The 66,337-nt window shown below is 39.4% G+C and overlaps 1 pseudogene; it reads left to right on the top strand.

The window, feature by feature from the left end:
• Positions 1-7,290: 7,290 nt before the first annotated feature.
• On the top strand, positions 7,291-38,598 carry LOC101176290 (annotated as a pseudogene).
• The last annotated feature ends 27,739 nt before the right edge of the window (positions 38,599-66,337 follow it).

Here is a 66,337-nt window from a genome sequence, read left to right as displayed (position 1 = left end):
GAAATCTTCTGTCTACCCACATAGAAAGATGAAGCAACTTGCTTTCTGTCATTCAGAAAGTGAAAGCCTCGCTCATCACTAAGACGTTATTTTAAGTCAATGCTAACCTGGAATGTTGAGCTTTTTTTCACTCTGTATGAACAGAACTTTTGAGCTCTTTATGTGATTCCTGGTAGTGGCATCACTAGAAATTTGCTCCTCAAGGCAAACATTTCAGGAAATTTCCCCTATTCTTTGATAGTGATGAAAAGAATTCCAAGGAATTTGACCAAGTCTTTCAGGACATTCATACAATATGAAAAAACAAGAAATATGAGCTGTAAGGTAACACATTTAGATTCAAAACTTTGTGGCAAGATCTAATGGGAAAAATTAACAGCTAGCTGTTGACTGTGGGGCTGTGTGTAGTGTCTTGAGGTTTTGTCCTTCCAGTGTTGGCCAGCATGGCAGCAGTGATTCTTGACTGCTATGCCCAAACCCTCCCCCAACCCCAACAAGACTGCCTCAGTAAGTGTGAGATGGCACATTGGCTTCTATAACTTTTTAACATTTTTAGGTGGTTTGACATAAAGCCATGGTTGAAAATCCATGGCCAAGGGTTTAAGAACTTACGCTTTAGAATCCAGACCACCCAGGTTTCTTTCAATCACAGCTTTCGCCAGGAAAGTTTATTTGGAGTTTCTAAGCCTCTGTTTCCTCATCAGTATAATGAGGATGATAATCTCCCCTGTAGAAAGATTTTGAAGATTAGGTGAAAAAGTATTTTAAAACCCTTAGCACAGTTATCAAATGTCTATTATATCTGTGGCAGAACCAATTTACAGATATAACCAAGCTGGGAGGTATAAGAAATTTATTGAATTTTATTAGGAAGATTGAAGTATTTGTCACAGTTTAGTGCACTACACAGGACTGTGTGGGCTGGTAGGATAAGGGCTGAGTTGTAATACAGATAAATGCGAAGATCTCCATTTGAATTTAAAAAAATAGAACAATATCATTAAATGATGAGACTGTGAAAACATCATTCTTAAGGGGGGACATAAATGTGAGCACAAAAAAAGATGCAGGAAAGTCCTTGGAAAGGGAAACAGGCTCAAACGAAGGGCTGGGGAGAAGTCCAGGAGTTAGTTTGTTTCTTTCCAAAATAGGGAAGATGTACTTTTCTGAAGGCAGAAAGGAATAAAATATGGAGAGAGGCTTATTTATTCCAAATGTAGGATTATAAACCAAAAGACAAAGGCAAGGGGTATTAATCAAGTAGATAGACAAGCAAGCAATGTTTTTTTACTACAAATCATCCAGATATTTTAGTACCATTTATTCCAAAATTTGGTTGGCTATCGCAAAGAAATTTTCCAAAACCTCCTCTGTACTTCAGCATATCCTTGTCTCTACATCAGTCCCCTTACCCTTACTTTCAATCACAAAAAGAAAAGGAAAAAAAAAAAAAGATTCCCAGTGAACAGATCCCTCATTCCCTTGAGATACTGGATGTATTAAACTTTGGTGCTTGAAAACCAAAACAGTTTTCCCTTTGTAAGCCAAGAATTAATAACCTCTTTCAAGTGAGGATAATTATTTGGCAAAATATGTAAAATGTCAATTATAACTATGCCCTACTTTAAAAAATTTTAACTTAAAACCGTTAGACAGGCCGGGCGCGGTGGCTCACGCCTGTAATCCCAGCACTTTGGGAGGCCGAGGCGGGCAGATCACGAGGTCAGGAGATCGAGACCATCCTGGCTAACACAGTGAAACCCCTTCTCTACTAAAAATACAAAAAATTAGCCAGGTGTGGTGGCGGGCGCCTGTAGTCCCAGCTACTCAGGAGGCTGAGGCAGGAGAATGGCGTGAACCCCGGGGGGCGGAGCCTGCAGTGAGCCGAGATCGCGCCACTGCACTCCAGCCTGGGCGACAGCAAGACTCTGTCTCAAAAAAAAAAAAAAAAAAAAAAAACCGTTAGACATATAGTTGCCTATTCACTAAAAACTTTGTGTGTGTGTGTGTGTGTGTGTGAAAGGATTTATGCCAGCTGTTACTCTTAAAAACAAAATTTCATCCAGGTGCAGTGGCTAACACCTGTAATCCTAGCACTTTGGGAGGCCGAGGTGGGCGGATCACAAGGTCAGGAGATTGAGATCTCCTGCCTAACATGGTGAAACCCTGTCTCTACTAAAAATACAAAAAATTAACCAGGCTTGGTGGCATGTGCCTATAGTCCCAGCTACTCAGGAGGCTGCGGCAGGAGATTCACTTGAACCTGGGAGGCGGAGGCTGCAGTGAGCCGAGATAGTGCTACTGCACTCCAGCCTGGGCAACAGAGCAAGACTCTCATCTCAAAAAATAAAATAAAATAAAAATAAATCCCTAGCATAATTGGTAGTTTACAGAGACTCAGAGACTTAATTCCTGAGTCCTAATTTAGATTAAGGATTCTGTCCTCTTTGCTGAGAACTGTCCTCTTCACCCAGAGTAGCCAGTCTCTGGCACCTATGTTCTAGTTTGTGACCCTGCTTCCCACATCCCTTGATTGGACCAAGCTGAGCCATCAGAGTCTCACTCCTGGGGAATTTGGAGTTGGGATTCAAAAACAGCAAATCAGACTTTTATATCCACTTGAAATGAGGTTACCCATGCTCTAAAGTTAAGGCTGCCACTCTGAGGTTACATTCTTCATTCTTGCACAGAAAGCTGATTTGCTATAGGAGAGAAGAATGCCACAGAAGAGAAGAGAGAGAGAATGTGTGCACTGTGGGTCCCCATAGCTTTTCAGTTCCCTCTTCCTTATAAGGCCCAGCAAAACTTCATGCATTTGCTATCTTGAAAGTACTTCCTTATGACAAATTTCTCCTTTTAACTTAAGCTAGATCTAGTAGTGTCAGCATACTCGCAACTGAAATAACCAGGAGTAAGAGAGACATCATAGTAAGCTGATGAGAAGATAAAAATACTCTGTCAAATTACAACAGGGAAAATGTATATTTAAAAAAAAAAAAGTATGATTCACCCACAAAGTGTGGAAGTCTTTCTTCAATCATAAAGCCAAGCAGAACTATACAAGTATTAGTCATAATCTAGATATTACATATAACCCATAGGTTAGCGGAAGATAAGCTCTCTTTGATTATGATGGATGTTTACTACAGTGAAATTTTTCTCACCCACACCTCCTTCTCCCAACCACCATACCCTTCACCCCTGTTCTGTTTTCTTTTCTCACTTGCTTCACTCTAATTTCTCTGTAACTTAATAATTTTGTGAATTTTCTGGGCTGTAGCTATAGGAATTGCTGTGGTCATTCCACTCTAGCTATGCTTTTGACCAAAGGAAAATCTGATTTGATATTAAAATATCATACTGATGTGGTGGAATACTGTGTATTTCCATTTCAACTACAAAATACACAACTGGACCAGAAAATGCTGCATGAAACAGTTCTCTATTTTAACTTCTACTCCTGCTTGGCCATATACTTTCAGATGTCCATAATTTGTCCTTAACTAGACCTTTCTCTTCTCCTTCCCCCTTTTTTTCCCTTAATGCCTTATCTTTCTGAGGTTTGAGGCTGTACCTCTTTATCTCTATATCATGAGTGTTGGTCAGAGGGAAAGCAAGTGTTTTCCTCCTAGAAAAGGCAGCTGGTATTAAGGGAGCGCCCTTATTAGGGTGGTCTTACTTTATCCGGATAGTTTTAGGTTTCCCATCCACATCTAACAGTGTCTCCCACTGAACATGATATAACTGTCCATTTGGAGGGCAAAAACAGTTCTTTGCTTTCTCCTTTTGTGTAATGGTGCTTTGTTATGTTTACTGTCACCTCCACCTGTTATAGATCAAGCATAAAATGATGTCACAGTGCTAAGGCAAGCTCTTTTGGCTGAACAGTCTAATCCTACAAGAATTTTAGTATCATGTGCTTTCCACTCAGATGCTAATTCAGCTCTTTTACTACGCACAGGAACTATTCTGGGACTCAATAGCATTACAAGCAATAAAATTTTAGTAACGATGACTTTGGAGGTTTTTGAAAACAAGTGCTTGTTACCAGAATAGATATGTTTTAAGGCTCATGAAAACTTACTGTTGTAAATATTAATGTCTATTATACTTATTAAAGGGCTTTTAAGTATATTTGTTGAGCAAACTACTTTTTTTCATTTTTAATTTCACAAGTAAACATAAATACATAGCAATTGTGGAAAATCCAAACAACATCGAAGAAAAAATATACAAAGTGGAAATTTCTCTTGACCCTCTGCTCCCAGCCCTCTTCAATTTCCAGAGGCAACCATTAATAACTGTCTGAGATTTACTCTTTCAAACTTTTTCCAATGCATTTTCTTATATATTTCCTATAGATATACTTTTGAGCTTAGTAAATAAATAAAATGGGTGATTCTACACGTTTTTCTGTTAACATTTTTTTCACTTAGAATACCTTGGAGATACTTCATGTCAATATATATTGCTTTTCTCATTCATTTTAACTCTTATACTGTGTCAGTAAAATAGATGCTAATAATTTATTAAATAATTTATTTATGAACATTTAGGCTTCTAATTTTTCCAATTACACAGTGTTAAATTTGAATGGCATTGAACATGCATTTCATGGGCAAAAATGTATTTCCTGGGATAGACACTTAGACTCTCTGTACCAAAGGAAATACAAATGTAAAATGTGTTGACTAATGTCAAATCAACTTCCAGAAGTTCCACAGTAGTATATCAATGCTCATTTCTCTATAATCTTACTAACTCAATATTATGAATCTTTAATTTTGGGTAATTTTAGTTCCAAAACACATTCATCCCAGTCGTTTGACCAGTATTTATTAAACGTCTATTATGTAACGGTACTCCGTAAATGTTAGATACTCACTAGTGTGTTACACAACCACTCTTACCCATCCTTGCCTCCATTTTTGCCTTGGTTACATTTTAAAGTAGACAAAATAATATTGACTATAAAATTCATCAACCATACTGATCAAGTAATTATCCAATTATCTCCAAATATACTTTTGAATTGTACAGATTTCCTGAACCATTTTTCTTACAGGAGAAAATGATTCCTTTGGGAAAATGCTGGTAAAATACAAAACCAGAGATTGTTACTAGCTGGGAGATTTTAATCTGTTATTCAATTTTTCTAAACTTCTGTTTTCTAGTCTCTACAATGAGAATAATAGGGGCACTTGCGTTTAGGATTGATTTGAGGTTATAAAGAGATAACATGTAGAAAACACTTGACAAATTCCTGATAGGTAACATCACAGTTCATATAACATATCAGGCATCTTCAAGAGTTTTATATGTATCAAATCATTTGAGCCTCACCACAAGGCTATGAGGTGGTTATTTGCATTATCCTCATCTCAAAAGAAAGTGAGGAACAAAAGGCTAAATGTCTTTCAAGTGTCTCTCAGAAATCCTGCTGGGCTAAGACTGAACCCCAAAGGGCCTGGCTGCACAGCTAACTCCTCTAACAACCACACTCTACTATCTCCTGAATAGACAAGCAAGTAATAAATATTATTTCCTTTACTCTTCTTGCTTATAGCTGAGCCTATCCCAAGTAAACACCCCAACCCACAGAATTTTAAACATGGTGATGGAAGATGATTCACTAAATTCATAAGCTTCATATTAATATATAGGCACTCAGGTAACAATATTCATGTATAATATATAGCAAAGGCTTCTATCCATGGATAGATTTCTTGTTTGCTGGAATGGTTCCTGGATGCTATCTGTAGAGGAGTGGCTCTCAAAATGTGGTCCATGGACAGGCAGCATCAGCATTACCTGGGAACATGTTAGAAATGTACATTTTTGAGCCTCAACCCAGACTTCCTATATCAGAAACTCTGGAAGTAGGGTCCAGCCATTTGTGTTTTAACAGGCCTTCCAGACAATTCTGAGGCACACTAAAGTTCAAGAACCACTGTTGTAGAGAATCCTTGTAATGGGTAAAGTAAAAGAAAATAAATAAGCCAAAGAACTTAGGTTGCCTTTCATAACAGGTGATACGTTGGGAAGGGGTTGGGGAATAAAATACAAGTGAGGCACAGATGCAGTACCTTGACTTGAAGAATGAACAAAAAGAAGAGATCTTTCTTTCAAGTTGCTGTAGTATGTAGATGGGAATAAGAAGTGGATGGCAATAGAGAATTTTAAAACATTTTGCTTTAACTTATAAAGTGGACCTACTTTCATGCCTTTTATATAAAACCTTAAATTTCTTCTTCAAGTATTCTTGACTATAATGCTTGTGTTTTTAAGGCATTTACTATATATGCCAGACCACACGGGAGCCCCAGTTTTATCAGGGCTACATTAAGTTGCAATGTAACAAATTTAAGTCAAATAGCACTGAGTACACTTATTACAAATCAATCAAATTCTAAAATCACAAATGCTGCTGCTGAAAGATACAATCATCAGATATAAATACATGTACAACAAGTTATGGAGTGTGCAAAGATGAGGCAGCCCAAGAAATATACCTATTTGTTACCTGGTAGGGTAGGCAGAGGAAGAATGTATTCTATAAGAATCCAAAGAAATCCTTGTAGACCATGAGGGCAGAACTATATTTGTTTTATTCCCTATTGTATATCCAGTATCAATGCAAGTTTGACACATAGTGTATGCTAAATATTATATAAATGAATTAATGAATAAGAACAATGGCAGGACAAAATGAGGATCAGTGGCCAAATCCTCCATATTAATAATACCCCTAAGCTATCAGGAAACAGGTTACCACTTAACTCCCTGGGCAGAGGTCTGGCTATAGAAAAAATTCACCTTAAGGGAAGAATTTGAGGTGCAGAAGCTTAGCCTGGATAAAATGACTGGGTATTAGGAGGTGTGATGACTGATAATTGGTGTTTAATACTAGAGGTTATGTCAGTTTGGGTTTGAAGTGAAATTCAGGCAATTTCTACACTTTATTTTCTGTAAAATAGAGATAATAATACTTACCTAATAGGGTATAAAACCAAATTATAAATACCAACATAAGATGGTATTGCTCAAGATTGCCTTCCAGCCTAGCCGTCCACCACCTTCCAGCAGCCAGAAGGGGAATGGGGAGAAAGGGCTATAATTAAGAGCATACCAAATAAAATACAGATATATCCAGAACCTTTATAAGAAAATAAGAGCTCAAGACAGGGCTGTTTGTGGCTCAGTTATAGAATGCAAACAGGAAGGCACTTGACTGGGAGATCTTGGTCTGAAGTTGTAGAAGGCCAGAGCTGGTGTTTCAAGGAAGCCGACATGCATAATTACAAGAAATGTGGCAGTAATCACAGCCGCAGCCAGGAATCAGAACAGTGACTCTCCCTGGCCCCTCTCCCACGTTCCCACATCCCCATGGCTCACTTCATCACTTCCTTAGGTGAGATGCAATTGCAATTGAAATTTCAATGCCTCTCCATCCTCAGCCTACACCAAACACTTAATTAGTTTATTTCCATTGCACTTACTACCACTTCACATACAATATATTTCATTTATTTATTTGTCTGTTTCTTTCAAGGAGAGGGTGAGTTCCAGGTCTATTTTATCCATTACCATATACCTAATACCTAGGACAGTGCCTGGTACAATAAATATTGAAATGACTGAAATTCTTATTATTTGGTTTTATACACTATTAGGTAAGTATTATTATCTCTATCTTACAGAAAATAAAGTACAGAAATTGCCTGAATTTCATTTCAAACCCAAACTGACATAACCTCTAGTATTAAAGTTGCTATTTGAATCTAGATCTGTCTCCCCACAAAGTATGTTCTCTTAAAGTAGATGTCATTTGAGTTTGAAAAATGAATAGTGCCAGGCATGGTGGCTCACACCTGTAATCCTAGCACTTTGGGAGGCCAAGGTGGGTGGATCACTTGAGGCCAGGAGTTAGAGATCAGCCCTGCCAACATGGTGAAACCCCGTCTCTACTAAAATACAAAAAAATTAGCCAGGTGTGGTGCATGCTTGTAGTCCCAGCTACTTGGGAGGCTGAGGCAGGAGAATTGTGTGAACCCAGGAGGCAGAGATTGCAGTGAGCAGAGATCATGTGTCACTGCACTCCAGCCTGGGTGACAGAGTAAGACTCTGCCTCAAAAAAATATAAATAAATAAACAGAATAATATTGGGACTACTTTTGTAACTTACGTCATTTCTAAAAACTTGCATTCTGTTCTGTAGCTATAATCTCCACATTTATTTTATTCTTAGTCCTACAATATAAGACATTCAACATTCACAAGTCATTTTGCTATAGTTTCTCTGTTAATCTCTCAGTTCATCTTTTGTTAGTTTATTCAAGAAGAGTTCAGGAGAACTAATCTCTAATTGGTGCACGTTCAGAAATGTTTTCCTGTTTCCTTTCTACTTAAGTTTAGCTACATGTAAATTTCTTCTTTTTTTTTTTTTTGAGATGGAGTCTCGCTCTGTTGCCCAGGCTGGAGTGCAGTGGCGCAATCTCAGCTCACTGCAAGCTTCGCCTCCTGGGTTCACACCATTCTCCTGCCTCAGCCTCCCGAGTAGCGGGGACTACAGGCACCCACCACCACGCCCGGCTAATTTTTTCTATTTTTTAGTAGAAACGGGGTTTCACCGTGTTAGCCAGGATGGTCTAGATCTCCTGACCTCGTGATCCGCCCACCTCAGCCTCCCAAAGTGCTGGGATTACAGCCGTGAGCCACCGTGCCCGGACATAAATTTCTTGATTGTGCTTCTTCTCCTTAAGAACTTTGAAGGTACAGTAGTCCCCACCTTATCCACAAGGCATATATTCCAAGAACCACAGTGGATACCTGAAACCTTGAATAGTACTGAATCCCGTATATACTATGTTTTTCCTATACATATGTACTTATGATAAAGTTTAATTTATAAATTAGGCACAGTAAGAGATTAGCAATAACTAAAAATAAAAGAGAACAATTATAACAGTATGCCAGGATCACTATTCTTGAGCTTTGGGGCCATTACTAAGTAAAACAACGGTTACTTGAACACACACACTGTGATATTGCAACAATCTGATAACCAAAACAGCTATTAAGGGACTAACAGGCAGGTAGCATATCCAGCATGGATATGCTGGACAAAGGGGTAATTCACTTCCTGCACAGGTCAAGGCGGGACGGTAGAGATTTCATCATGCTACTCAGAACAGCACACAATTTAAAACTTAATAATTGTTTATTTCTGGAATTTTTCAATTAATATTTTCAGCCCAAGGTAACTGAAATCATAGAAAGTGAAACTGCAGATAAGGGAGGACTACTGTATTTCCCTAATCTCTTCTATTATCAATAATAGTATTAAGCCTTCCTCGACCCATCATTCACCTTCATAGCTATCAACATTTTGCCAATCTTGTTTATTCTGCTTCCCCCAAAATTTTTGCAGACCCCAGATATCGTGATTTTTTCCTATAAATGCTTTAGTATGTATGTCTAACTATATGCATTTATAACTAATAAGCACTTTTTAAAAACATAATTACCATAAATTATCACAGCCCCCAAAATTAACAATAATTTCTTAATATCTATAGGGACCAAGATTATAGGGACCAAGAGTAGCAACAAGACCAATACGGGGCCTGTTGCAATAGCTAGTTGGAAAATACTTTGGATTGGACCTGGGTGATGTCCTTGGACGCAGTGAGAAGTTACAGGATTCAGAATACATTCCAAAGATAGCAGGATTTGCTAATGGATTAGATCTAGGGTGTGAGAGAACTAAAATAGTCAAAGATGACTTGACTCTGAAGTTTTGACCCAAGCTACTGTAAAGATAAAGTTATCTTTTACTGAGATAAAGAAGACTGGGTAAGAAGCAAGTTTAAGAGCTCAGTTTGGACAAAATAAGTATGAGAAGCTTATTAGGTATGCAAGAGGAGAAATCAGATAAGCAGTCAAATATATGAGACTGGATGGAGTTCAGGAGAGATGCCTGAGCTAGAGATATAAAACTGGCAGTCATCAGCATAAAAATAGAGATTTAAAACCATGGTATGGGGTGAAGTCACCAAGAGACTGAGTGTAGATATAGATAGAAAAGAGAAGAGATCCAATGACAAAAACCTGGGATAGTCCAATGTTCAGAGTTTGGAGGCATTAGAAGGAACCAGCAAATGAGACTGATGAGGAGCCAGTATGCTAGGGAAAAAAAATCTATAATATTAACATCTGAAGGCCAAGCTTTTTATTTCATTTTGTTTTTAGCCAACATGCAGAAGGCCAAATATTTTAAAGAGGAGGGGGAACTGACTACATCAAATATTGCTATGTCATCTAAGATAAGGGCTTAGAATTGTCTATCGTGTTGAACCACTGACAAAAGCAATTATAAACTAGTGGGTCAAGATATTGAGTAAATATAGAGTGTAGACAACTATTAGGGAGAAGTTTTTATTAAAGGAGAAGAGAGAAATGTGAAAAGTGCTGGAAAAGGAAGTGGAGCCAAGAGAAAAATTGTTCGTTGAATTAAACAATTGATTCTGAGAAAAACATGTAAGTTACATAATGGTCCACTGGAAAAGTAACAATTGATGATGAGGCAAGGAGAAGAGGAATTGCTGGAGCAATGTCCCTGAATAGGAAAAGGTGACAGGATCTAGGCCTTAGATGGGAGCACAGAGTATTCACCAGGATGTGTAAGTGTGGGTGCTATGAGAAGCAGATGTCAGGATGGCATTACATGTGCAAGAGATTTTGGGAGAAACACCTGTGAAGAATAAATGGAAAAGAGAGCAGTTGTAGGTTGGGGAGCTCCTTCGGACTATGATGCAGGTCTGAGACCTGTAAGTGAAGAAAGGGAATGAAGAGGACTGGCTAGCACTTCCAAATGTTAAACATACAGTTGTCATATGAACCAACAATTCCACCCCTAGGTATACACCCAAAGAAATGAAAACAAATATCCACACAAACACCGGTACACAAATGTTCACTGCAGTATTATTCATAATAGCCCCAAAGTAGAAACAATCCAAATGTCCATCAACTGACAAATGCATAAATAAAATGTGATATAGCCATGCAATGGAATATTATTCATCAATAAAAGGAACAAAGTACAGATATATGCTGCAACATGGATGAACCTTGAAAACATTATGCTAACTGAAAGAAGCCACTCAAAAAGACCACATATGGTATGATTCCTTTATATGAATTATCCAGAAGGAACCGATTTATAAAGACATAAAGTAGATTAGTGGATGTCTGGGGCCATAAGGGTTTGGAGCACGGAGAGGGGGGAAATTGGGTAGTGACCGCTAAAGAGTATGGGTTGCTTTTTCGGGTGATAAAAATTTTCTGAGATTGATTGTGGTGATGGTTGCATAACTCTGATTATAGTAAAAACTAGTATTGTACACTGTAAATAGGTGAATTGTGTGATATGTGAATTAAATCTCAATAAGGCTTAAAGAATGAAAAGGGAGGAGAAAGATTGGGTAGGAGGAGACTTAGACCATAGTGCCACTATGAGAAAGTCTTTATCAGATCAATAAGAGATAGCAAAACAGAGGTTGCCTGTTAGGAGAATCACATGTGAGGCAAAAATGACCCAGCTCTAGTATCCTGGCTGGGAGGGGCCTGAGAGTCATGTGGGAAGAGGAAGAAAGAGCTTTGAGTATAAACCCTGAAAAGAGCTTTGAGTGTGAAACCACAAGTTCATCAGCAGGAGGCTGTCAGCCAACTACACACCTCATAGCAAATTCTCTTAAGCAGAGCACCTCCGTGGCTGCCAAAGAGTAAGAGAAGGCAGCTCATGGGACACAAGACCGACAACTCATTCTTCCATTTGTTGATAGATTCTTTTTTTCTATATATAGGAAGCAAGTTCATCAACTGACAGTAAATTTTGGGGGGCTTGAGGACAATATGTAGAGTCGTTGGAGTGCAAAGTTAAAAGTGAAAACATGAAGTCATTTAGAAGAGCAGGAGGGTGAAAGGACCGAGAACACGTACTCTGATTACCAAGCAGCATTCAGAGCCCACCAGATGCCTCAGCGGCACGTTTGAGACACAGCAGCACGGTTGTGGGGTTTCTCCACCCACATTCAGCTGCACAAGTCAAAGCTCAGAATCTAAGATAAAGCAGGGTTGGAATTTTCCCAGGTGAGTAAGAGGAAGTGAAAAAAGGGCAAGGAAATGAAGAATGTATGCAAATAACTGATACAATAATTGATCAAGAAATTTAAACTGGGTAAACAAGGAAGGTGATATGAGGTGGGTGAGGGCAACCAGAAGAGAATGAATGGTTTGTTTGAAGGATTCTTGGAGTTAGGGTACTTAAGAGAGTGACCTAGAAATAGTGGAGATAAAAGTACAGAAGGCAGTGAGGTTGTAGGAAAGCTTCTGCTGCCAGCTTGGCCACCATATTTCTATCATTCCAAACAGGTTGTTGCCTCTCAAATCAAGGTGTGCCTCCTACTTTGGAGAACTATCCTCTGCTGGCTTAATCTAGACTCCACAGCCATGAGAATTCTTCTCTCCCATAGTCCCTCCTTGTATTTTGTGGTTCATAATTATAGTTATCTCCTAGATTTATCAAAAATGGCATTTACTTTTTTTTTTTTTTGAGACAGAGGTTTGCTCTGTCACCCAGGCCGGAGTGCAGTGGCAACATCTTGGCTCACACAAACCTTTGCTTCCCAGGTTCAAGCGATTCTCATGCCTCAGCCTCCCAGGTAGCTGTGATTACTGGCGTGCACCACTAAACCCAGCTAATTTTTGTATTTTTTAGCAGAAACAGGGTTTCGCCATGTTGGCCAGGTCTCAAATCCCTGGCCTCAAGTGATCCGCCTGCCTTGGCCTCCCAAGGTGCTGGTATTACAGGCATGAGCCACTGAGCCAGCATTTGCATTTTTTGTTTCTCATTCTCCTTGTTGTGTTTGAATGATTATCAAGGACAAGGGTGAACTTTGGTCTTTCTTCCACCACTTTTTTTAAACGGAAGCTAGTATTTCAATATGTATTCTCTTTACACTGTAATATTCCTTTAAGATTTAAGAAAGCAACCTCTTGTATGGATGTTATTGTCTGGAATGTTTAGTCTTGTCTGAAGGATGTTGATGGGAGAGAGGCCAGGAAAGAAGAAGCCTAATTCATCCCCATTTTCTTGTGAGCTTTGACAATGAATGTACTAGAAGGAGTGGAGTTGGTTAATTTAAGTGGATTGGAGGGAAAATCACTTTTGGTTGTTAGTATGTGTGAAAAGAATGACGATAAAACACCTCAAGAGAATAATGGAGGTGTGAGAAACAGTAAAACGAAGTTTTTAATTGTTCACCCAATCTCACACAGGTTAGTCAAATTTATCATTCCAGACTGGCAGTGATGGCTCTGTGGAAGGGGTCTAAAAGGGACAATCTAGTTGGAAGGGCAGTGCCAGTCCCACAGAAGAATTTATACTGAAGCAACATTGTTTACCAAGCACTCTGTTTTTACTGGAACTAAGTATTTATTGGGGTACCTTTTACTTGAACTATTTATTGGGATGCCTGATACAGTTTATTAGGAGGCTAAAGCCACCATCACCACCTCTAAGTGACCATCTGGCAATGCACTTGGATCGGACTAATCTAAACTTTGAGGTCCACGACATATGAATGAGTAAAAGCAGCAGGCTGCAGTGCAACACACATGATATCATCTCACTTAAAAAAAGAGAAAAGAAAGAAGAAAAAATGAAAGAAAAAAATGTGTATGTATACGTGAAGAAAATCTAGAAGCATATTTCTATTAAAGGATGTTAACAGTGGTTATTTCTGAGGGATGACATTATAGGTAACTTAGTTTCTACATTGTGCTTTTATGTAATTTTCTGAATTTTTGCATAATTAGCATAAATTTCAATTTAGGGATAAAAAATTTATTTCTTCTATTATTTTTGAATAGATCTTCCCACTATTATTTTCATTTCCTAGAACTATGACTGACTTATAATAAGCCAACAACGGAAGTTTCTTAATGAATTATGAATGACTACATTAACCTTTTGACCACAAGCCATATCATGTAAATGAAGATTTCATATTTAAGCTTAACATAAGCTTAATTGAATTCTCAGAATAGATTTCTTATATTCTCCATACATTGTATCATAGGGCTGCAGCCCACTCTCTGAGGAACAAGAGGCTGTGTAGAAATAGTTCAGGGTTTCCAGAAACAGGGACATATTTTCCCATCAAACAGATACATACACACACACACACACACACACACACACACACACACACACACATACATATGGGAAAACATGTCCCTGTTTGGTAAGTAAAATGGGATGGATTTTGTAATTAAATTTGTTTTAATAAAAAGAGGTCTGTTACTGCCAAAAATTTAAAAACACTGCTCTAGTACATGGAACTACTCAATGCTTGAATCTTTTTAAAGTCTTCCTCACACATGGTCTATCTAAAACATTGCAGTATTATCTGGGACTACACAATCTCCTTAATTGTCTTATTAAGTTACCTAAATAAAATATGATCTTTTGGGCTGGGCGTGGTGGATCGTGCCTGTAATCCCAGTATTTGGGGAGGCCAAGGCGGCTGGACCATTTGAGGTCAGGAATTTGAGACCAGCCTGGCCAACATGGTGAAACCCTGTCTCTATTAAAAATACAAACAATTAGCCAGGCACGGTGGCGGTCGCCTGTAATCCAGTTACTCGGGAAGCTGAGGGAAGAGAATAGCTTGAACCCAGGAGATGGAGGTTGCAGTGAGACGAGACTGCATCACTACAATCTTGTCTGAAAAAAATAAAAATAAAAATAAAATAAGATCTCTTACCAGAAATATAAGTGCAGGCTAGTCAAATATGATTAATTATTTTTAAATGTGGGCCTCTATATGAATGCCTATATTCCATTTTTTAAAATTTATTAATTTAAAGGTTCATTCAGATGCCATTTTCAGTGGCAAAACTCATTGCTAATCAAAGTGTGGTCACTTAGCCAGTAATATCAGCATCACCTGGGAACTTGTTAGAAATGCAGACTCTCAGTGACATCCCTCTTGAATCAGAATCTGCATTGAAACAAGATCCCAAGGTAATCATATGAACATTTATGTTTGAGAAGCACTGACATAATTCACTCATGGCCAGGGGCGTATTTGCATTAGGTGTGAACTATTACATGGAGTGAAAGGATGTTCACCAATGGTTCTCAAACTTGTCCCCATATTGTGACTGCCTGGGGGTTGTTAAAAAATACTGATTTAGTTGAAAAAAATGCTCCGCCACAACAAAGAAGGAAAAAAAGCCTAATGTCTGAGCCTCAGCCCCCATAGATTCTGATTCTTAATTGGTCTGGTGTACAGCCTGGGTATCAGGATATTTTTAAATTCCCAAGAGGGTCTAATGTGCAGCTGAGTTTGAGAACCATTGCTCTACATTAAAGGTTCCTAGTCTATGGTTGTGTGTGAGAATCACTTAAGGAATTTTTAAAAATCTCAGCACTTTAGCCTTACCCCTAGGGACTGTGATTCAACTGATCTGGGGAGGAGCCAAAGCGTTGTTTTATAAAAAGTTTCCGAGTTGATTCCAGTGTACAGATATATTTGAAATATACAAATCTACATGATGCTGAAAAACCCCCTATCAAATGAAGGAGAAATTCATAAGATTGGACTGGAACTGATAAACTATCCTCATCATCCCTTGCCCTGTAAGGTATAGGCATCCAGCAGGCATAAGAAGACACTCATGAACACTCATATTTAATCTCTGGGGCCCTGTCTAAACAGAAATGTCTGCTGTGATGGAGATCTGTAACTGTGGCATATATTTAGTGTGGAGACTGGTTCATTCACCAGTTTTTGAAAGACTTGAGATTTACACAGAGTCCACCTGATTTGTTTAAGAAGAGCCACACAGCTCAGAAAATTATTCAACAGAACCTACTCTGATGAAGCCTCCACCCTTTTCCTTAACCATTCTCAGCACCTTGCGTGCCTCACCGCAAGAGTCCCCTGCACCCCTGAATGTGAAGGTCCAGGTCTACAAGGCAAAAATCAGGGGTTCTTGGAAGAAAAGTCAGAGTAAATAAAGGCAGGAAGAAGAAACTAAAACCTTCTGTAGAATGATTGACTGAATAAAAAAAATAGAGCAAAAACATTCTCACCTCCATTTATCTCCCAAGTATTAAGGATAAATTGTACTAAATGAAACTTGAAGTCATCAATGCCTATACCAGCAAATTAAACTACTTTTAGGGTATGACTCTTAATATTGACATGACTCGTGAAATTAGGCCTAGATGAAGTTATTTAGAATTCTTCACATATTTAAAAACTTAACACAGGGTAGGTGTGCGTTTGTATGTGTGTGTGAATTTTATGTTTACTAAAAAGGGCCAATAATTAGCCAGGCAGTAGTGGCACACGCATGTAATCCCAGCTACTTTGGAGGCTGAGGCGGGAGAATGGCGTGAACCCAGGAGGCGGAGCTTGCAGTGAGCCGAGATCGCGCCACTGCACTCCAGCCTGGGCGACAGAGTGAGACTCCGTCTCAAAAAAAAAAAAGAAGGGCCATAACATAAGTTACAGGCTGAGAAACGTCACTGGAGAATCTGTTCTCACCATTTCAACATAGTGGTAAGTCACTTATAAAATATTGAGCATCTGAAGATAGCTCTGAATGAACAATTTGACATTTGTTTGTGTAATCAGTAAAAATTGGCCTGAAAATGGTAGCATTCAATTTTTTTCACTTTGCAATCTCTAATGCTTCCTATAAGCCTCAACCTAAAACAACTTGCAGAACCCAAAAGGTGGACTGTCACAACTATCTGCGTGCCACATTTCCCTCTGAAAAAGATTACGTGGTAATTATTTCACAGTTAAAATAATTTGGAAACAACTGAATGGTAAGGACTTTTTATCTTATAGTTGTTGTAGTTATCAAAATGCCTAGAACAAAAAATGCTCTCTCAATAAATACTTACTGAATTGACTTGAGACGTAGACCAAATGGCGTATCCAGGTCTTCCACAGGGAAGGAGAGAGTTCTTTCATGCCACTGTTCTAGAATTCCTGTCATAGATAACAATAAAGGCAGTTCCTCTATTATATTAATGATGATAATGTATAAATAAATTATAGTATCAAATGATATAAACTTAAAATAATTTTTATAGTATTTTATCCTTTATTTTCCAGGACACAAAACAGACGATGAAATTTGCTAATGCCTTGATTAAATATCACCCAAATATCAGGAAATTTGAATTTGCTTAGAATAACAATAATATTTAAAATTGGCCTAATGAAAAATAAAGGTATTGGTGAACATCTGTTTAACATAAAAAAGACATTTTTAGACATATTTGTGTACTATGTAATATTTCTACAGAGAAATTCATGATACCAAAGATACTTATGCATTTGAATGAAAAAACTCAATATGTTGCCTGCCTAGATAAAAGATTATCATTAACACGAAGTTCAAGCCTCAATACACTTCTTAGAGAGAGGAACTCTCTACATTGGGTATTTTAGTCAAAACCCCAGGCAGTATCTCTAATTTTACTTCCTCTTTTAGCCTTCATTCATATCAATAACAAGCTTGTGTTCTTTTCTTGGTCTTTGATCTAATTTAGATAACTGTGGGAGATTACTTTATTTGGAAAAAAAAAATTTTAATGAGGTTTTTCAAACTTGCTTTCTTTTAAAACTCAGGAAGGGTTTTCCTGCTTTGTTCTTTGCTGCAGTTTAAACCTCAAGCCTTGCCACTCACAGTGTGATCTACAGACCAGCAGTATCAGAACACCTTGGGAGCTTATTAGCAACACAGTGTTTCAGGCTCTACCAAAGATGCTCTGAATTGAGTTCTACTTTCCAACAAGATCCTGGGATAATTTATGCACATGGCAGTTTGAGAAGCACTTCTTTAAAACATTAAAAGGAAGTTAAAATATGTATCACTTCTCACAGACTTTTGCCAGTGACAAAACTATTTCAGAAAAATTCTAAGTTTAAGATTACTCGTGAGGTTGAAATAAAAATCAGTACAATCTTTTTGACAATTTGATCATAGTATCAGGAATCTTAAAATGGTCATATTCTCAGACCTAGTAACTATATTTCTGGGAATGCATCCTAAAGAATCTGGTGAAATGGTAAAAACTATATGTAGAAAGATTTTCATTGTAGCCTTATTTAAAAAAGCAAAAAATTATAAATAAACAAAATGTTCAACACTGGAAAATGTTAAATAAATTATGGTACATCTGCTAGTTAGAATGTTATTCAACAACCAAAATTATGCCCACTATAATGCATAACATGGGCTGAAAATGGCAAAGTAGAGAACTCCAGGGTTCTGTCTATCTGAGAAAGCAGCTAATGAACTAGCTAAAACTGTTTTGTCTGACTCACAGCGTTCCCAGGGCTGGAGCAGCTCCCAAGGAGGCTTTTGTTGAAAGCATTTAAAGACACATGTATTGGACACAGCAGCCTGGGACAAGGGACAATACTTTGAACAAGAAATAGACAGAGAAACCTGGAAAGAAAGACATTGGGAAAGAGATACGTGGGAGAATAGAAATTTTAAAATACAGAGAAATCAGAAGGCCATGACCATATCCAGGGCAAGAAACAGGCCTTAAGAAGGCCTGGGAAGACCCTAAGCATTTACATGCAATTGGTCTGCAGACTCTGCACAGCCAAAGTGAAGGCTAAGACAGAGTTGTCAATGGCCTGACATGGCATTGAAGGAGTACCCAACACAGAACCAATCTACAAAGACTGGTAGAGGATTTTTGCCCTCCTTTTTGACTCTCTTGGCTCCAGGTACTTAAGGCAACTCTGTTAAAACACCACTAACAGACAGCTAGCTGAACATAGACTTCAGTGGCCACACATTTAAAAAAAAAATACATGCTGTAGAAAAAATACACACTGTAGAAAATACACACTGTAGAAAAGTCACTGAACAACAACCTCATAACAAAGAACAACAAACCATAGAGAGGGGGCAGAATCATATTTTCAGAGTTGCTACATTATAATATTTAAATGTCTAGCTTATCTGAGGCATGTAAGAAACAAATAAGTATGGCCAATTCAAGAAAAAAAAATTAACAGAAAATGTCCATCAGCAAACTCAGGCATTGGACTTACTAGACAAAGGCTTTAAAATAACAGTCATAACATGTTCAAACAACTAAAGAAAACCAAAAGAATAATTTCTCACCAGAGACTATCAAGAAAAAAATAGAAACTATAAAAAGGAACTAAATAAAAATAAATATTCTGGAGCTGAAAACTAAAATAACTGAAATAAAAAATTCACTGAAGGGGTCCAACAGATATTTGAGCTGGCAGAAGAATTATTAGTCAATTTAAATATAAATCAATTGAAATTATCCATTCTGAGGAGTAGAAAGAGAAGAGAATGAAGAAACATGGACACAGCCTAAGAGATTTCTTGGACTTCATCAAGCATACCAACATACCCATAATATGAGTCCCAGAGGGAGAAGAGAAAAGGGGTCAGAAACAATATTTGAAAAAAATAATGGTCAAAAACATCCCAAATTGATTAAAGAAATGAATCTATATATCCAAGAAACTCAGTGACTCAAAGAAAGATAAAGTAAAAGACATCCACATGAAGACATATTATAGTCAAGTCGTCAAAGGCCGAAAATAGAGAACCTTGAAAGTAGCAAGAAAGCAGCAACTCATCACATACAAGGGATCCAAAATAATATTATAATCTGATATCCATCCACAAACAACAGAACCATAACATGGTAGGATGACATGTGGAAAGTGCTGAGAGAAAAACTGTCAACTAAAAATTTGATATCTGGCAAACTCATTCTTCAAAAAAATGAAGAAGAACTTTCCATTTCTGGAACATGAAGTTGTCACTTCATCCTAACAATAAGTTAAAAGCTGGGAAAACTGAAAAATTAATAATTCTACTTAGATGTGTAAGAGAAGTGAGATTATAAGGCAAACCACTGCCCTAAAAATTAAAGAGAGAGAGAGAAAGAGACAGACAGAGGGAGACAGAGAGAGGGAGAGAAAGGAAAATACAGAGAATAATGACTTCCTGGAGTGGAAACCCATGAGCAGAAACCTCCACCAGAATCAGTGCTAAGGTAGGAAAATCTAAATTGTAACTGACAAATTGCTGGAGGCTCAATGTGAACAAAGCTAAGATATAAAAATGTCAAAGGGACTCAGTCACTACGTTAGGAGGAGAACACTTTTGTGAGTTTTAACTCCAGGAGCTCAACCAGGTTCCATAGTGAAAATTTGTGAGAAATCATTGAATGCTGCTGCCAGAGGAGAGGAAAAGTAATCTTTTTGAAATATGACAGAACATCCTGTTCTAAACAAGGCCTACCCTTGAGAGAAAATAGTCTACCATAACCTAAATTACTGAGGTTTTATCAGAGTGTAACCCACCTAAGAGAAAGGAAATACCCAACTCAAGCCACCTCCAGCCTTCTATGTAGGAGAAAAAAAATACCAGACTCCAGCTACCTCTAGCCATTCTGTGTGACCTAAGAAAGGAGATGGGAGGAAAATTGAAAAATGTTTATGAAGTTCATAGTCCAGAGAAAAAAACTCACTAAAAGATTGAGAACTAATTATAGGATTATAGAATGCTTCCCCTGCCCCAACACCTTACCACCTCAAAAACAGAGGTCTATTTTTGGAGGCTCTTTTACTCAGTATGTCCTGTCTGGCTTTTAATTAAAAATCACAAGACATATTAAAAAGCAAAAAAAAAAAAACCCCAAAAAACAAAAAATATAATTTGAAGAGACAGAGCAAGCATCAAAACCAAACTCGATATGGCAGGAAAGTTGAAATTATCAGACCAGGAATGCAAAACAAGTATGACTAATATGCCAAGGGCTCTAATGGATAAAGTACACAATATGCCAGAACAAGTGGGCAATGTAAACAGAGAGATGGAAATTCTAAGAAATAATAAAAAATAAATGCTAGAGATAAAAAATTCTGTAACAGAAATGAAGAATGCTCATTACTAGACTAGACACGGCTGAAAAAAAGGCTTGCTTGAGGATATGCCAATAGAAATTTTCAAAATGGAAAAAGCAAAGAGAAAAAAGGCTGAAAAAAACAGAACAGAATATCCACAACCTGTGGGACAACTACAAAAAGTGAAATATATATATAATGAAAATATCAAATACAGAAGAGAGAAATGAACAGAAGAAATATTTGAAGCAATAATGACTGATAATTTCCCCAAGTTAATGTCTAATATTAAACTACAGATCCAAAAAACTCAGAGACACCAAGCAAAATGAACTTCAAAAAAAGTATAACTAGACATATCATATTCAAACTGCAGAAAATAAAGGATAAAGAAAAAAAAAACTTTAAAGAAAAAAAACCTTCCAAGATGCCAGAGGAAAAAATATCTTACTTATAGAGGAAGAAAAATGAGAATTGCATCTGACTTCTTGTCAGAAACCAAGCAAGCTAGAAAAGAAAAAAGTAAAGTCTTTGGCGTTGGGAGAAAAAAAAAACCCACAAACTTAGAACTCTGTACTCTACAAAATTATCCTTCAAAAGTGAAGGAGAAATAAAGACTTTCTCAGACAAACAAAAACTAAGGGGACTTGTTGCCAGTAGACCTGCCTTGAAGAAATTTTATTTTATTTTATTTTATTTTATTTTATTTTATTATTTATTTTATTATTTATTTTTTTTTTTGAGATGGAGTCTTGCTCTGTTGCCCAGGCTGGAGCGCAGTGGCGCGATCTCGGCTCACTGCAAGCTCCGCCTCCCGGGTTCACGCCATTCTCCTGCCTCAGCCTCTCCGAGTAGCTGGGACTCCAGGCGCCTGCCACCACGCCCGGCTAATTTTTTGTATTTTTAGTAGAGACGGGGTTTCACTGTGGTCTCGATCTCCTGACCTCGTGATCCGCCCGCCTCAGCCTCCCAAAGTGCTGGGATTACAAGCGTGAGCCACCGCGCCCAGCCAAGAAATTTTAAAAGAAGTTTTTCAGAATAAAGGAAAATTATATAGGTCAGAAATTCAGATCTACATAAAGAAAGGAAGAGCATCAGAAAAGGAATAAGTCAAGGTAAAATTTAAACATTTATTTTTCAGGCTGGGTGTGGTGGCTCACTCCTGTAATCCCAGCTTGACCTTTGGGAGGTCAAAATAGCAACAAAGTATTTAATTATGTATGTTTATATACATATAGATATATTCTATGTATACTTATGTAAAAGTGAAATGAATGACCATAATGACACAAGGTATTGGAGGGAGAAATTAGAATTATTCTGTTGTTATACAGTACTGGTACTATCCATAAAGCAGTATAGCATTATTTGAGACTTGGATTAGCTGTAAATGTATATTGCAAATGCTAGGGGAGCTACTAAAAAAAAGCCTTTAAAAAAGTATAATAGTATGCTAAGAAAGGAGAGAAAATGGAATCATATAAAATGTTCAATTAACACCACAAAAGGTAGAGAAAGAATGGCAGACAAAAATAGGAACAAAACAAATGCAAAAAATGGGTAACAGTAACAAATATGGTAGAAATTGATCGAACTACATTAATAATCACTAATCAATGGTCTAAATACACCAACTAAAAGGATTACCAGAGTGAATTAAAAGATCCTAGGCTGTGCACAGTGGCTCATGCCTATAATCCTAGTGTTTAGGAGGGCCAGGATGGGAGGATTGCTTTAGACCAGAAGTTCAAGACCAGTCTAGGCAACATAGTGAGACCCTATCTCTACACAAAATTTAAAAATTAGCTGTGTGTGGTGGCACTTGCCTGTAGTCCTAGCTACTGGGGAGACTGAAGCAGGAGGGTTGCTTGAGCCCAGGAGTTGGAGGCTGCAGTGACCTATGATCACGCCCCTACACTCCAGTCTAGGCAATAGAGTGAGACCTTGTCCCCCACCAAAAAAGAAACAAAGAAAGAAAGAAAATAAGACCCAGATATATGTTGTCTACAAAATAAAAAAAGCACTTTAAATACAAAGACACATATAGATTCACTAGGAATTGCAAATTAAAACAATAAGAATGACCAAACTCCAAAACACTCACAGCACCAAACGCTGGCAAGGATGTAGAGTAACAGGAACTCACTGATTGCTGGTAGGAATGCAAAATGGTCACTACTACCATTAAAAACAAAGCCTTTTTCTTGCCAGGGGGTGGGGATGGAGGATGGAGTCTCTCGCTCTCGCTCTGTTGCCCAGGCTGCAGGGCAGTGGTGGAATCTTGGCTCACTGCAACCTGTGCCTCCCAGGTTCAAGGGATTCTTGTGCCTCAGCCACCGGAGTAGAAAACAAAGCCTATTTTTAATGGAGAAATAAAACATATTCATAATATAAAATAAAAATTGAGAGAGTTTGTCACTAGCAGACCTGCCCTACAATAAATGTTAAAGGGACTCCTCCAGGGTGAAAGGGAGGGACACTAAGAACAAGGGTAGAGGTAGCTACATAAGTAAATACAAAGGACAATAGTATTGCATATATGGTTTATAACTCTTTTCTATATGATTTAAATGACAAATGAATAAAACAATGATTAAAATGCTATGTTAATGTGCATTCAATGTATAAAGATATAATTGTGACAATAACAACAGAAAGGGGAAAGGGATGGGGCTGAAAAGGAGTACAGTATTTACGTACTATTGAAAATAAGGCATTGGTATTAATTTAAACTTTATTGATGTAAAGTTAAGGTATTAATTGTAATCTCCAGATAATCACTAAGGAAAAAACTTCAAAATATACAGAAAAAGAAATGAGAAGGAAATCAAAACAAGAAAGCTTGATCTAAGAACAAGTTGTCAGAATAGAAGTTCTTTGGCTCCAATATCCCTCACAGAAATCGAACTAGCAACTATCCATGGACAAGAATTCCTCTGTGAATACCTCAGAACTTGAAAGTGAGGCTAACACACCCTCTGGGACAGGAGAGTGGAAAAAAGCTGCATTCAAAGGGTAAGAGGAATAGCTTCCATCTGACTGCAAAGTATACTTCCCCCAAGCCTGCACAGCACCACATGAGAGGATTCTCCTAGGTCCACAGTTTCCACTGTGGGAAAAGAGAGTTGGAGGCAAACATTCAGCTTCCTCGCCAGTCTGGAGCCCTCTGAAGACAGATCACTCCTGTCTTGCCCCATGGGGAATATGGGGCAGGGGTGGTGGTGGTATAAACAGGGATAGGCCACCTGGGGCCGGGCTCATAGTGGCAAACATGCAAATTTTGGTGGTGGCTCTGCATTCTGGCCAACAGAAGCACTTCACCAGAGAAACTGGCCAACAGAATTGCTCCTAACACAAAGAAATAATAAATGCTTGAGGTGATGGATACCCCAATTACCCTGATCAAAACATTGCATGCCTATATAAAAACATCACATGTACCCTGTAAATGTGTACAGCTATTATGTTTCCACCATTTTTGTGAAAAATGTCACTGGTATTTTGATAGGGATTGCACTGAATCTGTGGACCATTTTTGACAGTATGATTATTTTCACAATATTAATTCTTCCAATCTATGAACATGTATATCTTTTCACTTATTTATGTTTTCTTCCATTTTTTTCATCAGTGTTTTATAGTTTTCCTTTTAGAGATCTTTCACCTCTTGGTTAAATTGATTCCTAGGGGTGTTTTTGTACCTAGTATAACTGCGATTGCATTCTTGATTTCTTTTTCCATTAGTACATTGTTAGTGTCTAGAAATGCTACTGATTTTTGCTTGTTGGTTTTGTATCCTGAAACTTTGCTGAATTAATTCATTAGCTCTAACCTAGGCTGAAGAAGTTTGGGGCAGTGACAGCAGCAGTGTAAGTTGTTGATCTCTTTAGTGGCAAGAGTTTTTAGGGTCTTCCTATTTTGGGATTCCCCACAACATGGAGACTTAGCCAAAGGGATCCCTCTTAGTGTCAGGTCTGACATGGCCTATAAGCAGTTGTAGAGGCTCTGAGTTCCAGGTGCAGGTGCTCAGGGTGGTTGAGGGGCCACACGGACCTAAGCTCAGGGTCTTCTGACCCCATTGTGGCACCTGGGTCTTAGGGTTCAGGTTTGTTCTCTGTGGCCAGGTTGGATGTATCATGCTCACAGACTCAGGTTCTGTGACTCTCAGGCACCTTCTAGCAGCTCAGGCCCAGGGAGCCAAATCGTAGCTGTGATTCTATCCCTGGAGGGCAGGGCAAAACTCTGGCCTGGCTCAGGGGAAGAAGGGGTACTCTGGGGGTTTGGGCCTACAGAGCAGGGTATGGCTGCAATTTGGGAATATGAGTCATAGGGCTCAGTAGCAAATCATATCCCAGAGGATGAAGCATCATACAGTGGTGACTCTAGATCCTGGGATAGTGGGACCCAGAAGTATCCTAGACTCTGTGAAACCGGGATCAATGGCAACAAAGTACCCCAAAATGGCAGAGCACAGCTGTCGTTTGAGCCCTGTGGGTCATGGAACAATGACTCTACTTCTTGGATAGAGGGGCAGGGCTCTCCCCAGGGAGCAGAGTCTCTCTAGCTCAGACTCTAGAGCTAGTCCAGCTCCAGGAAAGCAGGGCAGTAGAGTTATGTGGCCTGTAAGTGTTGTGTCTCAGCTCAGTCACTGCCCTAATTCCCTGGGACGCGTGGTACTACATCATCCCATCTCTGGGATGCACAGTTGCTCACATTGGCCAGGGCACCAATTCCTCAGAGGATGATGTGCCACTTCAGCTCAGGCCTTGGGGGGTGTGACTGTCCAAGATAAATTCATAATTACTAGTTCCACAAAGATATAATACAAAGAAAAAAATCAATGGAGCCTAACCTCAAAATGATCTAGCTGTAAGAATAAAGACTAGGATTTTAAAGCATCCATTATATTATGCTCAAAAATGTGAGGGAAAAATACGCTTTTAATGAATGGACAGATAGGATATTCATTAAATAAATAAAAACTGTAAAAAGGAACAAAACGGTTTTTCTAGAAGTAAAAATATACTACGTGAAAAAATTATATCATATATTTGAATATATATTTGAAAACTGCTAAGAATGTAGATTTTAAATTATCTCACAACAACAAAACATATATGAGGTTATGGATATGTCAATCAGCTCGATTTAATCATTCTACAATGTATACATGTATCAAAACATCACACTATACATTTTAAATATACACAATTATTTATTAATATAAAATTTCTAAATTATATATATAATTTCTAAAAAGAAATAACCTAATTCATTCAAAGAGTATTAGAAAACTGAAAGTGTATGCATGCAATAAGTATGGCATTGTTAAATTCATTAAAGGACTGCATACAAAAAATGGCATTATGCAAATTCTCTTTAAAAAAAAATTTTTTTTTTTTTTGAGACAGACTCTTGCTCTGTCACCAAGGCCAGAGTGCAGTGGCGTGATCTCGGCTCACTGTAACTTCCGCCTCCTGGGTTCAAGGGATTCTCCTGCATCAGCCTCCCGAGTAGCTGAGATTACAGGTGCATACTATGCCCAGCTAATTTTTGTACTGTTAGTAGAGACGGGGTTTCACCATGTTGGCCAGGCTGGTCTTGAACTCCTGACCTCAAGTGATCCACCCGCCTTGGCCTCCCAAAGTGCTGGGATTACAGGTGCGAGCCACCGCACCTGGCCTAAATTCTTTTTTAAAAAAAATTAAAATTCTCTGGGTGAACTTAAAAGCATAGGATGAAAGATAAGTTGCTGAACTTAAACATAGATGGGTAGAAATTATCCAAGCTGAAGAAGAGAGAAAAACATTGGTGAAAAAATAGAACAGAGCCTCAAGGACTAGAGTACAGTATCAAATATTCTAACATTTATCTAATGAAGTCGCACAAGAAAAAAAGGAGAGAATAGAAAAAATATATGTATTTGATAAAATAATCACTGAAAATTTCCCACACTTAGTGAAAGCATAAATTTATAGATTCAAGAATATGAAAAACTTCCCAAGATGATAAATATGAAGAAAATTGCATCTAAAAATGTGAAAGTCCCATAGTTCTTAAAACATGAGTCATGGACTCCTAGGGATCAAAATAATATGAAGATAATATTTGCCTTTTTATTATTATTTTTTTTTACTGTGTTGACATTTACACCAGTGGGGCAAAAACAATAGTGGACCAAACTGCTGGGACCTTAGCATGAGTCAAGGCAGTGGCACCAAACTACACTTAACAATTACTGTCTTTTATACCACTAGAAACTCAGTTTAAAAAAAAAAGAAGAAGAAAAAACCAGTGTTACTTAAGAATATTCTTGATGAATCAGTAAAAATTATTAATTTAATTAACTCTAGGCCCCTGAATGTACATCTTTTTTTCATTAACAGACTTAATTTATTAGAGCAATTTTAGGTTTTTCCAAAAATTTTGATGATCTTACAGAGAGTTCCACATACCCTCTTTATCTCCCACTGACAGTTTCCCCTATTATTAGTATCTTACATTCGTGTGGTATATTTGTTACAATCATGAGCCAATACTGATACATTAAAATTAACTAAAGTCTATAGTTGACATTAGGGTTCACTCTTGGTGTTGTACAATTCCATGAGTTTTTTATACTGTCATGTTTCTACCATTACAGGATCATACAGAATAGTTTCACTGCCTAAAAAATCCCATGCTTCAGCCAGGTGCAGTGGCTCACGCCTGTAATCCCAGCACTTTGGGAGGCTGAGGCAGGTGGATCACGAGGTCAGGAGATCGAGACCATCCTGGCTAACACGGCGAAACCCCGTCTCTACTAAAAAATGCCAAAAAATTAGCCGGGTGCGGTGGTGGGCACCTGTAGTCCCAGCTAGTCAGGAGACTGAGGCAGGAGAATGGCAGGAACCCAGGGGGCAGAGCTTGCAGTGAGCTGAGATCACACCAGTGCACTCTAGCCCGAGTGACAGAGCGAGACTCCATCTCAAAAAACAAAGAAACAAAAAAATTCCATGCTACTCCTATTCGTCCCTTCCCTTCTCCCACCAAACCCCTGGCAACCATTGATCTTTTTACTAAATCCATAGTTTTGCTTTTTCCAGAGCATCATATGTTGGAATCATACATTATATAGCCATTTCAGATTGGGTTCTTTCACTCAGTAATATGCACTTACGTTTCCTCCGTGTTTCTCCACGGTTTGAGAGCTCATTTGTTTTTTTTATCTCTGAATGATACTCCATTGTCTGGATGTGTCACAGTTTATTTATCCTTTCTCCTACTGAAAGACTTCTTTACAGCTTCTAAGTTTTGGCAAACATGAATAAAGCTGCTATAAACATTCATGAGCAGGTTTTTGTGTGGATATGTTTTCAATCCATTTGAGTAAATACAAAGAAGCTGAATAACTGGATCATATGGTAAGAGTATGTTTAATTTTACTAAAACGACTATGTTTAATAGTTCAGTAAGAAACTGCCCACCTGTCTTCCAAAGTCGTTCTACCATTTTGCATCTCCACCAGCAACAAACGAGAGTTCCTGTTTCTCCAAATTCTTGGCAGCATTTCGTGTTGTCAGTGTTTTGGATTTTGGCCATTCTAATAGATATGTAGTGATAACTCATTGTTTTAAATTGCAATTCTCTAATGACATGATGTTGAGCAATTTTCATATGCTTATTTGCCACTTGTATATCTTCTTTGGTGAGGTGTCTCTTAAGGACTTTTACCCTCTTTTTAATTGAGTAATTAACTATACATATTTTTAATATTCTATATGATGAAATCAGAATTACACATAAAGCACTTCTGCTATATACAGACGTATGATGGTTTTCTTGAGGAAGAGCACTTGTGTGATTGTTTGAGTCGTGAGGTGAATTAGCTGAGTTTTTCATGGAGCACCATTTTTTACCTCAAATAGTGACTGTTAAACTATGGCTATTCAGAGTAGGATATTGACAAACATTTTATTTAAAAGGAACAAAACTAGCTTATTTCAACAGGAAAAACTTATGTGATAAATATAAAATTCAAGCTTTCAAGCAAAAATTAGAATTTATGTTTTATGAAAGCATAGGTTTTTCATTTATTTATTTATTTAGAGACAGGGTCTCACTCTGTCAGCTAGGCTAGAGTACAGTGGTGTGATCATGGACAACTGCAGCCCGACCTCTATGGCACAAGCAACCCTCCTGCCTTGACCTCCTAAAGTGCTGGGATTACAGGCATAAGACATAGTACCTGACCGGAATTTTGGAACACATACCTGCCAGCACAAGCTTGACAGCTTTTCAATACATAAAAACTTTTCTGATGAGATTGGTGGTGCTATTAATGAACGATATTTTAGTCTGAGCCAAGATGGCCACATAGGAACACTCCAGTCTATAGCTCCCAGGGTAAGCGACGCAGAAGATGGGTGATTTCTACATTTCCAACTGAGGTACCAGGTTCATCTGACTGGGGAGTGAGCTGGACAGTGGGTGCAGGACAGTGGGTGCAGTGCACCATGCATGAGTCAAAGCAGGACGAGGCATTGCCTCACCTGGGAAGTGCAAGGGGTCAGGGAATTCCCTTTCCTAATCAAAGAAAGGGGTGACAGACGGCACCTGGAAAATCGGGTCACTCCCACCCTAATACTGTGCTTTTCCAACGGGCTTAACAAACGGCACACCAGGAGATTATATCCCGCACCTGGCTCAGAGGGTCCTAAGCCCAAGGACCCTCGCTCATTGCTAGCACAGCAGTCTGATATCAAACTGCAAGGCGGCAGTGAGGCTGGGGGAAGGGCACCCACTGGTGCCCAGGCTTGAGTAGGTAAACAAAGCAGCCTGGATGGTCGAACTAGGTGGAGCCCACCACAGCTCAAGGCCTGCCTGCCTCTGTAGGCTCCACCTCTGGGGGCAGGGTGCAGACAAACAAAAGACAGCAGTAACCTCTCCAGACGTAAATGTCCCCGTCTGACAGCTTTGAAGACAGTAGTGGCTCTCCCAGCACGCAGCTGGAGATCTGACACTGGGCAGACTGCCTCCTCAAGTGGGTCCTTGAACCCTGAGTAGCCTAACCAGGAGGCACCCCCCAGTAGGGGCAGACTGACACCTCACACTGCTGGATACCTCTCTGAGAAAAAACTTCCAGAGAAACGATCAGGCAGCAACATTTCCTGCTCACCAATATCCGCTGTTCTGCAGCCTCTGCTGCTGATACCCAGGCAAACAGGGTCTGGAGTGGACCTCCAGCAAACGCCAACAGACCTGCAGCTGAGAGTCCTGACTGTTAGAAGGAAAACTAACAAACGGAAAGGACATCCACACCAAAAACCCATCTGTACGTCACCAACATCAAAGACCAAAGGTAGATAAAACCACAAAGATGGGGAAAAAACAGAGCAGAAAAACCGGAAACTCTAAAAATCAGAGTGCCTCTCCTCCTCCAAAGGAACGCAGCTCCTCACCAGGAACAGATCAAAGCTGGACGGAGAATGACTTTGACAAGTTGAGAGAAGACGACTTCAGAAGATCAAACTACACCGAGCTAAAGGAGGAAGTTCAAACCCATGGCAAAGAAGTTAAGAACCTTGAAAAAAAAATTAGACAAATAGCTAACTAAGATAACTAATGCAGAGAAGTCCTTAAAGGACCTGATGGAGATAAAAACCATGGCACGAGAACTATGTGACAAATGCACAAGCCTCAGTTGCAGATGTGATCAACTGGAAGAAAGGGTATCAGCGACGGAAGACGAAATGAATGAAATGAAGCAAGAAGAGAAGTTTAGAGAAACAAGAATGAAAAGAAACGAATAAAGCCTCCAAGAAATATGGGACTATGTGAAAAGACCAAATCTACGTCTGATTGGTGTACCTGAAAGTGACAGGGAGAATGGAACCAAGTTGGAAAACATTCTGCAGGCTATTATCCAGGAGAACTTCCCCAATCTACCAAGGCAGGCCAACATTCACATTCAGGAAATACAGAGAATGCCACAAAGATACTCCTCGAGAAGAGCAACTCCAAGACACATAATTGTCAGATTCACCAAAGTTGAAATGAAGGAAAAAATGTTAAGGGCAGTCAGAGAGAAAGGTCGGGTTACCCACAAAGGGAAGCCCATCAGACTAACAGCTGATCTCTCGGCAGAAACTCTACAAGCCAGAAGAGAGTGGGGGCCAATATTCAACATTCTTAAAGGAAAGAATTTTCAACTCACAATTTCATATCCAGCCAAACTAAGCTTCATAAGTGAAGGAGAAATAAAATACTTTACAGACAAGCAAATGCTGAAAGATTTTGTCACCACCAGGCCTGCCCTAAAAGAGCTCCTGAAGGAAGCACTAAACATGGAAAGGAACAACCGGTACCAGCCACTGCAAAGACATGCCAAATTGTAAAGACCATCAAGGCTAGGAAGAAACTGCATCAACTAATAACCAGCTAACATCGTAATGACAGGATCAAATTAACACATAACAATATTAACCTTAAATGTAAATGGGCTAAATGCTCCAATTGAAAGACACAGACTAGCAAATCGGATAAAGAGTCAAGACCCATCAGTGTGCTGTATTCAGGAAACCCATCTCACGTGCAGAGACACACATAGGCTCAAAATAAAGGGATGGAGGAAGATCTACCAAGCAAATGGAAAACAAAAAAAGGCAGGAGTTGCAATCCTAGTCCCAGATAAAACAGACTTTAAACCAACAAAGATCAAAAGAGACAAAGAAGGCCATTACATAATGGTAAAGGGACCAATTCAACAAGAAGAGCTAACTATCCTAAATATATATGCACCCAATACAGGAGCACCCAGATTCATAAAGCAAGTCCTTAGTGACCTACAAAGAGACTTAGACTCCCACACAATAATAACAGGAGACTTTAACACCCCACTGTCAACAATAGACAGATCAATGAGACAGAAAGTTAACAAGAATATCCAGGGATTGAACTCAGCTCTGCACAAAGTGGACCTAATACACATCTACAGAACTCTCCACCCCAAATCAACAGAATATACATTCTTTTCAGCACCGCACCATACCTATTCCAAAATTGACTGCATTGTTGGAAGTAAAGCACTCCTCAGCAAATGTAAAAGAGCAGAAATTATAACAAACTGTCTCTCAGACCACAGTGCAATCAAACTAGAACTCAGGATTAAGAAACTCACTCAAAACTGCTCAACTACATGGAAACTGAACAACCTGCTCCTGAATGATTACCGGGTACATAACGAAATGAAGGCAGAAATAAAGATGTTCTTTGAAACCAACGAGAACAAAGACACAACACACCAGAATTTCTGGGACTCATTCAAAGCAGCGTGGAGAGGGAAATTTATAGCACTAAATGCCCACAAGAGAAAGCAGGAAAGATCTAAAATTGACACCCTAACATCACAATTAAAAGAACGAGAGAAGCAAGAGCAAACACATTCAAAAGCTAGCAGAAGGCAAGAAATAACTAAGATCAGAGCAGAATTGAAGGACACAGAGACACAAAAAACCCTTCAAAAAATCAATGAATCCAGGAGCTGGTTTTTGAAAAGATCAACAAAATTGATAGACTGCTAGCAAGACTAATAAAGAAGAGAAGAGAGAAGAAACAAATAGACGCAATAAAAAATGACAAAGGGGATATCACCAACAATCCCACAGAAATACAAACTACCATCAGATAATACTATAAACACCTCTATGCAAATAAACTAGAAAATCTAGAAGAAATGGATAAATTCCTCGACACATACACACTCCCAAGACTAAACCAGGAAGAAGATGAATCCCTGAATAGACCAATAACAGGCTCTGAAATGGAGGCAATAATTAATAGCCTACCAACCAAAAAAAGTCCAGGACCAGATGGATTCACAGCCGAATTCTACCAGAGGTACAAGGAGGAGCTGGTACCATTCCTTCTGAAACTATTCCAATCAATAGAAAAAGAGGGAATCCTCCCTAACTCATTTTATGAGGCCAGCATCATCCTGATACCAAAGCCTGGCAGAGACACAACAAAAAAGAGAATTTTAGACCAATATCCTTGATGAACATTGATGCAAAAATCCTCAATAAAATACGGGCAAACTGAATCCAGCAGCACAGCAAAAAGCTTATCCACCATGATCAAGTGGGATGCATCCCTGGGATGCAAGGCTGGTTCAACATACACAAATCAATAAAGTAATCCAGCATATAAACAGAACCAAAGACAAAAACCACATGATTATCTCAATAGATGCAGAAAAGGCCTTTGACAAAATTCAACAGCCCTTCATGCTAAAAACTCTCAATAAATTAGATATTGATAGGATGTATCTCAAAATAATAAGAGCCATCTATGACAAACCCACAGCCAATATCATACTGAATGGGCAAAAACTGGAAGCACTCCCTTTGAAAATAGGCACAAGACAGGGATGCCCTCTCTCACCACTCCAATTCTACATAGTGTTGGAAGTTCTGGCCAGGGCAATCAGGCAGGAGAAGGAAATAAAGGGCATTCACTTAGGAAAAGAGGAAGTCAAATTGTCCCTGTTTGCAGATGACATGATTGTATATCTAGAAAACTCCATTGTCTCAGCCCAAGATCTCTGTAAGCTGATAAGCAACTTCAGCAAAGTCTCAGGATACAAAATCAATGTGCAAAAATCACAAGCATTCTTATACACCAATAACAGACAAACAGAGAGCCAAATTATGAGTGAACTCCCATTCACAACTGCTTCAAAGAGAATAAAATACCTAGGAATCCAACTTACAAGGGATGTGAAGGACCTCTTCAAGGAGAACTACAAACCACTGCTCAAGGAAATAAAAGAGGACACAAACAAATGGAAGAAGATTCCATGCTCATGGGTAGGAAGAATCAATATCGTGAAAATGGCCATACTGCCCAAGGTAATTTATAGATTCAATGCCATCCCCATCAAGCTAACAATGACTTTCTTCACAGAATTGGAAAAAACTACTTTAAAGTTCATATGGAACCAAAAAAGAGCCTGCATTGCCAAGTCAATCCTAATCCAAAAGAACAAAGCTGAGGGCATCACGCTACCTGACTTCAAACTATACTACAAGGCTACAGTAACCAAAACAGCATGGTACTGGTAGCAAAACAGAGTTATAGACCAATGGAACAGAACAGAGCCCTCAGAATTAATGCTGCACATCTACAACTATCTGATCTTTGACAAACCTGACAAAAACAAGAAATGGGGAAAGGATTCCCTATTTAATAAATGGTGCTGGGAAAACTGGCTAGCCATATGTAGAAAGCTGAAACTGGATCTCTTCCTTACACCTTGTACAAAAATTAATTCAAGATGGATTAAAGACTTAAATGTTAGACCTAAAACCATAAAAACCCTAGAAGAAAACCTAGGCAATACCATTCAGGACATAGGCATGGGCAAGGACTTCATGTCTAAATCACTAAAAGCAATGGCAACAAAAGCCAAAATTGACAAATGGGATCTCATTAAACTAAAGAGCTTCTGCACAGCAAAAGAAATTACCGTCAGAGTGAACAGGCAACCTACAGAATGGGAGAAAATTTTCGCAACCTACTCATCTGACGAAGGGCTAATATCCAGAATCTACAATGAACTCAAACAAATTTACAAGAAACAAACAAACAACCCCATCAAAAAGTGGGCAAAGGACATGAACAGACATTTCTCAAAAGAAGACATTTATGCAGCCAAAAAACAGGTGAAAAAATGCTCATCATCACTGGTCATCAGAGAAATGCAAATCAAAACCACAATGAGATACCATCTCACACCAGTTAGAATGGCCATCATTAAAAAGTCAGGAAACAAACAGGTGCTGGAGAGGATGTGGAGAAATAGGAACCCTTTTACACTGCTGGTGGGACTGTAAACTAGTTCAACCATTGTGGAAGTCAGTGTGGCCATTCCTCAGGGATCTAAAACTAGAAATACCATTTGAACCAGCCATCCCAATACTGGGTATATACCCAAAGGATTATAAATCATGCTGCTATAAAGAGACATGCACACGTATGTTTGTTGCGGCACCATTCACAATAGCAAAGACTTGGAACCAAGCGAAATGTTCAACAACGATAGACTGGATTAAGAAAACGTGGCACATATACACCATGGAATACTATGCAGCCATAAAAAATGATGAGTTCATGTCCTTTGTAGGGACATGGATGAAGCTGGAAACCATCATTCTCAGTAAACTATCACAAGGACAAAAAGCAAACACCTCATGTTCTCACTCATAGATAGGAATTGAACAATGAGAACACATGAACACAGGAAGGGGAACATCACACATGTGGACTGTTGTGGGCTGGGGGAAGCAGGGAGGGATAGCATTAGGAGATATACCTAATGCTAAATGACGAGTTAATGGGTGCAGCACACCAAGAAGACACATGTATACATATGTAACAAACCTGCACGTTGTGCACATGTACCCTAAAACTTAAAGTATAATAATAATTTTAAAAAAGAATGTTATTTTAATTTTCTATAATGAAATGTGTCAATATTTGAAAGATTTTCATAACTGGATGAGCCAATATTCTGCACCAAAATACAGTGCTAAGAAAGTGAATGGGTAAGCCACAGGCTGGGAAAATGTGCAAATATATATATTTGAAAAACGACTATTATCCAAAATAAAAATACAACTCAATAATAAAGAGACATCAGGGTGCAGTGGTTCACACCTGTAACCTCAGGAACTGGGAGGCTAGAGTGGGATAATAGCGTGAGCCCAGGAGTTTGAGCTGCAGGGAGCTATGATGGTGCCACTGCACTCCAGCCTGGGCGACAAAATACTATCCCAACTCAAAAATAGAGGAAAGAAAAAAAGACAACCCAGTTTAAAATGGGCAAAAGATTTAGACCAATATTTCACAAAGAAAGATATGAGAATGCTATGAACACACAAATAAATGCTCAAAATCATTAGTCAAAGATATATTACTATAAATATATCAGAATGTCTAAAATGAAAAGATTGGCAACACCAATGTCGGTGAGGTGATGGAACACTGAAACTCTTACACACTGTACTATATTAAGCCATGTTGAAAAATGTGAGAGTAGTGGTTGCCTTCTGAGGGATGGATATGCGGGGATTTTCTGGGAAGGAATGTGAGTGAACTTTCTGGGAAGATATAAATATTCTGTATCTTGATAGGAGTTTGGATTATATAAGTGTATGCATTTGTCAAAATTCACTGAATGGTATACTTAAGATTGTGCATCAAGGCTGGGCATGGTGGCTTATGCCAGTAATCTAAGCTACTTGGGAGGCTAAGGTGGGAGGATAACTTGAGGCCAGGAGTTTGAGACCAGCCTGGGCAAAATTGTGAGACTCTGTCTCTACAAAAAAATTTTAAGAATTAGCTAGGCCTAGTGGCATGCACCTATAGACACAGCTACTCGGGAGGCCGAGGTGGGAAGATTACTTCAGCCTGGGAAGTTGAGGCTTTAGTGAGCCATGATAGCACCACTGCACTCCAGGCTGGGTGACAGAGATCTGTCTCCAAAAATAAATTAATAAATAAAATAAAGATTGTGCATCTTCTATATGTAAAATCTTACCAAGACAAACTCATATACATGACATTAAACTCTAAAAAATGATATGCATGCTGAAGTATTGAATGAAGTATGTTGATATCTACAACTTACCTTGAAATGCCTCAAAAAAAAAAGATGGATTAATGGATGGACAGAGGGATCAACAAATAGACGGTTGAATAAATGTATAATAAAGCAAATTAATTGGTAATTGTAGAATCTAGATGGTAGTGGCTGAGTGTGGTAGCTCACGCCTGTAATCTCAGCACTTTGAGAGGCCAAGGTGGGCAGATCACATGAGGCCAGGAGTTCAAGATCAGCCTGGCCAACATGGTGAAACCCCATCTCTACTAAAAATACAAAAATTAGCCGGATGTGGTGGTGCACAGTGCACATAATCTCAGCTACCTGGGAGGCTGACGCATGAGAATCGGTTGAACCCAAGAGACAGAGGTTGCAGTGAGCTGAGATACCCCCATTCCCCATTGCTCTCCAGCCTGGGCAACAGAGGGAAACTCTGTCTCAAAAAAAAAAAAAAAAGATGGTGGATATATGCAAATTTGTTGTTTCTGATTATTTCAATTATTCAGTATATTTGATAACGTTTATAATAAAATGTTGGGAAAACTATTCACCAAAACAAAACAAAAAAAACCTACCTGCCCGTGGAGGCCACCAAGGAAGCATGGTTAAAGTCTCTCGTCTCCCTGCGGGTCATGTCTAAGTCAGTCTCCTAAAGAGCCCAAATAGCTGAGGGTGGTTGAGCTTTGAAACAACCAATGGGAGCCTGAGGAGCCGTTTTGAGCAATGGGGAATCCTCACTGACTGTGTGGTAATCAGAGACCCAAACACCAAGCGCTCCAGGGCCTGTGGGTTTGTCATGTATGCCACTGTGGAGGAGGTAGATGCAGCCATGAATGCAAGGCCACACAAGGTAGATGGAAGAGTTGTAGAACCTCACGCCTGTAATCCCAGCACTTCGGGAGGCCAAGGCGGGCAGATCACGAGGTCAGGAGATCGAGACCATCCTGGCTAACACGGTGAAACCCGTCTCTACTAAAAATACAAAAAATTAGCCGTGTGTGGTGGCGGGCACCTGTAGTCCCAGCAACTCAGGAGGCTGAGGCAGGAGAACGGCGTGAACCCAGGAGGTGGAGCTTGCAGTGAGCCGAGATGGCGCCACTGCACTCCAGCCTGCGTGACAGAGCAAGACTCCGTCTCAAGAAGAAAAAAAAAAAAATAGAGTTGTAGAACCAAAGAGAGTTGTCTCAAGAGAAGATTCTCAAAGACCTGGTACCCAGTTAACTGTGAAAAATATATTTGTCGGTGGCATTAAAGAAGACACTGAAGAACATCACCTAAGAGATCATTTTGAACAATATGGAAAAAATTGAAGTGATTGAAATCATGACTGACCAAGGCATTGTCAAGAAAAGGGGTTTTGCCTTTGTAACCTTTGACAACCATGACTCCATGGATAAGACTGTCATTCAGAAATAGCATACTGTGAATGGCCACAACTGTGAAGCTAGGAAAGCCCTGTCAAAGCAAGAGTGGTTCTGAAAACTTTGGTGGTGGTCCTGGAGGTAGTTTCAGCGGGAATGACAACTTAGGTCATGGAGGAAACTTCCATGGTCGTGGTGGCTTTGGTGGCAGCTGTGGTGGTGGTGAATATGGTGGCAGTGGGGATGACTACAATGGATTTGGTAATGATGGAAGCAATTTTTTTTTTTTTGGAGGTGGTTTTTTTGGAGGTGGTGGAAGCTACAGTGATTTTGATAATTACAACAATCAGTCTCCAAATTTTGGATCCCTGAAGGGAGGAAACTTTGGAGGCAGAAGCTCTGTCCCCTATGGTGGTGGAGGCCAATACTTTGCCAAACCACAAAACCAAGGTGGCTATGGTGGTTCCAGTAGCAGCAGTAGCTATGGCAGTGGCGGAAGATTTTAATTAGGAAACAAAGCTTAGCAGGAGAGGAGAGCCAGAGAAGTGACAGGGAAGCTACAGGTTACAACAGATTTGTGAACTCAGCCAAGCACAGTGGTGGCAGGGCCCAGCTGCTACAAAGCAGACATGTTTTAGACAAATACTCATGTGTGTGGGCAAAAAACTCGAGGACTGTATTTGTGACTAATTGTGTAACAGGTTATTTTAGTTTCTGTTCTGAGGAAAGTGTAAACCATTCCAACAAAGGGTTTTAATGTAGATTTTTTTTCACCCATGCTGTTGATTGCTAAATATAATAGCCTGATTGGGACACTGAATAAATGTCTTTTTTTTTTTTTAATGTGCTGTGTAAAGTTGGTCTACTCTGAAGCCATCTTGGTAAATTTCCCCAACAGTGTGAAGTTAGAGTTCCTTCAGGATGATGCCAGGTTCTGTTTGGAATTTATATACAACCTGCTTGGGTGGAGAAACCATTGTCTTCAGAAACCTTGGTGTGGTTGAACTGATAGTTACTGCTGTGACCTTAAGTTCACCATTAAAAGGGATTACCGAAGCAAAATCATGGAATTATTGGTTATTAAAATGATTGTTGGCATATCCTATGCAATATATCTAAATTGAATAATGGTACCCAATAAAATTATAGATGGGAATGAAGCTTGTGTGCCATCCATTATCATGTGTAATCAATAAACGATTTAATTCTCTTGAAGAAAAAATACTTGAAAGGAAACACACAATTGACTTCAGGTGTTGACACTTTGGAAGATTTTTCAAGTTATTTATAGTGACAGATATTAATGTTATAAAGAAAAAAATGCACCTTTTATTTAAAAAACTCTACCATTTCCCTAAAGAAGAAACAAACATGATTTTAAAAAATCTTATACTAATCAGTAGAGTATAGCTTTCCAGCTAAGCGATGAAATCATTTTAAATGGTAAACTTTATATTAAAGATATGAAGAAATGAACATGATTGTCCCACAGTTAAATCATTTTACTGCAGATAAATTGCCTGAAGCACATTTTCTTTGGGCGTTCATAGGGATTTATATTTTTAAACAGATTGAAGTTTAGATGTCCTCAAGAGTGTCACAGTCTAATTATATCATAGGTACGAAGTAGTTGTGTGACTGTATTTAGAAAGCATAACCTTTCTGTTAGCGATATCTCTAAAATGCCTGACACTTTATAGAATACTGTGAAATCAAATACAAACTCTGCTGAGATGGTAATGAAACATTTTGCTGTTAGTCCATGGTGAATATTATCCTTTAGAAAAGCATAAATACTACTTTCTGCATCTACCAAAGAATTAATTAAATCTGTTGCAATCTTTTTGATCATAAAAAATGGTTGCTACAACTTGCCTAATTATCCTAATTTTTTTTTCTAGTCAAGAAAAAAATCCTGTGGATATAGGAACCTTACCTTGCTTGATTGCATGCAGACTGCCAGGTAGTGATACTACTGAAAACTTGTCCTTCCATTCCTTAATTAGAGATACTTGCTGGTTGAATGGGCAATTTTCCTTCTCTTTGGAGAAAGGATCTAGATACTGTGCTTCAAACCAATTGTTCTGTTTCAAGTGGAAGTCCTCTAAGCTGGGACATGAAATGCCAAACTCTTATGCTTCAAATGTCTTCATTTATCCATTTAGGCAAAGCTAGATAAATTTTCTGAAATGGAAATTACCTCAGCATCTTTCTCTGATATTGACTAATTCCCACATCTCTTGTATCTATCCAAATTTTAACCTGAATCTTAAAAACAAACATTTTGGAGAAAGGCCCCTACTAATTTCAAAATTAAACAAACAAAATTCCCTAAACCAACTTTACTGGAACCCATTACTTGCTTTTTCTTCTGAGGTATCAGCACTTCTTTCCTAGAGTTTAAAGCTGTTGTTCCAATGTAAACAAATATATCCAGCCTGAACTCAGACTTAGTTATCCCTTGCTTTTGCTTTCTACACTAAAACAAAGAAATAAAAAATTTTGCTGAGAAGTGTTCTAGTTTTGAAAAATTTAAAGCAGTAACATTCAGCTAAAAGCTTTTGCCTTAAATCAGCTTATTAAAAAAGAAGAAGAAGAAGAAGAAAGAAAGCATATTTTTGTAGGGACCCAGAGCATAATAAAGTTTAAAACCACAAGGAACTTCTTTTCTTGAGTCACCTCTTCTTACCAAATAGTGGTTCCTATCAAGTGATTTCCTTTCAGAGTACATTTTACTCCCTACTTACAAACTCCTATAAACAAGTGTGTGTGTTTAACCAAAAGCCAGAAATCCACTTACAGGCTGGGAACAGTGGCTCATGCCTGTAATCCCAGCACTTTGAGAGGCCAAGGAGTGTGGATCACTTGAGGTCAAGAGTTCGAGACAGCGTGGCCAACATGGTGAAATCCTATCTCTACTAAAAATACAAAAAAATAAAATAAAAAAAAATAGTTGGGTGTAGTGGCACACACCTGTAGTCCCAGCTACTAGGGAGGCTGAGGCACAAGAATTTCTTGAACCCCAGAGGCAGAATTTGGAGTGAGCCAAGACTGCACCACTGCACTCCAGCCTGGGTGACCAAGCGAGACTCTGTCCCCAAGAATAAACAACAACAAAAAAAAATCCACTTACAATTGGACCAGTTTCTACTTGGCTAAACACCCAGGATAGTCAAAGCTGGACCAGTTTCTACTTGGCTAAACACCCAGGATAGTCAAAGCTGGACCAGTTTCTACTTGGCTAAACACCCAGGATATTTAACTGTCCTTAAAATATATTGATATTGCATATTCTTTAAAAGAAACATATGGTAACAACTATTTTATTAAGTTTTCATTAGTCTAATTGAAAAATAGGATATTTTTCACACATGGAGATAATGCTACCTATTCTGCAGTCAGTAGGTATTTCTTTTCAATTATTTAAATTAATCTGTTTGTACATTGTCCCTATGGTAGATTAGATCATCGCTCTCAATTCTTTACCCCCTCCTTCCGTCAGGTGAACTTCTAATGGGAGTTATTTCCCTCTCTCATTGATGTTGGGCATGATTACATATGTGATTTGCTTTGATCAATTAAATGACAGCACACATGAGCATAGGCCTTAAGTAGTTTGACTTGGCCTCTTTTTTTTTTTTTTTAGACAGGGTCTCACTCTGTCACCCAGACTGGAGTGCAGTGGCACAATCTCGGTTCACTGCAGTCTCTGCCTCCTGGGTTCAAGCAATTCTCCTGACTTGGCCTCTTGCCTTTCATAATCCACAAGGAGGAGAATATGCCTCAGATAGCTAATGGGATTTGGGAACACATGAAGCAGGCCTGATCCCAACTTGGGGTTTTGATATAAGCCCAGCTGTCCTGCAAAGAAGTAGACCATCCCAGATCATCCACAGGCTCATGAACAAGGAAAATAAAGGCTTATTTTTATGAGCCACTGAGTTTTGGAGCTGTTTATTACTCAGCATTGTAACAATAGCTGACTAATATATCCCATATTTCATGTTCAGTGACATACATATCTGTGAAAATTGATTGATAGAATCATATCCTTATATTAACTCTCAGTCCTGCATATGCAATGACGAAGAGCTTTGAAGACTCAAATAATCAAGTACAACCCAATGACCAGTGTTTTTTGCTAATATCAGTGGGGACCCCAGACAAATAATAAACACTAGATAATGTTCCATAATGAAGTTGGAGAAGAAGAAAATAGAGTACAAGAATCAGCAAAAATGTAAGAAAATCCTAAAACCGTAAGAGCCTTATAAAAATAGCTGGAGTGGGCAAGAATGTGTGAGTTTAACCAAGCCATCTGCCTTCTGCTCCACTGGCAAACAATCCAGTTATACAGTACAGCTCTTGATTAAACATAAAAACACTTCTCTCACCCTTTTTCTGTCATAAGAATAATTTTGGCGCATTTCTTTGTATACATTTTTTTTTATATACTGCAAGAATTTTTCATGTGGCTAAAAACGACTGAGCCTCAACATTTTTCTGATTCGCTACCATTGACTTACCTAAGATATTTCCACTAGGACAAAATAGATTACATACAATGTTCTTTTCATAATCATTATTTGAAATGGCTGTATAATCTTCCATTGAGTGGATGCACCATAATCTAGTTAAACCATTTTCTGTTGTTAGATTTTAGGCTGTGACTAATTTTTCACTATTATGAATAATTTTCCTGTAAGAAGTGCAAACCATAGGCATTTTTTTTAATCTCTGGATTATTTCCTTAGTACAAATACCCAGGAGATTCTACTAGGTGTAAGGATGTGAATATTTTAAAGTCTCCTGATAGCCAGGTGCAGTGGCTTGCTCCTGTCATTCTAGTTACTTGGGAGACTGAAGCAAAAGGATCGCTTGAACTCAGGACTTCAATAACAGCTTGGGCAACATAGCAAGACCCTGCCTCTAAAAATTACTAAATAAATAAAACTGAAAGATCTCAATACGGATAGCTAAATCAATTTCTAAAAGACGTTTCTAATTCTACTGGTATGTATAATAGTGCTAACAAACATTAAATATTATTATAAATGTTGCTATGCTTTGTAGCCAAGTGAATGGAAGGGGTATCTTGTTATCATTTTAAAATTAAAAGTGAGGTGGAACATTTTTCCATGTTTGTTAACTAGATGATCTCCTCTTCTCAATATCTATTTACTTTATTATACCACGAAGGACTTGAAGAGCTTTGAAGTGGTGTTTATCAATAAGAAAACATACACTTTTTGTTTCTTTTTTATGTAGGTGTTTTGCGTGGGTCACTCCATGGATTCATATGTGAACCTAGTCCCTCAGAATGAATCTATTGGGAACATTCTTTTAAAAAAACAAACAAAAGCAACAGAGCAATAGCAAAATCTTTCTGAAAAAGTAATTGCTGGCACATTTTACCAGCATTTACCTTGGTCCAAAAGCACTGAGTTTAGAGGAGAGAGATCTAATCAATTTAGCAAATCAGCCAAAAACAACAGTACATGACAGATCAAATTCCATTGGAACAAATACCACACAGACTGGGCAATTCCAGAGGGCAGATATAAGACAAATGAGGGGAAGTTGAAGGGAGATAAGATTGTTGGCTGATAGAAAGGAATTTCTAACAACTCAAGCCCCAAATAGACATGGGCTGTCCTGTGAAGGAGCCAACACAGAAGCAAAGATGGTCAGGAGGACTTTGGAGGATTCATGCAGGAGGGTGTGGGAGACCTTGTGAGTAGAGTGGATAGGACCTCTAAAGTCCCTTCCAACTCTATTTCCCTTAGAGTGGCCCTCGGACCTGAACTTCCTGGTCCTGGGAATAGGAGACTGCTTTGTACAGGAAAGAAAAAGAGGAAGAACCTGTCCCTCTCTTCTTGAGGGTGGGGCTGACCATAGTCAGAATTTTGAAATAGAGTTTATCTTTGGCATCTTCTCACTTCCCTTTCTGTACTTTTGCTTACCAGCTGCCCAGTATTCCGATGGCGGTGTTAGCCTCTAAGCAGTGCCACTCCTGCATTACTTCTTTCTCTTTAACCGCTTCAAAACTCCCATTCGTTTAACACAGCTAACCTCAGCTAGCTGTTGAGAGGAAAGCAATCTGTTTGAACCATTTCACTCTAAAGCATGACTGACTGATAGTATCATGATCTTCCCAAACAGATACGAATATTCAAAACGAGACGTTTCTAAAGCCAATGGCATCTTTAACAACATGTGGTAAATTAAACTCCACTGAACAACCCTTCTGAAGTTCAAGTTCCAGCTACATTAATTACTGTCCCTCAACATTGAGGAAATTACTAGGCCATCCTAGAAATTAGGATGATTACTAGGATGTGTTTCAATATTCTTATCAGAAAATGAGGAAGAAATACAACTAAACCATATAATTTATATAAGCTGCCTGGCATAATGCTTGACACATGGGTCTTACTGTTAGTTATTATTGTCCCCTCTGCAGTCCTCCATGCAGAGGTGTAATCATGTATTTCTTACTCTCATAAAGCATATTCCTTGGGCTGGGAGGTGAGTCTCCAAGTCAGAGTCTAGGCAGCTGACATCCTCGTTGTGTAAAAGGAGGATTTCCTCAAGTTCAGCAGCCTCTGTTATCCTTTCTATCACATTATTTCCTGCCATTCCATTTTTTCCATTCTCTTTACTTTGTGTTTTATTTATTTGTTTTTTTTGTTTGTTTGTTGAATTAGGAAGTTCCATTTTGATTTGAAAGTTTGGTTAATTTATTCTCCACATCTCTTCTTTTCTGATATGGACATTGAAAGTTATAGGTTTCCCTCTGAATAACATGTTGACTATACCCCACAGATTTTGTAGAGTAATGCTTCTGTGCCCATTCATATTTATGTGATTTATAATTTCCATTTGATTCTGTCCTTAGCCCAAGAGTTATTTTATTATTGATTTGTAATTCATAAACAGTCTTATTATCTCTATATTCTTATAATAAATAAATGTAGCACTTTAGGCATTAGAGGGCCAGCAAGCCTTTGGTGGCTACACAGCCTCTTCTCTTCATCTTTATAAATGATGGATCTCAAAAATTTCCATTAAGTACAGGTATGCTTTAAATGAAAATATGCTTCATTAAACATATTTTTAAAATAATAGAGTATTGTGCTTTCAGTAAACCATAGCAATAGGTATCCATTTAAATGATATTCTTCAACAACAAACAAACTTTGTTCTGTTAACATGGTGAAAAATGATAAAACCTATAATTAAAATAAAAGTATGCTAAGCCAGAAAAATAAAAATTGTGTGTGTGCGTGCATGTGTGTGTGTAAGAGAGAGAGAGAATGGGTGAGAGAGATTTATCTTCAACAATAAGCTAAAATGTGGCAATGTCTTTTTTTTTTTTTTTTTTTTTTTGAAACAGAGTCTTGCCTGTCGCCCAGGCTGGAGTGCAGTGGCGGGATCTCAACTCACTGCAGGCTCCGCCCCCCGGGGTTCACGCCATTCTCCTGCCTCAGCCTCCCGAGTAGCTGAGACTACAGGCGCCCGCCACCTCGCCCAGCTAATTTTTTGTATTTTTAGTAGAGACGGGGTTTCACTGTGTTACCCAGGATGGTCTCGATCTCCTGACCTCGTGATCCACCTGCCTCGGCCTCCCAAAGTGCTGAGATTACAGGCGTGAGCCACCGCGCCCGGCCATGGCACTGTCCTATTAGTGGTTTCATCCAAGGAAATTTAATTATGTAACTGTTGTTATTTTTATAGCCACATTTGTGAGTTCTCTACTGATTTTAAGATTGCCTTATCTTAATGAGAAAGCAGAACTGACATCCTCCCAAAATGGGCTAGTTGTTTACTTATTTGAAGATTTATCTTTTCCCTACAAGTACTAGAGTCCAAGTTATCAGCATGTTAATGTGACAGTTAAGAGGCCATACTCCACTGTATATTTGGATTGTATGAGGTGACCAGATGCTCTGGTTTGCCCAGGACTGGGGGTTTCCCAAGATACGGAACTTTCCATGCTAACATGGGGACAGTCCCAGACAAACAGAGACTGTTGTTCACTCTACTTATTTCCCAACAAGTCAGAGCATTGTCCAGGGCCCATCTTAACAAGCAGGTACACCAAGCTAGCTATCACTGACTTTGTATGATTCAAGGACTACCAGGAAGACCATTCTGTCCCCCAAATTACCCACAGACTCTAATAACACCATCCCCTTTTCCAACTGGAAACTTCTACCATTAGAGTCATTCCTTCAGTTTTCTTTTTATCTAAAATTACACATCAAAGACCTGGGCATTGTCTTCAAAAGGCCTTTATTACAAAGCCCAAATCTGGAAAATCCGACGGTTTCGGACTCTGACATTTACTACATCCCAGGTACATTGGACTACTAAGATATAAGACATTTTTCTACCCGTAGGACCTTCTGGTACCGGTGGGAGGGAGATGGGCGGTAAGTACTGTACAGAAGCAGACATAAAGTGTTATAGGAGTGGGAAGGGGGATCCCTGGGTGATGGTAGCAGAGGGGAAGTCAGGGGTTTCAGGAGAGATGTGGTGAATACAGAACTTAGGCCCACAAGACCTCATGCTCCAAAAATAGGCTGAGGGAGAAAGCCATGTCCAAAAAGCAAAATGTCCCTACTTTACCAAACTCTACTTTAAAACTGAGTTTCTAACTCAGAAATATCTTCTTTGACCATTAAAAAATCCTAATGTAAATGATGGCAGAAACATATGCGTGTCTTTAAATATATATTACATAGTAACTAAATATATATTATATATATTTAATTAAAAGTAAAGTAAACTTAATAGTGTAAATCGCTTATGAAATTCAAAGGGAACTGCAAACTCAATTAAAAACTATTTTTTTCTGGGGAGAGTAGCAATTCAAAGACCCAAATACAAGAAAAAATTGTAGCTTTTGTGGGTAATGGGCTTGGCTTTGTTGTTGCTGTCGCTGTTGTTCGTTACTTGTATTTCTTTCTGTTTCATTTCCCAGAAATAAAAACTGTTTCCCTTTCATTATTTCCACTTTCCAAATTACATTACACACTAACTGAATCAGCTTTCATTCTCTGCTCACAATTAAAGCTTCCAACCCACATTTCCCTTCTCCTGATTTTTACATGTCAGAAACCTAACTGTACAATTGGTACCAGCTTCCTAGTTTGCTCCTACTCTCTTTAACAGCACAACTTGGCACTTTCTTCAGGAAGCACTGTAACTGTTCAAGGAGATAATGAAGATTGATATATTTTACATTACCTACCTCCATGTTATGAATGGGAAAACCAAGGCATGTCAAAGTTCAGAAGTGAAATGGAATTCTTAGGTAACAAAAAGAATCATGCGAGGGAACTGTGGACCCTTCCATGAATCTCTTGGCCAGACACTCTCTTGATGTTTATTTAGAAGAGGTAACCCTGGGGACAAGAACAGGGACTGAATTGTGGAGAGGAATCACACATGGGGTAGAGGTTGTAGGTGATGTCTAAAGTCCCTTCCAAGTCTAAGATTCTATAAAATTGCTTTTCTGGGGTTTCTTCGAAACTTGACTTAATGGGCCTTTGCTTGTGCCAGGTATATTCTGAGCTGGGTGCCTTCCTCTAGCCGCTTTTCTATAAGGAAACAACTGACCCACCCAACTCCTAAATCTGGACTTCCTGCTGCTGCTGCTCTCCTAAGTCAGAAATCAAACAAAAATTAACAAACATTAAACAATAAAAACAAAAAAATTAACAAACACCGAGTGAGCATATTTTGTGTGCTAGCTGCTAAACTAGCTCTGGGCAAAGTTTTAATAGTTGGCAACATGACAAGAACAATGAAACTGTTAAAACACCAGAATTTTTTTTTAAAATAAGGATAATTAAAAATGTCAGCAGGAAGTATTGTACAGTGATGGGGGGGGTGAGTGTATTGGGATTCTGTGACCTTGAACAAATTACTCAAGATCACTAATCCTTTACGTCTGTAAAAGGGAACAATAATGGTGCATTCCTCATAGGACTGTCATGAGGTTCAAACGAGGTGACTATGTAAAATGCTTAACGGGGCTGGAAGCACGGAGTGCATATTCAGACTTGATTCATCCATTGGCTTCTCCACATGCTCTCTGTCCTTCTCCAGGCTCCCTTGCCCCGGGAGGCTAGCCTATATGGCTTCTGCCTGGGTTTGCTTGCCTGACAGGCCCAGTAGGAGAATGGGGGGAGGAAAGAAGGGGAAAGTGAGGCATGTATTCTCCAGCTCCCTCCCTGGAGGGTTGCCATGGGGCTGTCAAGGTTCCTTGACAGATGGACACAAGGCCTGCAAAGCGGCCCTTTCCACACAGCCTTCAAGCCTAGATGAGGTAATGTTACCTTGCTGTGGGTCACTGTGCTCTCGCTGGCGGTTCCTTACATGCTCCCTGAACCACTGTAAATAGTCCTTCTGTTAAACTCTTCTCGGATTACCCAATTGGAGTGCACTATTTGATAGAGCAGCCAGTAACAGCCCTAGCAGAGCAGTAGCAGTTGCAGTTATTTCGAGTATGAGATTAAGCACCAAATGAATTGTAAGACATGCAAAATATATAATTAAGTGGGAATAAATTCCCCCACCTGCCGAAGGCAGCTGAAATACCTCAGATACAGACCATCCCACATGTCTTAGACCGTTTTATAACATCCCTGAGGAATAGCTCTCTCTTTGAAAGATCTTCTCTTACTGGGTTGCCACATTTGGAAAACAATGACAAAAACAAACAGGAAGCCCAGTTAAATTTGAATTTCAGATAAACAATAAATAGTTGTTGTTTTTTTTTTCTTTTTTTGAGATGGGGTCTTGCTCTTGTTGCTCAGGCTGGAGTGCAGTGGCGTGATCTTGGCTCACCGCAGCCTCCGCCTCTCATGTTCAAGCAATTCTCCTGCCTCAGCCTCCCAAGTAGCTGGGACTACAGGCGCACCCCAACACGCCTGGCTGATTTTTTGTATTTTTAGTAGAGATGGAGTTTCACTGTGTTAGCCAGGATGGTATCAATCTCCTGATCTCTTGATCCGCCCGCCTTGGCCTCCCAAAGTGCTGGGATTACAGGCATGAGCCACCACGCCCGGCAATAAAGTTTTTTAAATGCATGTCACAAATATCAATGCTGTTTATCTGAAGCGTGTTCATTGTTTATCTGAAATTCAAGTTTCACTAGGTATCCTGTGATTTATTTGGCAACCCTACCTGTCACAGGAAGATTCGGACACTTCCATTAATTGTTTCTTCAGTACATACTTAAGAACACACTTGCCTTTACACTGGATGGGAAAGTCAGGCTTCATGATTGACCAGTATTTCCCCATGGAAAAATATGTTCTATATCAACCTGAGTCCACAAGTGATGAGTATGGAGAAGCCAACCTCTGGGTCACATTCTATTCAAGACACATTGGCCGGGAGTGGTGGCTCATGCCTATAATACCAGCACTTTGGAAGGGCAAGGCAGGAGGACTACTTGAGGCCAGGAATTCAAGACCAGCCTGGGCAACACAGCAAGACTCCATGTCTAAAAAAAAATTTTTTTTAATTAGCTGGGTGTGGTGCCACATGCCTGTAGTTCTAGCTACTAGGAAGGCTGAAGCAGGAGGATTGCTTAAGCCCAAAAATTCAAAGCTGCAGTGAGCCATGACGGAGTCATGGCACTCCAGTCTGGGCAACAGAGCCAGACCCTGTCGCTATTTAAAAAAAAAAAAAAAGAGTCAGGCGTGGTGGCTCACACCTATAATCCCAGCACTTTGGGAGGCCAAGGCAGGCAGATCGTTTGAGCCCAAGAGATCCAGACCATCATGGGCAACATTGCGAAATCCCATCTCTACAAAAAGTACTAAAATTATCTGGGTACTGTGGTATGTGCCTGTAGTCCCAGGTACTTGGGAAGCTGAGGTGGGAGCATGGCTTCAGCCCAGGAGGCGGACGTTGCAGTGAGTCAAGATCGTGTCACTGCACTCAAGCTGGGCGATGGAAATGAAACCCTGTCTCAAAAAAAGGAAAAAGACGTATCAGTTGTCTTTTTCAGCCCTTCCAATTACAGCTCTCCTACACATGGCCCCTGGCCAAGGAGACTAAGCAGACCACAGTTGATTGGAACAGGTAGACGGACTGACAGTGACCCACGTCGTCTGGTATAGAAAGTAGAACTGGACCAACCAGATTTCTGGCATCTCTAAGGAATTTTGCCTAAAATAATGAGTCAGTTAGTTTTGGCAGCTGTAGGAGTTGGATGAGCCTTGTGCAAACTGAATTTGAAGCAGCAGAAGTTGAAGCAGAGGAAAGAAAATAATCAAAGAGAGAAAGAATACATCTGCATGACAGAAAAAGCAAACATACAAACCGTACCTAGGATCCATTAATGATGGAAAACCAAAGAAAATCTCCATTCACTCATGAGAGAGGTCTCCAGACCCTCCCAGAAGACAGAACCACTGTCTGGCTCCTGTCTCCCCAAAGCTCAGTTGTTTTGCTTTTTCTCACATGGTTAGGGATATAACCTCCCTTGTATCCTTAAAAATACCCTCCTCCTTACTTGCAGTAATTTAAATTAGTCTCCTTGTGAACAAAACTCCGAACAACTATCCTGTACCTGCACCATGGGCTGCTGGATGCCAACCAGGTGAGGCAGTTGCTAACCTTGAAGAAATTCGCATGCAACCTCAGCCCTGTGGAAGTTCCGGATACCTAGGTATTAGGAAAGAGGGAAAGTGGCCTGGGGAAAAGAGACTAATCCATTCATTTGGGAATCTAACTTCTAGGGGATCTCTAATTGGAACCCCTCAGTAAGAGAGATGCAGCACTGCTCTTCTTGTCTCTCCCCTATTCTCATTTCTCCCAATTCCTTGCATGGATGGTAGTGCTGCAGCTGGTGCTATGCCCTACCCAGAGCAGAAACTACTGCAGCAACATAACCTAGTTCTTCAGAGAATCTACCATCAGTATGTCACCATGGAAGTGTTTTATTAGTGTGGCAATATATGCCCATGTAATGAGAACCTTCATGCATTGCTGCTGGAAATGTAAAATGGTGCAGCCACCATGGAAAACAATCTGATGGTTCCTCAAAAAGTTAAACATAAAATTACCATCTGATGCCACAATTCCACTCCCAGGTACGTGCCCAAAAGAACTGAAAGCAGAGAAGCAAACAGATAGTTGTACACCAATGTTCAATGAAGCATTATTCACAATAGCTAAAAGGTAAAAACACTCCAAATGTCCATCGACAGATGACAGATGAAAGGATAAACAAAATGTGTTATACCTATACAATGCAATATTCTTCAGTGGTAAAAAGGAATGAAATTCTGAGGTATGCCACAATGTGGATTAACCTTGACAACGTTATGCTAAGTGAAAGTAGCCAGACACAAATGTTCACGTATTTTATTATTCCATTTATATGGAACATCCAGAATAGGTAAACACATAAAGACAGAAAGCAGACTAACGGTTGTCATAGATTGGGATTAGGGTGGAATGGGTAGCAACTAGTTAACGAGTGTGGAATTTCTTTTTGGAATGATGGAAAGAATTCTGGAAATAGTCGTGATAGTTACACAACATTGTGAATGTAACTAATGCCACTGAATGGTACATTTAAAAATAGTTATAATGGTAACTTTTATGTTATATTTGTTTCACCACAATTAAGATATAATTTTGTGGCTGGGCGTGGTGGCTCACGCCTGTAATCCCAGCACTTTGGGAGGCCAAAGCAGGCGGATCACGAGGTCAGGAGATCGAGACCATCCTGGCTAACACAGTGAAACCCTGTCTCTACTAAAAATACAAAAAATTAGCCAGGCATGGTGGCGGGCGCCTGTAGTCCCAGCTACTCGGGAGGCTGAGGCAGGAGAATGGCGTGAACCTGGGAGGCGGAGCTTGCAGTGAGCCAAGATCACTCCACTGTACTCCAGCCTGGGCAGCAGAGCAAGACTCCGTCTCAAAAAAAAAAAAAAATAAGAGAGATATAATTTTGTATGTGTATTTTGCCACTATTGAAAATAATAATAATAATAATAAAACACGACTATCAGGATGTCTGAGCTCGGGGCTTCCGTAAGCCAAGCCTTCCAGCCAGTTCTAAGGCAATGGAAAGTGATGCACATTAGAATTATCTGAGGAGCTTCAAAAAATCCCAACATGAGGACCACATCTTGAACCTACTCAATCAGAATCTCTGGAGGTGGGCATCAATTTTTTTTTTTTTTTTTTTTTTGAGACGGAGTCTCACTCTATCACCTAGACTGGAGTGGAATGCATGGCCTGGTCTTGGCTCACTGCAACCTCCGCCTCTCAGATTCAAGCAATTCTCCTGCCTCAGCCTCCCAAGTAGCTGGGATTACAGGCACATGCCACCACACCTGACTAATTTTTGTATTTTTAGTAGAGACAGGGTTTCACCATGTTGGCCAGGCTGGTCTTGAACCCCTGACTTCGTGATCCACCTGCCTCGCCTCCCAAAGTGCTGGGATTACAGGTGTGAAGCACAACACCCAGGCCAGGCATCAATATTTTAATGTTCCCTAGTTTATCTAACATGCAGTAAAGTTTGAGAACAGTACTTCAAGCCTGTTTGCTTCTCAAACTTTAGCATGCATACAAATAACTTGGGCATCTTGTTAAAATGCAGATTCTGATTGGTAGCTCTGTGGTGGTGTCTGGGCAGGTCTAACAAGCTCCCAGGTGACACTAATGTTGCTGATCTTTGGACTACACTTTGAATAGTAAAGCCCTAAGCCACTGGCCAGCTATCTATTCTCTTAAAACAGAAAATTCCATCAGCACTTAAGAAGTGACTCTAAGACTTAACAACCTTTTTTTATTAGGAAGGTCTTCATAGCCAACTACATTTTTATTACCCACATTTCTTCAGCTTCATAAAACATTCCTCACGGCCTTCTCCCAAAGGCCCAGATATTATCATCGGCTAGTTGAATTACTGAATATAATCTTACCATCACTTCTGCTTTTGTCTGATTTCACATATTTCTATAGGTCCAAGTATAGATCCAGAAATATCCATTTTGTAAGCTAAAGTTATTTCCATATCTTGATTTCAGTACATAAAATATAACTATGAACCTTTCAGTGAGACTTTGTGCCAGATAATTCAGGAAGAAATCATCCAAGATCTTGACAACTTTGCCACTGATGTCAAAACCATTCTTTCCCCCAATATCAAACAGTAATAAAGTTGAGAAGTACAAGTATAAATTGAAAGTAGATGAGGATAGAGAGCTATGCTCCTCTCAAATCTACACACACACACACATGCACAATCAAGCACCTTCTGAACTACAGAGCCATCAGTCCAAATACCATTTACAATTATTCCTTGACCTCTGGAAGATTCAGATTGTGCAAATATTTGATGACTCAATGAGTTACCCTTTCCTGGGAAATTTATAGAGCATCTCTTTGTAGACCATCAGATCTTGCACAGGCTTCGTCGTGTATCTGTGGAATAGTAAGGACTAGTCCTTTGTGGATGTGACCTCTCAGTGTCCAGGGCAAGTCACAGGTGCACTCTGACTTAGATTTGGCATAAGGGAAGTAGAGTAATGGCCTGTTGGGTTCTGACAAGTGTTTCCTCTTCAAGTTTTTCCTAGCACTTCCCTTAATATCTACTGAACATACAGTTAAACAAACACAGAAAGTGAGTCCTTTCAAGCTGAACTTCCAGAGAGACTCTTCAGATAATCACTTTTCAAATGGCAAGTGCCCTTTGCCTTCTTCCCCTAGGAGATAATTATCATCCATTTCAAGAGGCATAAAATATATCCCTCTTCCAAGGAACAGTGGCTCTTCAAGATACCTGGGTTGAGGGATGGAGTGGTGGGGGGGACTCTTCAAAGTAAGTCTGGACTCAGAAATAAGAACTTCATTTTTCCAGAGATTAATCTTTCTTGTCTAAATGTCTGCAATAGTGGCCTGACTTGAAGTCCCCTATGGTTGTACTATGCAGTAGCCCTGGGTGAATACTGTGGCTGTGATTGAGAATAAAATCTATTCTTCGCAGAAGCCAATGTAAACAGGGAAGTTTGATTATAATTGTGTGTAGTTTGTTTTTTTTTTGGTTGTTTGTTTTGCTTTGTTTGAGACAGATTCTCTTGCCTCAGCCTCCCAAGTAGCCGGGATTACAGACACATACCACCATGCCTGGCTAGTTTTTTGTATTTTTAGTAGTGACGGAGTTTAACCATTTTGGCCAAGCTGGTCTTGAACTCCTGACCTCCAGAGATCCACCCGCCTCGGCCTCCCAAAGTGCTGGGATTACAGGCATGAGCCACAGCACACAGAGAATTGTGTGTAGTTAACTGCGAGAAAGAACTACGAAAGTGTCTGAAAGGAGGCAGAGGTTTTCTTAGACAGAAGATATGCAGATATGGAGGGCCAGCTAAGGGACTTGAGCATCCTTGGATTTTGGTATCCTCACAGGGTTTCCCGGCGTAAACTGAAGTTTACTATACTGAATTCTGAGAGAAAGTCCTTGTAGGTCACTCCATCCAGGCACAGTAAGTGATTTATTAGAACACGAAAACAACAAAAGTTGCTTTTGCAAGTAAAAAACTTGAAATTAAATTGTTTTATCTTGAGACAGACCATTGATAAAACTACAAAACATAATATTAAAAGTTAGACCAGGCACAATGGCTCATGCCTGTAATCCCAGTATTTTGGGAAGCCAAGATAGAAGGATCACTTGAGGCCAGGAGTTTGAGAGCAGCCTACAAAACACAGCAAGATTCCATCTTCAACAACAACAACAACAACAAAATAGCCGGGCACGGTGGTACATGCTTATAGTCCTAGCTGCTTGGGTGGCTGAAGTGGGAAGATTGCTTGAGCCCAGGAATTCGAGGTTGCAGTGAGCTATGATCACACCACTGCACTCTAGCTTGGGTGACAGAGCAAGACTCTTATCTCTAAAAATAAAGAAATAAATATATAAATAAATAAATATTTAATTTAATTCAGTGAGGGAGACTGTTCAGAGTTGAGTTGAGTTGGTCCAAGTTAATAGTCGTCCAGTGGTTTAACTTGATCCAAAGATAGAGTATAAAATTAACAGAGGGGTGTATAAATAGCATGTCCTTTGAATTATATTTCCTAAACTCACTTCTCTTGAAGGGGTTTTTAATAGAAGCTATACAGGTTCTGATTATTCATGCCAGCAAGGGTCTGGAGTGCTAACAGTATATACCAGTGGTCAGTAGACTATATCCTGTAGGCCAAACCTGGCCCAGCACCTGTTTTTTTGTGGCCCATGAAGTAAGAATATTTTCTTTCGCTTTTTTTTAAATGTTGTCCAGGCTGTCCTTGAACTCCAGGCCCCAAGCAACTCTCCCATCCCAGCCTCCTAAGTAGCTGGAATTACAGACACACACCACCATACCTGGCTTCTTTTATATTTAAGTGGCTGAAAAAAAAATCAAAAGAAGACTATTTTGTGACATGTGAAAATTACATGAAATTCAAACTTCAATGTCTATAAATAAAACTGTACTGGAACACAGCCACACCCATTCATTTATACGTCATCTAGAAATGCTTTCCTACTACAACAGCAGAGTAAATAAAGTAGTTGCAACAGAAATTGTATGACTGGCAAAGTTCAAACCATTTACTATGTGACCCATTACAGAAAACGTTTGTCAACATCTGGAATATACTGCTAATTAGCAACAAATCTCTGAACGCTTGAAATCAGAAATGTAAATGACAGAATTCCCTAGTGAAAGTCACTCTTAGATTCCTAAGCCAAAAATAATTTAGCAAGATTTCTTCAGAAAGTCTCATTTAATCTTTTACCACTTCATGAGAGGCTTCACTCCTACTTTTATAGATAAAAAAACTGACCTCAGATATTAAATGGTGGTGCAAATGTACTTCCCAGTAAAGAACAAAGCAGAATTGCAGAATCTCCACTCTTAATATTATTGAAACAAACAAACAACAACAAAAAAGAATAAAATGTAAAAATTTACCAAATACGTAACCGAACATAAAGAAGATCAATCTTATGCCATAAACTACAAAACTTGGTTGCTAACAAGGAACAACCAGAAGCATGACACTGAAGAAAAGAAAGTCGAAAACGATTCTCATTAATTTGTAAATGAAGGGAGAGATGAGTAAGCAGCCTGAGAAAAGTTGAAGTCAGGATTTGCAGAGACGGGAAGGGTTTCCCGTGGCTTCCCTTGGTTTCCCGGGAAGGGTTTCCAGGGCATTGTGCTGAGTTGAAGGAATTAATTAAGAGCTCTTGGAAGTGGGATATACCAACCATTGGCTGGCAGGCATGAGCTCCTTGATCTCACTCTTCTGAGGTTCAGCAAAACTCAGCAGACACAGCAGAAACTATATAAAGACTTCACTCAGCCCAGCCTAGCTCTCCTCCTCCCTACACCCATATCTGTACTGTTGGTTTGCAGAAAAGTGGATTGATAACAGTACTTTGCTGTTAAAAGGAGTAGAATGGGGATAGACAATCTAGTCCTAGGGAAGGTAAAACAATGACAATTTGAATTCCTGGCATGAAGGAAAATGCAGGGGATAATGAGAGTTAATGCAGAGGGAGAAAATAAAGAAGTTCAGGCAGTTAGGAAAGATAACAGAAAAATGAAGACAGTCCTACATGAAAATGATCGGTACTCTTGGAAAAGCTAATGGAATATAAATAAATACTGAGAAATATAATAAAAGAAATTTTCCCTGAAATGATGAAGGAACTGATTAAAAGTACTCATGGTGCATTTGTTGAATGAAAATTTAACATAAAAACATTTCATTCATACTTTAATTAAGTTATTAAGCTTCCAGTGTAAATAAAGACTATTTCAGGCATACAGACAAAAAAAGCAAGACACTTACAAGGAGGAATAATCAAGTTAGACTTTAAAAACTCCTTAGCAACATTTAATGCTACAACATAAGAGAGCACTACTTACAATGTTCTGAAAAAAAAAAAAAACTGTATCCCAGAAATACTACAGACTGCAAAATTGTTATTTAAAGGCAATAGGCAGACACTAGACCTTGAAATTTTAGAGAACTCAGGTCTTACAGCACCGACGAAAACCCTTCTTGGAAAAACGCTCCAACTGTGTAATCCAGCCAACCAAAGTTGAACCAAAATAAACTCAGGAATGGAAAAGTCATGGTAAAAAGGCTAATGGTTATCACTAAAGTCTTTTAAATATTGAATTAAGGCTAAACAACTAACAGAAATATAATTGTAACCCAGAATGCAAACGTTATACTTCCTGACAAAGTTAAAATACATGAGCACTGAAAATCAGAAGCTGAGTACAACAGCGGGGAAGAAAAATGTAAGAGTTCATATTACTTCCTTATTTCCAACAGGGAGTCAATTTGTACTGTCTAAAGTTAAGCATATTTTATTTTAAAAGTTACCAACTCTTAATAATTTTCATTTCTTTTCTTAACCTTATTCTAGAAAATATGCTTTATCAAAAAAATTATTTAAAGTTCATCAGTACCTTCAGTTTCTATTTCTTTTTTTTTTTTTATTATACTTTAGGTTTTAGGGTACATGTGCACAATGTGCAGGTTTGTTACATATGTATCCATGTGCCATGTTGATTTCCTGCACCCATTAACTCGTCATTTAGCATTAGGTATATCTCCTAATGCTGTCCCTCCCCCCTCCCCCCACCCCACAACAGTCCCTGGAATGTGATGTTCCCCTTCCTGTGTCCATGAGTTCTCATTGTTCAATTCCCACCTATGAGTGAGAACATGCAGTGTTTGGTTTTTTGTCCTTGCGATAGTTTACTGAGAATGGTGTTTTCCAGTTTCATCCATGTCCCTACAAAGGACATGAACTCATCCTTTTTTATGGCTGCATAGTATTCCATGGTGTATATGTGCCACGTTTTCTTAATCCAGTCTATCGTTGTTGGACATTTGGGTTGGTTCCAACTCTTTGCTATTGTGAATAGTGCTGCAATAAACATACGTGTGCGTGTGTCTTTATAGCAGCATGATTTATAGTCCTTTGGGTATATACCCAGTAATGGGATGGCTGGGTCAAATGGTATTTCTAGTTCTAGATCCCTGAGGAATCACCACACTGACTTCCACAATGGTTGAACTAGTTTACGGTCCCACCAACAGTGTAAAAGTGTTCCTATTTCTCCACATCCTCTCCAGCACCTGTTGTTTCCTGATTTTTTAATGATGGCCATTCTAACTGGTGTGAGATGGTATCTCACTGTGGTTTTGATTGCATTTCTCTGATGGCCAGTGATGATGAGCATTTCTTCATGTGTTTTTTGGCTGCATAAATGTCTTCTTTTGAGAAGTGTCTGTTCATGTCCTTTGCCCATTTTTTGATGGGGTTGTTTGTTTTTTTCTTGTAAATATATTTGAGTTCATTGTAGATTCTGGATATTAGCCCTTTGTCAGATGAGTAGGTTGCAAAAATTTTCTCCCATTCTGTAGGTTGCCTGTTCACTCTGATGGTAGTTTCTTTTGCTGTGCAGAAGCTCTTTAGTTTAATGAGATCCCATTTGTCAATTTTGGCTTTTGTTGCCATTGCTTTTGGTGTTTTAGACATGAAGTCCTTGCCCACGCCTATGTCCTGAATGGTATTGCCTAGGTTTTCTTGTAGGATTTTAATGGTTTTAGGTCTAACATTTAAGTCTGTAATCCATCTTGAATTAATTTTTGTATAACGTGTAAGGAAGGGATCCAGTTTCAGCTTTCTACATATGGCTAGCCAGTTTTCCCAGCACCATTTATTAAATAGGGAATCCTTTCCCCATTTCTTGTTTTTGTCAGGTTTGTCAAAGATCAGATAGTTGTAGATATGCGGCATCATTTCTGAGGGCTCTGTTCTGTTCCATTGATCTATATCTTTGTTGTGGTACCAGTACCATGCTGTTTTGGTTACTGTAGCCTTGTAGTATAGTTTGAAGTCAGGTAGCGTGATGCCTCCAGCTTTGTTCTTTTGGCTTAGGATTGACTTGGCGATGCGGGCTCTTTTTTGGTTCCATATGAACTTTAAAGTAGTTTTTTCCAATTCTGTGAAGAAAGTCATTGGTAGCTTGATGGGGATGGCATTGAATCTGTAAATTCAAACTGTCCCTGTTTGCAGATGACATGATTGTATATCTAGAAAATCCCATTGTCTCAGCCCAAAATCTCCTTAAGCTGATTAGCAACTTCAGCAAATTCTCAGGATACAAAATCAATGTACAAAAATCACAAGCATTCTTGTACACCAATCACAGACAAACAGAGAGCCAAATCATGAGTGAACTCCCATTCACAATTGCTTCAAAGAGGATAAAATACCTAGGAATCCAATTTACAAGGGATGTGAAGGACCTCTTCAAGGAGAACTACAAACCACTGCTCAAAGAAATAAAAGAGGATACAAACAAATGGAAGAACATTCCATGCTCATGGGTTGGAAGAATCAATATCGTGAAAATGGCCATACTGCCCAAGGTAATTCATAGATTCAGTTTCTATTCCTTTTGTTAAATTTAAATATAGGCTGAGTATCCCTTACCCGAAATGCTTGGGACCAGAAGTGTTCCAGATTTCAGATTTTCCCCAGTTTTATAATATTTACATTATACTGATTGAGCATCCCTCATCCGAATATCTGACATCCTAAATGTCCCAGTGAGCATTTCTTTTAAGCATTATTTTGGCTCTCAAAAAGTTTCAGATTCTGGAGCATTTCATCTTCCAGATTATAAATAATAGTATTTATTATTTATTACATATTACTTATATTACATTTATAACATTATTTATAAAATATTGTTGTTATAATATATTATTGTTATAAATAGGATTATTTATAAACCCTAGAGTATGATTTTTATTTATTTTTATTTATCTATTTTTTTCATTTGTATGCATAAAGGGACACCTAGAAGTATGTTAACCAAATATCACACTTCTTATTTTGAGATATGGAACCTTGGGTGGTTTGTTGCTTGTTTTTAATGTTTCTTGAGTCTTTGTGTATTATTTTAGTCACTTGTAAAATTTACACAGTAAAATTCACCCTTTTTATTGTACAGTCTTTGAGTTTAGACAAATGCATAGCCATGTAACTACCACCAAAATCAAGACAAGAATAGTTTCATCACCTCACAGACTTCCCTCATGTTACTTCTTTGTACTCAACCCCTCTACCCACTACCAGCTCCTGAAACCACTCAATCATTTCTCTGTCATTTCACCTTTTCCATTTGCCTTTGAAATTTTCCAGAATTTCATATAAATGGAATAATACAGTATGTAGCCTTTTGAGTCTGGCTTCTGTCCCTTAGCAAAATCCATTTGAGATTCATTTGTGCCGTGTTTATTACAGATCATAGTTTGTTCACTTTCATTGTGGACTAGCGTTCCCTTGTTTGGAGGTTCCATAGTTTGTTAATCCGTTCACTAGTTTAAGGACATTTGAGTTATTCTCAGTTTTGTGATAACAAATTAAGACACTATAAACATTTGTCTACAGGTTTTCATGTGAATATGTTTTTATTTCTCTTGAAAAAATACCCAGGAGTGAGACTGCTGGTTCACGTGGTAAGGGTATGGTTAATTTTATAAGAAACTACCAGATTGTCTTCCAAAGGGGCTGTACTATTTTGCATTCCCATTAGCAATGTATGAGATTTCCACTTGCTCTGCATCCTCATCATCGCTTAATATTCCTAGTTATTATTTTTATTTAGTTATACTAACAAGTGTGTAGTAATATCTTGTGGTTTTAATTTGCATTTCCCTAAGCTTGGATTTTTAGCAGGTGTCATTTTTTAGAAAAAAAAATATTGAAAATATTATTTAAAGAAATAATAGAACATAAAAAATGCTTTAGAGTTTTTATTAAAAAGTCATAAGAAGATATCTTCACAGTTTTTGCTTCGGAAGTGTGGTGTACAGTCAAGCAAGGGCCACGTACCTTCTTTTCTCCAAGAGACCATATACTAGTTCCAGCTCTGCCACTCTGTAGCTGTGAGACCATATCCTCCAGAATCTCATTCCTCTTCCAAAAAATGAGGGTTGAATCTTGAATTCGCCTGGGCAGATTTAAAAATCCTGATGCCCAGGCCACACCTTAAGCCAGAAATTAAATTAAATCAAACTCTCTAGAGATCGGACCCAAGCATCACTATTTTAAAGCCTCCCAGGTCATCTCATGGACAACCAAAGTTGAGAAGCCCTCAACTAATCTCTAATTGCTTCAAACATCAAAACTTTTTCTTTTTCTCCTGAGACAAGGTCTCACTCTGTCACCAAGGCTGGAATGCAGGGGCATGACAAATGCTCACTGCAGCCTCAAACTCCTGGCCTTAAGTGATCCTCCTGCCTCAGCCTCCTGAGTAGCCACTGTGCCTGGCCAAACCCCAAAATTACATTAGTCTAATTTCAGCTTTCTCTGGCCTATTTAAGTCAGGACCACTCTAATGGAGTCAGATGTTTCTTTACTGGGGGTGGGGGGATCCCTTATGCATTGTAGGACGTTGGGCCGCATCCTTCGCCTCTACCCACCAGATGCCAGTGGCACCATCCCTGCCTCTCAGTTACCAGCTGTAACAACCAAAAATGTCTCTAGACATTGTCAAATGTTCTCTGGGATGGAAAAATCTCCCCTGATGGAGAACCACACTGCTTTACTGCATGCCACAGTACACCAAACACAATTCAGCAGAATTTAAAAGCTTTTATAATAGCAACATATTCTTCTGTGTTTTATCCTATCTGCTAGTGCCTCCACCGCACCTTTCTATTAAACAAACTGAAACTGTCTGCCTAGGCTTTAATTTTTAGGTTGAGTTGTCAACAACCAGCAGAGGGCACTTCTAAAAATGGATTGATGCTTCTAAGTTCTGAGCCCCAGCAGGTGGTAGTAAGATAAAGGCAAAAGCCCACGGCTCGGCCCCATGACCCCTGAGTGTGGGATGAGGGGCCTGCAGGAGGAAGACAAGACTGAGGGCTGAAGAAGGGATTTGAGGAGAGAAAAAATAGTAGAGCAGGGGAGTTGTCAGGCCAAGTAGTCAAAGATGTCAAAGATGTAACCGGCCCAGTGAACTGGAAATTGGTTCTAGAAACTAAAAAGGATTCCAGTTAGGTGGAGAGCTGAGGTCGCATCTAGTTTCCTAGAGGGACCTAGACTTCTTTCTCCTTTTGCCTGGCCTAACCCAAATGCCTCTAAAAGGGAGTGTGTGACACAGCTGTAAACAACCCCACTCCACTTGTGACTCTGTGAGGGAGCCCAAGATATCACATTGTAACTGCCACATTGCATCACAGTTACAACTGCTACAATGTATTATGCTCAGGGTCTGCCATCTGGTTTTCTGGAGGGCCTAAAAGTTCCAGCAGTCTTCTCTCCAGGTTTCTGTCATGCTGGTTTTGTTATCATTCTCAGTAAAATGTCACCATTGACTCAGTTTTCTTGAGAGCCATGAACTCTTCTAAAAATAGGTCCAATGTCAGCTGTCATTACACACCTCTTCTCATGTACCACCAGGCTTGATTTTCCCTCTGTTTTCTTTTTTCCAACAACAACATATTCCAATGTCCTTTCAGAGGCAGCTTGGCCTGATGGTTCAAACAGTTCTTTTCTGACATCTCTTCAGTCTTCTGGCAAAATTAGAGCAGTGCCTGGCTTACAGGGAGAAGAATGGCCACTTAAGACAGTGTAATTTTTTTCCCAAAAATATACTCATCACATATTTCCCCATTTTAAAATAATATATAGATAGCAGAGAAATTGTGCAAAGGACAGAACAGTAGAAAAAAATAAGATAATCCCAGGCAGGGCCATTCTAGACGAGCCAATGGCCGGCGGACTCCGTGTCCACTTGGCTTGGCAAGCCCAGCCAAGATCACCTAAGCTCAACCTGAATTAGCGAAGCTACACAGACTCTTGAATTAAACAAATGTTTGTTTTGCATGCTACTGAGATTTGTGTCATTCTGTTTTGAAACGTGATTGTGTCAATAGATAATTGATACCAAAAAGTGTGGTACTGCTGTAACATAACCTAAAACTTGTGACATTTAACGTTGAGATGAGGCAGTAGATGGAGGCTAAAAAAATGGTGAGGGAATTTTTAGAAGTGGCCTGAGAAATTGTGACAGCATTCTGTAGTAGCGAAATATTTAGCAACAGGATAGCCTGGGGTAACTTAGAAGACAGAAAGCAAAAGTAGCCACAAGCCAAAACTCGAAGGGACAGAGATTGTTCAAAACATATAAAGTCGTCAAGGACCTCACCTTTCTCTGGACAAGAAGTAAACAGAGAAAGTTGTTCAAAGGGCATACCTTTTAATGCCCTCTTCAGAAGATGTCAAATAGGGCAATGGAAAGTATGGGGGGCTATCAGAGGGCAGAACCAACAGCTGTGATGAATAGGCTGGCAAGCCTTTCCCAAGTAGCAGAGCTGGGCCCTAATTTAAAAACATTTCACTCCCTTAGAGTAGAGAGACCCAGCAATATTTGCCCAGTAGGATTTCAGAACTACTGTGAACCTATGATTGCTATGTGCCTCTCATTCTTCCACTTTGGGAACTGGAGTTCCCAACTAGAATTCCAATGCAATAAAGTTCTCATTTATCTTGTCCCTGTTTTATCACTGTATATTGGGTGTCTGAAACCACATAACTTATCTTTTTAGTTTACAAGTCTTTGTGTCAAGAGAAGTCATATCTTGGCTTGATGTAGCTCACAAGAACCTGGATTTCAAACCTGCTTCTATGATTGGATGACACTTTTGGGGGGTCTGGGATGGGCTTTAGTATATTCTGCATAAGAGAAATATGTGAATACTTTTACACAAAAGGGAAGACTATGATCAATTGTTTAAAAAATGACCTTATTCATCCCTCCTGTGATGATTAATTTTATGTATCAACTTGACTAGGCTAAGTGATACCCAGGTAGCAGTAAAACATTTTTCCTGGGTGTGTCCATAAGGATGTTTCCAAAAGAGATTAGCATTTGGATCAGCAGACTGAATAAATATCACCCTCACCAATGTGAGTGGGCATCACTCAATCCATTGAGGGCCTGAATAGAGCAAAAAGGCAGAGGAAAGGTGAATTTGCTCACTACTTGAACTAAGACATCCATCTTCCCCTGCCCTCGGACAGTAGCATTCCTAGTTTCTAGGCCTTCAGGTTTGGGCTGAAATTACACCACTGACTTTCCTGGTCTCCAGCTTGCAGATGGCAGATAGTGAGACTTCTCAACCTACATAATCATGTGAGCCAATCCCTCAGAATAAATCTCTTCCTATATATCTATCTATATCAAGATTTAGATCTCCATATCTACATATATCCTATTGATTCTGTTTCTCTGATGAATCCTAATACATCTCTCTTATTCACATCTTTGCCTTGCAACTTTGAACTTTGTAATGCTCTTACACAATGACTGCAAAATCAGTCACATAACTTGACCTTTGTCACATTAGCAAATGTGACATCAGTAAAGACTTAAAATATGCTTGCATGTTCAGACTTGCTCCTTATCTTGCACCCTGGCTAACCTAAACCACCCCAGTAATCCCAGTCACTCCAACTGAGACATCATAGATCAGCAAACAGCCTGCCAACCCCTGGAAGTGTAAACATACCTTGCTAAGATCAGCAGACCACCTGGTTGCCTGGCAGTTCACCACAGATGAATAAGCATGCCCAGGTGAACTCAGTCCAGGTCAGCTGAATCCCATAGACTTCTGAGCTAAATAAAGATCTATGGTTAGCCAAGCGTGGTGGCTTACACCTGTAATCCCACCACTTTGGGAGGCTGAGGCCAGCGGATCACTTGAGGTGAGGAGTTGGAGACCAGCCTGGCCAACACGGTGAAACCCTGTGTCTACTAAAAATACAAAAAAATTAGCCAGGCATAGTGGCAGGCACCTGTAATCCCAGCTACTCATGGCTGAAGCAGGAGAATCACTTGAACCTGGGAGGCAGAGGTTGTAGTGAGCTGAGATCATGCCATTGCACTCCAGCCTGGGCAACAAGAATGAAACTCCATCTCTAAATAAATAATAAATAGAGGTGGAGCCAAGATGGCCGAATAGGAACAGCTCCAGTCTACAGCTCCCAGAGTGAGCCACATGAAAGATGGGTGATTTCTGCATTTCCAACTGAGGTACCAGGTTCATCTCACTGGGGAGTGCCAGAAAGTGGGTGCAGGGCAGTGGGTGCAGTGCATCGTGCATGAGCCAAAGCAGGGCGAGGCATCGCCTCAGCAGGGGTCAGGGAATTCCCTTACCTAGTCAAAGAAAGGGGTGACAGAAGACACCTGGAAAATTGGGTCACTCCCACCCTAATACTGCACCTTTCCAATGGGCTTAACAAATGGCACACCAGGAGATTATATCCCGCACCTGGCTCAGAGAGTCATACACCCCGGAGTCTCGCTCAATGCTAGCACAGCAGTCTGAGATCAAACTGCAAGGCGGCAGTGAGGCTGGGGGAGGGGCACCTACAATTGCCCAGGCTTGATTAGGTAAACAAAGCAGCCAGGAAGCTCAAACTGGGTGGAGCCCACCACAGCTCAAGGTGGCCTGCTTGCCTCTGTAGGCTCCACCTCTGGGGGCAGGGCACAGACAAACAAAAGGCAGCAGTAACCTCTGCAGACTTAAATGTCCCTGTCTGACAGCTTTGAAGAGAGTAGTGGTTCTCCCAGCACGCAGCTGGAGATCTGAGAATGGGCAGACTGCCTGCTCAAGTGGCTCCCTGACCCTCAAGTAGCCTAACTGGGAGGCACCCCCCAGTAGGGGCGGACTGACACCTCACACGGCCGGGTACTCCTCTGACACAAAACTTCCAGAGGAACGATCAGGCAGCAGCATTTGCGATTCACCAATATCTGCTGTTCTGCAGCCACCACTGCTAATACCCAGGAAAACAGGGTCTGGAGTGGACCTCCAGCAAACTCCAGCAGACCTGCAGCTGAGGGTCCTGACTGTTAGAAGGAAAACTAACAAACAGAAAGGACATCCACACCAAAAACGCATCTGTACATCACCATCATCAAAGACAAAAAGTAGATAAAACCACAAAGATAGGGAAAAAACAGAACAGAAACACCGGAAACTCTAAAAGTCAGAGCGCCTCTCCTCCTCCAAGGGAACACAGCTCCTCACCAGCAACAGAACAAAGCTGGATGGAGAATGACTTTGACGAGTTCAGAGAAGAAGGCTTCAGAAGATCAAACTACTCCGAGATAAAGGAGGAAGTTCGAACCCATGGCAAAGAAGTTAAGAACCTTGAAAAAAAATTAGACGAATGGCTAACTAGAATAACCAACGCAGAG

This window comes from Nomascus leucogenys, chromosome 1a (genome assembly GCF_006542625.1).
Source record: "Nomascus leucogenys isolate Asia chromosome 1a, Asia_NLE_v1, whole genome shotgun sequence".
Taxonomy (NCBI): Eukaryota; Metazoa; Chordata; class Mammalia; order Primates; family Hylobatidae; genus Nomascus; species Nomascus leucogenys.
This window is presented reverse-complemented; position numbering and strand designations above follow the sequence as displayed.